This window comes from Nuphar pumila, chromosome 13 (assembly GCF_984573655.1).
Source record: "Nuphar pumila chromosome 13, dmNupPumi1.hap1.1, whole genome shotgun sequence".
In the NCBI taxonomy this organism is placed as follows: Eukaryota; Viridiplantae; Streptophyta; class Magnoliopsida; order Nymphaeales; family Nymphaeaceae; genus Nuphar; species Nuphar pumila.
The window spans coordinates 81,547,403-81,607,291 of NC_143261.1; the positions used below are offsets into that span (position 1 = coordinate 81,547,403).

The following is a 59,889-nucleotide window of genomic DNA, read 5'->3' on the forward strand; positions in this document are numbered from 1 at the left end:
GTAGGTATGGTCTCCACTTTTTTAAATCTAATACAATGGCAAGAAGCTCCTTCTCATAAGTAGAAAGGGATTTGCTCTTTTCTGAAAGAGCTTTGCTTAGGTAAGCCAATAGATGCCTTTCTTGCATTAGGACAACCCCTATCTCAATGTCACAAGTATCAATCTCTAAGATAAATACCTTGTCAAAGTTGGGTAAACCAAGAGCTGGTGCCTCTACCATAGCTTAAGCTTTTGGAAAGCTTGTTCGGCCTCACTACTCCAACCCTATGAATTCTTTTTCAATAATGAAGTAAGTGGTTGGGCAATAATCCCATAAGGTCGAATAAATTGACAGTAATAACCTGTGAGACCCAAAAAATCTTGCAATGTCTTGATGGTGCACGGAGTAGGCCAACTTGTCATAGCTTCAATTTTATTCGGATCAGCACTCACACCTTGGCTTTTCACTATATGGCCAAGATAAGACACATTTTCTCATCCAAGGCTACATTTACTTCACTTGGCAAAGAGTGTATGCTCCCTTAGCATATTCAATATATTTTTTACGTATTTAAGGTGATTCTCCCAAGAAGAACTATAGACCAAGCTGTCATTGAAGAATACCAATACAAATATCCTCAACATTGGTCTAAAGATGTGATTCATAGTTCTTTGAAATATGGTCGACACATTAGTCAACCCAAATGGCATAACTAAGAACTCATAGCGACCATTATGAGTGCAAAAAGTGGTCTTTTTTATGTCCTCCTTAGCCATACGGATTTGATGATATCCAGCTCTCAAATCAAGCTTGGCAAAATACTTCGCACCAAACAACTCATCCAATAACTCATCAATTACAAGTATTGGATGTTTGCCTTTGAATGTCACCTCGTTCAATACTCTATAATCAATATAAAACTATCAAGTATTATTCTTCTTGCGCACAAGAAGAACTGGAGAAGAATAGGCACTTGAACTTGGTTATATGATGTCACTAGAAAGCATCTCTTGCACTAATTTTTTAATTTTACCTTTTTGTGCAAAAGCATACCGATATAGCCTCACACTAACTGAACCTTGCCCCAGAATAAGAGGAATGTGATGGTCTTGTGTACGTGATGGAGGCAACCCTTTGGGCTTTCCAAAAATATCCTCATAAGACCCTAGTATTTCACCCATGTCCGGCGGAATGGTGTCTTCCATCTTAGACCTCTCTTTTAGTGTAATCAGTTAAGCCATATATAGAAAAGCTATATGAGTAGCCTGATATATTTTGATAGCCTCTTGTCTATCAATCACCTCACCATCTTGCATGGAATTGGCTCTTAGAACTATCGATCGATCTGCCTTAGTGAAAGACATTTTCATACTTGTGAAGTTTCAAGTGACACTTCTCAAGGAGCGAAGCCAACACATTCCCAACACGATGTTGGCACCATGCATAGGTAGCATAAATAAGTTAAGCTTGAAATGTGAACCTTGGAAATTGATCTCTACATCCATGCATAGTTGTTCGTACTTAAGATGGCTTGCATCCCCCACCATAACATCGAACTTCAGATGCTCATGTGGCTAAACTTGAACTTAAACACTAAGTCCTCTCTCACGAAATTGTGGGTAGACCTTGAGAACCTCAACTTTATTGCTGAATAAAGTGCTGGAGACTCGCATGGAATTAAGAGTGGACTTGCTTCCCAAAGCGTAGCATTGGCCAATTGGTTTTTGAATTGCTTCAATTTTCTCTTAGTGCAATTCATCCATGGTCTCTCATTCTTCTGACTCATAATCATCTTTATTGTCGGTAACTATCAAACACTTTAAAGTTTTGTATTTATGACCCGACATCCAATTTTGGCTGAATGCTCCCTCTGCGCGCTCACGCTGCCCGTGCAGCTACTATCCCGCCCTGCGCTGAGGCTACTAAAGTTACGGGTTTGCGGCCAGTTGCACCAGCTAGTGTTGTTTGCCTCTGTTTCTTGACTCGTAGACGGATCTGAAACACTTGTGTACAAAGGTTGAGTTCAAAATGAACTCTTAATAAGATCTATAGTCTCTATGGCTAGAGTGCTTCAAATAGATTTACACCCTTGATGGACTCACTTATGTAATTGTGAAAATGAGGGTCATCTTACATGGAACTTGGGATGTGTCTCTAGAGCACTCATGAAATTGGGATACAACACAAGTGCATTAATGTGCAGCTTTTATATACTAACAAACATAATATTATCACCTAAAGTGAAAATGTGTGTTATTGTGTTTGAAAAGTCAATTAGTATTCTCAATTCAAAGCTCATGTTATTGGTGTTCCAAACTGACTATGACTAACACTTATGTAGAGGTTCAAACCCAAAAGGTATTTTCATTTATACACTGAATCTTTGTGAATAGCCTTTTGAGTCTTTTCATAGTTTTGATCCATGTGAGGAATTGTTGAGGTTTTGTCTTAAAAATATTGAATTAGAACCTAGGATTATCTGTCTATTTTCATACATTTACTAAGTTAGTGGTTGTTCATTTATTCCTAAAAGTTGAGTCATGCATTGAAGAGTGAGAACTTCACTTGGGTTTAAATATTGGAGAGCTGCATTTATGGCAAAGGTCGATTGGGGGTATATCAGTTAAACTTTTAACCTTGGACCTTAGACTTAGATTTGGATTTGAGTTTGGGTTCAGTTTCAGTTCAATCTACTCTAACATAGCTCATCTTGGCTTAGTTCAGTTTGATCTTGGTCATGGTTATTCTAGAACTTTGACCATTCTTTTTGTATCTTGGAACAATTATATCCCCACAACCTTTTTGGACCTAAACTCATTCAACCCTAACATTGGAGTCTCCCTTAACCTGGTCCAACATTCATGCATGGCCCATTAAATGCTCCAACATTCCTTAGCCTCCCAGTCATGTTGATTGTGCCCCATAGTCTGAACCTTTTGGGCCTAATAGAGTTATTTCTGAGCCATTTACTGCCCTTTTCATCCTTTGACCATGCTCAGAAAGTAACTCTCTCCTAGTCATTGGGGTCGTTATCGCTAGCCATTTGACCAGCTCAAGTCCCTTTATTGTTAGTTGTTGGGATAGGACCTATATATTCCCCAACTCTCTCTCATTTTCATTATCAGTCTTAGCTCTCTCTCTCTCTCTCTTGCTCTCTAGAGTTCCCAAGACTTCTCTCTCTCTCCCACTCCCTATTGCTCTTCTTGTCTTTCTCTTTTATTGACCTTAGGCCTTGACTTAGTCAAAGAACTACCTAAGTTAAGCCTAGGGTCTACCTAACCTAGTCAAGAGGCTATTCAAGGTGGTATGTGTCAAGTTGTTTGGTCTCACCAAATGCAAGGCATTGGATGACCTTCATGAGCAGGTAAAAGCTTGGTTGTATCTTAAGAATGAAGTTACATGAATACCCATTGTACCAAGGACTTGATCCTAAGTGGAGCAACTATCATTTGAAAAAATAGCACATATAATGCATGCCTCTAAGCGCACCTGGTTCAAGCTCAGTTGTCATACCCACTGAATGAAATTTTTCAATACTACCAATCCTAATGCAATAACGTCATGTTTTAAAATGAGAAAGTGATAGTAAATTTCTCCTTCATGTGTGAAAATTCAAGTCTTCTGCAAACTAGAAGAAAATTTCTCATGTGGAAGTTTTCTCACGAAAATTTTCTCTACCTCATACTAGTTCACTAGATCTAGTATCCACTGGATTTCGGAGAATGAAATTCTATAAGCACCATCTAATTTTTTAGATAGCATTTATGGTTCTATCTTTTCCTCAATATCTAAATGTTGAGGTTTTAATGTGATTCTAGATGTTCTTTAGCTTCATTGTATGTAGTGTTTGTCAATATTTGTGTCATCTAACAAAGGAGCATCACATTGGCTACATTATTTCGTAGAAGTGGTTCATATATTCCCATTTGTCTCTATCTACTGGTGGGAAGGTGTTTTAAAGAACAAAGAAGTCTTTGTCTCAGAGCTGGATTTGAGAGGGAGATGGTAATTGGCTATATCTCCCACCCCTTGCTTGAAAGCCTAGATTTGGAAGATAGGAGCAGAGATGACCTCATATTTCTCCATTTCAACTACACTGTTATGATGATATAGTTGACAATTCCATTCCCATCACCCATTTTTCTCTCCACTCTCATCACCCCTCTTAATTTGAGCTTAGGTGGATTGAGGGATGACACTCAAAGACAATGACCAAGCTTTTTCAATGAATTAATCTTACTTTTCTGCCTTTTTTTCATCATATCCAAATTTGACATTTACTTGGGATTATTTGAGAAATGTTGTCTTGTCTCTTATTTCTTTTCAAAACAAATTGAGAACCTAATATATCAAAATCATTCTTTGATGCTATGCATAAGCAATGTTCACTTGATAAGTGGGGACTAAGGTGTTAGTAAAAGGTAATCATTACCTAATAAGATGAATTAATAGCTTGGAAATGATAGGCCGATAACAAATTATAAATAAATGTCATCTTTGGTCATTATGGCATACACAAAACTTAAGGGCATGTTTGCATTACGAAGGAGACTCCCATCAGCTTTCATTGTGGGGTCCCCTTCACTAAAATGAGTCCAAACCCCTCTACCTCGCCCCTCCCCACCGTTGAATTGGGTCATGTTGGTTTTGGCCCTCACTTTCCTCGTGAATAGTAGGTGGAGTGTTTGCATGTACCGGTGGGTCCCAAGAAAAAGAAAGTGGGCCTTTGTGCCTTCTCACACAAACCCACTCCACTTAGTGACATACAACAACACCCTAAGGGATTGTTTGATGTGGTGTTTCATGCATCGTGCAGGATGTTGCGATCGTGCAGAACGCCGCATTGACAAACTTTAGATGCGGTGGACATGCAAATGCACATCCACTGCATCTTAGCAATGATTATTTATCATTTCACTCCCCTATTATGAAAAGAACAGGGATTGGGAACACACACAAAAAAAAATAACCCTCACTCACCCCTGAACCCTGACGCTTTGCCTCTCTCTCTCTCATTGCTACACCCCTAATCCCGACAAACTTCCACTCTTGTTGCTTCTCTCACCCCCAACCTCGGTGAGCGATGTTCTCAGTGAGCGACGACGCCGGCGAGCGACAGCTTCGGCGTGTCTTTCTCCAGCAAACCTATCTCTGGTGACCCTCTCTTTTCAGTGAGCCTGTCTCCAGCACATATCTCTCTCTAATGACCCTCTTTCCAGCATGTATTTCTCTCTCTCTCTCTCTCTCTCTGATATAGGATTAGGGTACTCTCCTTCTCTTTCTTTCATGGTTAAGGTTTGTTCAATCCAAGATTTTTTTGAGGGGTTTTACATTTTAAACCTTATTTTTACAATTGATTGAGTAAATGCATGCTAAATTCGGTTTATTCATGGTCAGGGTTTGTTCAATCCTTCTTTTTAGGGGGTTTATATTTTAAACCCTACTTTTGCAAACTATACAGTGAATGTGTGCTAAATCTGGTTTATTCTGGTTTAGGGTTTATTCAATCCAATTTCTTTTTTGGGGGTTTTTCATTTTAAACCCTAATTTTTGCAAACTGTAGAGTGAATGCATGCTAAATGTAGTTTATGTATTAGCAGGGTTTGTTCAATCCGATTCCTTTTTTGTGGTTTTTAAATTTTAAACCCTATTTTTGCAACTATAGAGTGAATGCATGCTAAATACCGTGAATACATGCTAAATTCCTTTTTTGTAAAGGTGTTGAGCGAATGCATGCTAAATCAATCATTGTTTTCAATTTTTTATGTTTTGGATATTCTTATATGTTAATTCTCATTCTATTTTAATCCCTATTTTTTCAATTTGTTGAGTGAATGCATGCTAAATTCCTATTTTTTAATTTATTTTTTTAATGCTAAATATGTTTTATTTGTTTTTGATATGCTTATATGTTAGGGGTTTATATTTTAAATTATTTTTTTATATTTTTTTTAGTGAATGCATGCTAAATCAATTTTTTTAATATGCTTAGATATTAGGGATTTTGTATTTTAAATGTAAAGTGAAAATCCTTAGAGATCTGAAATCATTTTAACATTTATACCATGTGGTCAGTGACATGGACCTTAAGCATCAAGCATTAAATGAGGGTTGCATAATGAAATCTTTGTGATTCGTTAATTGAATGAATGTGTGTGTATTAGTGTATGTGTCTTTGTTAGTGTTATGACAAAAATGTAATTGTTAATGCAAATTATTCTGAATGACAGATGTTATAATGAGTGAAGTACAAGAAATGCAGTCTAGCCAAAATTAAAAAAATGCAATAGAGTATATCCCATGTATACTATTTATTTGAATGCATGTTAGAGAAATCTAGAATACATGGAATGAATAAAATGAATGTATATACGAACAAGTTGATTTTTGAATGAATGAAAAGAATGTAATTATGAGCAGTTTGATTTTTAAATGAATGAAATCAGTGTATGTATGAACATGTTGATTTTTGAATGAATATAATGAATTTATTTATGAGCAGGTTCATTTTGTAATGAATGAAATGCATGTATGTATGAACAGGTTGATTTTTGAATGATTGCTATTTGTTTTACAGTTTTATATTGTTTTGGTATTTGGATCTAATTTGAGATCCATATTTGAGAAAACAATTTATGATTTTTGATATACATTTATAATTGGATCTAATATGATACCAATTATAATGTTGGGATATCAAAAAATGGTTGTGTATTTGTTTTAGATAAGTTTTATACTATTTATGTATTTGGATTTAATTTGAGATCCATATTTGAGGCAAAAATTCATAATTTTAGACATGCATTCATAATTGCATCCAATATGATACCAATTATAACGTTGGGATATCGAAAAAATGGTTGTTTATTTGTTTTACATGTTTTATATTGTTTTGGTATTTGGATTCAATTTGAGATTCATATTAGGGGCAAAAACCCATGATTTTTGACATATATTCATAATTGGATCTAATATGATACCAATTATAACATTGAGATATCCAAAAAATGGTTGTGTATTTGTTTTGCATAAGTTTTATATTGTTTGGTATTTGGATCCAATTTGGGATAATATTTTGGGAAAAAATCCTTGATTTTTTACACACATTCATAATTGGATCCAATATGATAACAATTATAATGTTAGGATATCCAAAATCTTGTTAAAACACAGACAATGATTGGGTAGATAGAGTCATATGATCCAAAATAAAGTTATTTGACCCATTATCTATGTGTGTCCATGTTGTTTGCACAATGGACTAAGTATAGTTGTTACAGAACAGACAAAACATGTGTTATGTCTGTTTTGTTCTTTGGTTTTGTCCAATCTTGAGCCCTAAGGGGGAGTTTGTTTCATGCTATTTTTGTATGAAACAACTATGTTTCATATGAAATGAGCATTTTTTGAGAGGGTGAAACAAACAGGCTGAAGCTTGGGATTTGGTAGGACCTGTGGTTAATGAGAAGCCAAAATACCATTGACTCTGTGAGTTTTCTATGAAATTTGTTCCATATGCCCCCCACTAGGGGTGTCAACGGGTTGGACCCCCACTAAAATGGGTGGCTCTAAACCCGGATCCAACTAAGTGATGTGGGTACTGGATTAAGATTCAAGTCCAACCTGATTTTTATGAGAAAAATCATGCCTGGATCCGATAAGAGTTAGATGAACCAGACCCTGATCCATGCTTGGCAAAATAACATTTTTAAAGTTTATTACATTGAAAATTTGTGGATCTTTTTAATCAGATTTGGGTCGGACACAGGTTTGGTATAAAATTTCATAAACCATACCCGACCCATTTAATGATCGGACCTCATGAGTCTGACGTTCCAGATAGTTAATCAGACCCCCTTCTTTGTAATCAAACCCTAACCCTGTAGGATCTGATACAGGTCGAGATTGGGTCATACCTGATCCATTGACACCCCTACCCCCACCCCTCGGGAACAAATTTCCCACCATCTTTTTTCTGATAATGGGCTCCTTTCACAAATGCAAAAGCCTACTTTTTTTACATGGGCTCATTAATTTTTCATTCTCTCATTCAAAATGAAGCCACCTCTATCACTGTATAAATCATAATAAATGCAAAAATGTTACTTTTGGAATGTGGGGTTCACTTTGTGAGTTTCTCACTTAACAAGAAACAAAACAAGATTGTTTCTTACAACAATTATTTGACAGGATTCTACCATCTTGTCAAACACAATTCCATGAGATTTGTCTCTTTCTCACGGCTGAAACAAACGCCCCCTAAGTGAATTGCCAGCCTACCAGTTTCCTTCATCTCCGTCTTTCCTCCCTAAAATGAGTTAATTGATAATTCAACCTATCACCAATGCACACGCAGTCCAAAGGAAAAATCCATATAGCCATGAGCCACTATGAAAATTCCGAAAGTCACCTTTCTCCCCTCATTGTCCATGATGCAACGAAGGAAACATTGTAAATTTCCCAACTCTTCTTTAGATATAAATAGGAAGCCAAAATGCAAGATCTAAATCCAATCTGATTATCTGAAGTCAACAAGGCATAGGAGAAAAAAATATTGCCATCCAGTTTAGTTGGACCCTTCAGAAGTTAGACCGGATACATCCAATAAAATTGGAACGATATAGAAAGAAGTTGGACTCATTCTAGGGTTTGTTTTTTTCCAAAAAAATCAGGACAATCTAGGCACATATGAATAATGCATGTGTAAACAAAAAATAGAACGTGTGACAAAATTCATGAAGAGAGAGAGAAAGAGAGATCTCATTTTGTTATTCTGATTGTATCTCTCGATAGTTTGATTCTACCTCATCATTACGAGAATAGGGGCATGGCTATCATCCTACGTCTATAAAATGGTGTTTCCCTTGTAAGATTGACTATACGTGCGGAAAGGGCGAACTTAGTCGAAGGACGTCAGCACTTACACCATAAATCACCATGGACAAATTCTTTATCTCACAGCCTCTTGCCTTTCAGATTTTTTATATGATGGGATTTCCAAAAATTTGATAGAGTTCCGTACTTTATAGAACCGGACCCTAAGATCCTATTTGTCTAATAATGGAGAAAGTGACACTTCAAATATGAGGGTCACAACCCTTGATCCAAGGTAACTTGTATATTCAATTGTATCATTATCTTTATTTAAGTTTGTGTTTATGTTCTATGCCTATGTTACATAACTATGCATGCCTCTTGGGATACATGCAACCGTTGGAGTGGCCCCTCCTCATCAGTTGCCTTATGGCCACTTAAATCCCTATATCTCTCACTTGGCCATAAGGGGCAACTTGTGCTACCAAGCTTGCTCTCACTTTTGGGTTTTGCATTGATACACTTGAGTTGTATACTATTCACATAAGTTTTACTCACCATTTTAGACAAACTTGAGTCTCATTTGATTTACACATTTAGAGAACTTTTCCAGTGACTACTTTCATCAAGAGATTTGCTACCATGTCACTTGATAGAACATAATTCGCTGTTATTTTATTCGTCATGCACATATTGATATTTGACATCAATATGTTTACTCTTAAAGCTATAGGCTCATGTATGAATTAGATGTATAGCAACTTTGTTATCACAATAGATATATCTTAGAATATCCAATTTCAAATCATTGAGGAAGTGATTTACCCAAACACCAAATGTGGTTGTCATGCTACATACTATATATCCAGCTTCCTAGTTATGTTGTGACATACACTCTTGTTTTTTTCATGACCATGCAATTGTTCCACCTCTTAGGATAGAACATAGCCAGATGTAGATTTTGTTTCATCTCTATCACCAGCAAATTTTTTATTTAAATAACTCACAAGTTTGAGCTTATCTGCTTGTTAGCATAACTTGAGTTCTTTTGTTCTTTTTGAATACCAAAATATTCTTTTGACTATTTCCCAATGAAGAAATCTAAGATTGCTCTGGTATCTACTTACTATACTGACTACAAAACTTAAATCATGTCTAGTGCATAACATGACATGCATGAGATTTTTAATTATTTGTGTATAAGAAATATTTAATTTTTTTCCATCTTTTGAACAATCACTTTTGCTCAATCTTAAGTCTTTAATTACAAAAGTTGAATTAACCTTGGTACTTTCTATTCTAAATTTATTTAGAATGTGATCAAGATATTTTTCTTGATTTAGACACAATAATCTCGATTTTTTATCTCTTTAGATTTTAATTCCAATAATATATGATGCTTCACCTATATCCTTAATCTTAAATCGAGAATCCAACCAAGACATGGTTTCATTTACCATTTTTATGTCATTTATTGCAATTAATATATCATCAACATAGAGGAACAAAATTATAAATTTACTTTTGCTTTTCTTGACATATATACAGTAGTCTAAACTATTTGCTTCATAACCTAATTTTGTTATAGACTTATGAAGAGTCAAATACCATTACCTAGGTGTCCATTTAATCCCACATAAGGATTTGTTCAACTTGTATATTTTACCTTTTTGACCTTCAATTTCAAAGTCTTTTGGTTGTTGTATATATATTGTTTCTTTAAATTCACTATTTAAAAAAGTTGTTTTTACATCCATTTGATATAGGCCAAGATCAAAATAACCTACAAATGCCAAAATTATATGAATTAAAGCCAATTTTGCTACAAAAGAATAAGATTCTTTATAATCTATCCTCTCGCATTAAGAATAACCTTTTACAACCAATCTTGCCTTGAACTCATCAATAGTTTCATTGGCCTTAAGTTTCTTTTTGATAACTCACTTGTTACCAATTGCTTGCAACCCTCAGGCAATGTCGTTACTAATCAAACTCTATTTTTTTTCTATAGAGTTTAACCCATTTTTCATTGTCTCTATGTAATATTTAGATTTATTTAAGGCAATAACATCATAAAAACTTAAATTATCAAGAGTTTCATTCAAGTTCATGGAATAATACAAACTCTCCACTCGAGAGTAAGATATAATCATTTAAATAAGATGGAGACTACTCTTAATCTTTTTGACCAATTACAGGTTGTGGAGATTACTCATAATTTATAACTAGAACATGATATTTGGACTCTTTGAGTTGGTACCCTTGGATCATTTAAAATATCAAAAGAGCCATCATCTTCAGGATCGAAGTCACATTCTTTATCTTCCAGAATTCAACTTCTTTGCTTTTTATAAACTCTTTCTCATAATTATATAGCCTATAACCCTTCGATCCTTTTGAGTACCCCATGAAAATGCATTTGATAATTTTATTATCTAACTTGTCTCTTAATTGACTAAGAATTAATACATGCATTGGAAACCTCCACTTTCACATATAACTAAGATTTTTCTTCCTGCCAATTCATAACTCACAGGGTGTAAGCTCTAGAGACTTAGATGAAACCCTATTAAGAATATACATGTCAACACTTATAGTTTCTTTCTAAAATTTCTTGAGAAGGTTTGCATGTGCCAACATGGATCTAGTCATATCTATTAGAGTCATGTTCCTTCTCTCAGCTACACAATCCTGTTGTGGTGTACAAAGCATGGTTGTAGGAGGGGTTATATTGTTATCATAGCAGCAGGACTTGAACTCATCAGAGTTATATTTACTATCTCTATCAGATCTCATTGTTTGGATCTTTCTCCCTAATAACCCTTTAACCTCATGCTTATATACCTAAAACTTTTCTAGAGCTTTTGACTTTTCATAAATTAGGTAGATATAATCATACGTAGAATAATTATCTATGAATGCCATAAAATAAGATTTTTTTATGTTTCAATTGATAAAGACTCAGAAAGATTAGTATGCACAATGGCTAGCAATTTAGATGTTATGCTACCCTCGTGAAAGGGTTTCCTAGTTATTTTTTTAGAAATGCATGGTTCACACTTTTCAAAGTTCATATTTTTTAATGAAGGCAACAAACACATGCTCATAATCATTTTTGTTTTGTTAACATTAGTATGTCCTAACTATAAATGCCATAAATATGCATTCACATTCAGTACACAATCAATATACTGAATAATAATAATTGCTTATTCATTAAAGGAGGTACAACATTTAAACAAAATATACCACAATCTACATCATAATGACCCCTGAGCTTCACTTTTCTATACTTTCCAAAATCACCTTATCATAACGGAAATAGACTTCAAAGCCTTTCTTAACAAAGTTTGCTACAAAAAGAAGATTTATTCCCATAAAAGGAACATACAATACATTAGTCAAAAGTGGACAATTTTCATTCAGATGTAATATGTAAATCTCAATTCCAACCACGTCACTATAAGTGTTATTGGCCATATACATTGTGATTCTCTGTTTTCAGCTCCTTCAGTTCCACAAATCCCTTTGTCTTGGCAATGTAGCGCATCACACCTAAGTCAATCCACTATCCAAGGAGGTCATCATCACTAATCAATGACTCAGAAACTACATAGATTATTTCACATATTTCAGTCATCTGCTTTCTTGGAATCTCTCTTTTTGACTTATTTGGGCAATCTGTCTTAAAGTTCCCTGGTTTTTCATAGGCAAAGCATGTTGCTTTTTGGTATGACCCACAGAGTTTTGTTTTGCACCTAACGCCCCTTGAAATTCTTCGACTTGTTAAATTTCTTGAAAGTTGGTCCTTAGGTCGATACCCTCAAGAGGGTTCATGAAAGGATACTTGTGTGTTAATAATTTCTTCCCTTTTATCTTTATTCATATCCTCTTGTTCAAGAGCCAACTGCAAAGGGAGCTTGGTTAGGGTCAGGCGCTTCTTGTTCAATCTCATGGCCATTAACACCATCTTTCATGATAGAGGTAGGCTATTCAGTATGATGGATATTTGCATTCTTTCTGGAATCTCATTTTGAACTAATGCAAGATTTTTTGCCATCACCAATATGCGATTGACATGGTCCATGACATTATTGGATTCTTTTATCTTGCATGAGTTGTATTGTTCTATGAGAAGTTGGATATATGTTTCTAAAGTCATATCATATTTCTCCCTTATTGCCTCCATCATTTTTTTAGCAATATCATAATCCTCGAACACTTATTAAATCATTTTTGCATGAATGTTAAGAGTGTTGTCCTTGCAAGCTGAACATCCTCAACAAATTTGTTAAGATTTTTCTTTTTCTCCTCAATCAATTTTTTTTAGAGTGTGGGTTTTACTCTATTGAGAACATGCAAAGTCTTGTCTGTGTAAGCAAATATTTTATTTTCCTCCTTCATATGCCAAAATTGGTTTAATTCATATTTTCAATTTTTAATAACTTGGTCATGTTAATTCTATTTTCTATTTTTTTGAATAAAGAAAAATACTAGGAATAATAAATTTAATTTTGTCTATTAGTAAATATCTTCAAAATGATGCCTTATCACAAAGAATAAACTATTCACAAACTTTATTATTCTAACAAAATTTAAGCATGCATCAATAAGGTCTAACCATGTGAAGAAACACAATAAATAATAATTTTATGCAATTTTATATGATAAACAACAAAAATAACATTTTATGAGGTTTTCAAAAAAGTATAACCACTTTTTTTTAATTATCCAAAACATAGTAGCACTATTCTGTAATATGCGAAAAATAAGAACCGTGTTTGTGTTACTCTGAAGCTTTCCGAGGTTTTCAAAAAAGTATAACCACTTTTTGGTAATTAGCAAAAAGTTTGTACCATTGTCCTGTAATATAAAAAAATCAAAACATTGTATCTAAAAAACTTATAAACATAAACCTTTCCTTTTTTATTTTTTCCATGGTGCATGTTCGTTTCTAGATTTTCTCAAAAACCAAACCACAAAACAAATATACTAGTCTTAATTTATAATTTTTGATAAGTAAATGGACTAAGAATAAAAAAATTCAAATTACACTATTATTATATTATTATATTATTATTATTCATTTTTTTAAGAGATGACCCTTCTTCCCTCTCAAAGCTACAGAACACGAAAAACCTTGAACCCTAATTATCCTCCTTTTCGGTGATGGATTTTCGTCGAGTTGCTTGCAAGGTAGTGATGCTCTGCTTCTAGAGAGGGAGATGATGCTTCTGGTGACCTAGAGGCTTGCAATTTCACCACCTCTAGTCATTTTCAAGTGAGAGGGAAAAAGAAGGGGGGGGGGAGTGACTCGTGGCGGAATGGTCTGAGAAGGTTCTGACGCCCTCATAGCTATCACATCGTGCCTTCGGCCTTTTCTCTTACTTCTTTTTCCCTCTTCTTTATTTTGAACAAGGGTCTTAGCTTCTTTTTCAGAAAATGATTGTATTGTATGACAAAAATGATGCATTTTTTGAAATGCCCCCATATTTTTTGAAATCCCCCCATGTCCAAATTCTCAATTTTTTTTGCTTTAAAAGAACATGTTTACCCTTTAAACAAGCAAATTTCCTCTAGATATGTAAATTTTTTCAAAATATGCAAATATGTGAATTTTCTTTCAAATATGTGGATTTCTTCTCAAATACGAGAATATGTAATTTTTCTTCCAAATATGTGATTTTCTTCTAAATGTATGATTTTTTCCTGAGTTTCGCATGATACATCGCTACACACTCTAGATCTCGCAACCTCTCACTAAAAACTATATTCGTATGATGTTTTTGCAGAAATCCTGAATTTTGCATAAATTAATATGCAAATATGGCTAGTTTTTATCCCAACAAAGTAAATTTGTATATCAAACACGTGCATCTTCTCCTTTTCACAACCTCCATGCAAAATTTATGTCCTTAAAATGTTGTACCTCACTCCATTTTGCAACACCCATGCAACATATAGAAATTCACGCATACGTCATGCGAATAACTGAAAACATGCTCACTTTTGAAAATACCCTACGAGTTTCGCATATATAATATAAAATTTGCTAGGAACCATGTGAATCTTCCTTTAGGATTTGATCCTCTAGGAGATCCACAAATGTGTGGAGAATTTTGCATATTATAATACAAACTTCACAAATATAACCAGTGATCCTCCGTTAAGTAAATACTTCTCAAGGAGATTCACAAATGTATGCTTACATTCACAAATATGTGTATATGCGGATCTTGTGCCTCATTTGCAAACTTTTTGAAAATTCGCACATTGGACATGAGATTCTTAAATTTTCTTAAGTCTTAAATGTGAACCTCCTTATTTTTTGTGAATATCTGTAATAGCATTAAATGTGATACTTCGATATTTAAAAATTGATGGTTCACATTTTATGGTTTTTCGCATTTTATGGCTTTGTTTGTGGTCCCTAACCTTTTTTTCCCCATTGTGTTTCCTCTGACAATTTTTTTTAGTATTTTTTGGCGAGTATTTCTGGCGACACTTCATTGATGGTTTTTTTAACGTCTGGGACATCATCAGTGGCAAGATATATCGGTAAGCACATCATTAATGGGTGAAATAGTTATTTTTTGAAATTTCTGGCATGAATAATTTTTTAATTGAACGTTGGCATGAATCAATTATTTTGGCATTCTCCTTTCCTGTTAAATGAATGTATAAATGTACAACTCCAAAAATTACTTCATATTTTACTTGTTTATGTTATTTTGACATTCTCTTTTTCGGTAAGCACATTTTTTTGGCATTCTCTATTTCTACGTATTTTTTTAGTTTTAGGCATGTATGCATTTTATTTTATTTTTTGATGCTACTTGATTCCACTCTTAATCATAAATCTAATACATTTTATGGATCTTGATTTGGGTTTCATGATAAAAAGTTTTTCCTCTTCTCATATGCTTCTTAATTTGTATTATAATTTGATCATGTTGCAGAAAGTTCTTCTCATTTATATTCATTTGTATGATATGATGTTTGACATATGCAACTGTATGCCTTGATTTTTCTATTTGGAGTTATGTTTATGATCATCATGTATTTTCCTATATACATGGATTGACTTCTCTTTTAAGTTGTGATATTCACTAGAATCCCTGAACAATAAGTTCTAAAGATAATAAGTGTCAATCATCAGTTTTTTTTGTTTTTTTTTATAAAAAAATCTTTAATTACTGATTACAAGATGATGATTGAAGAGACTGTCATGGAGGAAATAGTACCTACACCACACCTACTTATAGAATAGAGCAAAGAGAGCAACAAATATCTTACTCACTTATTGATATGTCCTACTATGAAGTACAATTGAAGTTTGTCATGTGGACAGAGAAGGAACCTGCTTTGTGTCAAAAAATATGAGTGACCGACATATTTTACAATACATGCAGCATGAGTAAGTGAAGACTCAGAAAGTTGGGCTCAAATATAAAGCAGTCAATACCTTTAGTGACTAAAAGTATTGCAAAAGAAAAGATTGAGAAGCATGTGGCCAAAATCATGTACCCATCATGAAATCATCTAGGGAGGGAGATTCATGTGTGCAGTCAGTAGTGAAGAAGTTGAAGGAACCATTGATTGAGTTTGAGGTTGTTGTTGAACATTCATAGAATTCGCATCACCTCATGCAAAACTTCATGAATTCCACAAACCTTTCAAAAATTTCACAAACTTTTCAGGGATTTTGCAACTAATAAAGCGAAACTCTTACAAAATTCACAAGGAGTATCACAATTTTTGCACTATAGTACCACAATGTTTTCATCTGAAAAGGAATTTTGCATTATCCCATGCGAAACTTAATGAATTTTGCAAACCTTTCAAGAATTTCACAAACTTTTTAGGAATTTCACGACTAACAACGTGAAACTCTTGACAAAATTCGCAACTAGTGTCACAATTTCTGTACTATAGATGCAAAATTCCTTTTCAGATATGAAAATCATGATTTTATAGTACAAAATCGCGATACTATATGCAAATTTCATCGAGTTTCACATTGTTGAATGAGAAATTCCCAAAAATCGTGGCTACTTGCAAAAATCATGATACTATAGTACAAAAATCATGTCACTACCTGTGAATTTTGTCTAGAGTTTCACATTATTGGTTGCAAAATTTTTAAAAATCGCAACACTACTTGCAAAAATTGTGGTACCATAGTACAAAAATCATGACACTAAATGAGACTTCTTAAAACCTTTTCTACACAACCCAGGGCTCTTTTCATGTAACCTAGGGTTTTTTGTGGTACCCAATGAAATTCCTAAAAATCGTGACACTACTTGCATAAATCATAGTACTATAATACAAAAATCGTTACACTGAATGTGATGTTTTGTTTCTTAAAACCTTTTTTGCGCAACCTAGGGTTATTTTTGCATAACCTAGGATTTTTTGTGGTACCCAATCGGTGGTCCCCAAACCTCTTCCTCCCTTAGAAAAATTTCTTATGACTATTTTTAGCGAAACACACATCCACATCACTTCACTTCATCTTGCCATTGTTTTTGACCCAAAAAATAAGGGAATCCAAAAAGACACAAAAAAGAATAGAGATTTTAAATGAAAATATCTTTTTAATGGTATTCTATTCATTTGAAAATAATGAATAGGTGTTGAGATACATCCCCAAGAACATTCATAATACAGGAGATAATCAGACACAATTGCACCTATCTCAGTGATTCTATTCTATTTTCTGGCCACCTACACCGAAAATCCAGGAAAACAGAAAAAATAGCAAGATAAAAAAGTCAACTTTCCAATGCCATCAAGATTACATTGACCTGATGAAAGTTTAGAGAGACACTTTTTAGAACACGTAGCAGTCTATAGAATAATTTTCTACTCTGATTTTGGATCTTGGAATCAAGAGCCCTCGAGGGGTTTTCGGTTCTGACTCAAAACATGAAAGTTCAAGATTTATGTCTCAACTTTCCAATGGCTATGAAAATGTGGATTTTCAATGTCGGATGATTGATATACAAATAAGAGAATAGAGGTTGTTATGCAGATTTATGAGAAATTTTATGTATTTGGGATGTGAAATTCGTGAGGTTTACACATGCAAAGGGTAAAAAGGTTTTAAAAAAGTCGAGAACCTGTAAAATTATTCATCAGGTGAATTTAAAAATTTGCATGGCATTTGGAGAAACACATCAAATTTGTTGTACAATATGATCATTTTTCAATTTTTTTTCTACCTAGATCTATTTCAGGTTGAATGAAAGACATGAAGCTTACTTAAATATACAAGTTTCATATGTTGTATTTGGTTTATCATTTTATAATACATATCTAGGTTTTCTCAAGCATACTATTAATTAAAAAATATATAGTTCATTACCGACAGAAGCCTAAGTCAGTATAGAGTTCAATACCTGTGGAAACTACTGCCGGTAATTTTTGTAAGAACATTATTGATAAAATTCTCTATCGCTGTTGATACCAATACGGGTCGAGATCTCCCTTGGTATTGTTCATTTTCAGTTAGGAATGGACATTACCAATAAAGGTGGACCACCGATTCTAACGGAGTTCTCCATCACTATTGATACTAATACTAGCGTAAATCTCCCCTGCCAATGTTCATTTTCAACTATCTACTGTTATTGAAGGCTTTTTTCTATCGGTAGAAGTCTATACAGACGAAGCTTTTAGCAACGTCGGTAGCGGCAAAAATGTCCGTTGGTAAAGACCTTTACTCTAAGTTCGCCTTGGCCGCTAATGAATATTTTTCCTGTAGTTGAAACCCTAGTTAGAAAGTGTTGTGGATCAAGGCGTGAAGCACATAGGGATGGCAGTGGACAGGGGGAAAGCGGGACTCCACCCCGCCTCGCCCCGTTTGGACCGGGGATGAAGGGTATGAAACGGGGATGGAGGTGGGGATGTACGTACACTTTTCCCCGCCCTGCCCTGTCCCCGCCACGATCCCCGCCTCATCCCCGACCCCGCCACTTTTCCCCACAATAGCCCCACCCCGCCCCCGCCTCATCCCCGTTTGAACCGGGGATGAAGGCGGGGTGGAAGATAAAATCCATCCCCGTGCGGGGATGGAGGTTCTAATCTTGAGGCGGGGCAGGGGTGGAGTCCTTGTCCCCCGCCCTGCCCCACTGCCATCCCTAGAAGCACATGCTGATCTGCATATCTATACCTGTAGATCTCCTTATAGATCCATGGCATTCAAATGCAATTGGATCCAAAACTACCACACACAAAATTTGATATAGATTCAACACTACTGAATTGGTTATAGTTTGGATCCAAAGTCAAATTGAGACATCGTGTGTAAAAATTAGTTTATAATGTGAATCTTCCACGATCCAGCTCGTATTAAAACTATTTGCAACCTTATCCATTTTCGTATGAGCTTGAAGCCGATCAAAATGCTCACCCGGACATTATTTCAGGATCCATACGAGCAAACAGTGTGTCGAATTCAAACGGGATGTCAGACTAAATCCATTTTAAGATCCATGTTAATTTCGGATCGGATATCAAGACCAACCAATCCATTTCCACTCCTATAAATAATTCCCCCTTTCTCGTCCAGAGAGAGAGAGGGAGAGATGGAAGCCCGATTCGTGGAGCTAACGCAGGTGTTCGAACGATTCAAGGCGGCTGTCGTGAGGAACGATCTCGAGACATGCGACTCCCTCCTCTCCAAGCTCAAGGTATGTACGATCCTGTATAAGCAGAAGCAGAAGAAGTTCCCCTTTTCACCCTTTTCTTTTTCGTCTTCTTCATGATCCTTGTGTTTCATTTGGGCTGCCAAAACCCAACTAATTCCCACTTCCCGTCGACCGCAATAGTTCCCTTTTGCGTTATCGTCTAAATCAGGCCATTTTGATCGTGGGGATTTGGTTCTTTTGTCTTTGAGTTGTTTATCATATTTGCGAATCAATTAGCGAGATTGATAATTTGCTGAATAATCCACATGGTCTTAGTGTTTTGTTCTTTAATTGGTGTTATTGGTAGAAGGTATTTTTTATTTCCCCAATCCAATTCAACGTTTTTATTGTTCAATTGTTCCAAATTTTCTGCAGCTTTAATTTGGTCTTCGTTGCGAACTTATGAGGGGTGTTGGTTGTAGGGGCATGCGTTTTAGCCTTTTAGGATCATATTGGTCAAACCCCAGCGTATTGTAACAAATGTTAGACTATGGCCGTCGGAGGATTTCCGATGGGAATGTAAGGAGTCTTGGGGCACGTTGGAAGCAAGAAAAACTCTCATAAGAAAAAAAAATGTTGCCTATGAGAAGTTTTGATAGGATAACTTTTCTAAATGAAAAGTTTTCACTTGTTTGTGTAGCATGAGAAAAACATAGTGGGAAAATGTGAAAAAACGAGAGAGAGGATGGTGGTGGTGGATCAAAAAATGCTTCCGTCATCTCCTTCTTGATCGGCCAGTCTGTCGGCCTAATGGCGACGAGAGTCTCCCCCTTCAACCCTAAATGTTGTGGCCTTAGGATTCCAACTTCAACTTCGACCGCCGTCGCCATCCCCTAGTTTAATGCCATGACCTCCCCTTACATGGGAGAACGAAGAGAAGACCAGAGAATAGAAGGATAAAGAGGAGCGATGGAGGGTGCTGTAGCTGCACCTGCTTCCTCATGGCCATCGTTAGACCCTCCCCAGTTCGACTTCCACGTCTTCCTCAGCTTCAGATGGGAAGACACGCTCGATGGTTTCACTGGAGATCTGTACAAGGCCTTCAATCAGCGTGATGTTCGTGCCTTCTACATGGACCAGCGGAGCTCGAACAAGGTGGGAAGGATGGGGGGAGATATTCAAAGCCATGGAGAGGTCGCAGATCCTCATACCCATCTTTTGCTGCCGAGGATCAGCCGGACTGTGGGTGGTGATGGTGAGATGGTGGGTGGTGGTGGTGAGACTGTGGGTGGTGGTGGTGGTGATAGTGAGATGGTGGAAGGGAGAGAAAAAGAGAGAGCCCCACAAAATTTTCCTGAAAACATTTCTCTACCCCCCTAGAGGAATGTTTCCTATCAAAAAGTGTACTTTTTAGAAAAACTCTCTCAGAGAGAAATTTTCTCTCGTTTGGAAGGGTCGGAAAAACCGTATGGATTTTCCACTTTGTATCACTTTTCCTACATCTTTCTCACTTTCAAACGTGCTCTTGGTGTGCAAGAAAAGGAAGGATGGGAAACAAGCAGGGAAGCTTATTATTATTATTATTATTATTATTTTCAGTTGGATGGGGAAGCCTCATTCTTAGAATTAGAAAATTTGATCATTCATTCCATTGTAAAGCAATTTGGCTTTCTTCATTACATTTCATCTCTGTTTTTTTAGGAGTTGGGCTCCCTTTTAGTTTTTATTATTAATTTTACCCTGAGATCCACTAGTATTACCGTTAACTAGTGCTTTATGGCACCCACTTATTGCGACACAATTGGGATAAGCTGGGAGATTGCATTGTCTGCTTCATTACTCAATATTCTTCCAGCTTATCCTATTTTTTGGATAAGTGGATGCGCCCAATCTCCCCCTTAGTAGCACACTGAGTAATAGAAGAGAAATAAATAAATAAAATCAGTGTGCTTGTGTGTGTGACTTGTATAAGAAAGTGGATGCTGAAAACTAGTTATACAAAAATAAAAAATGTATAAAATACAAGTATTTAATTTTCATTCTCATTTGATGTTCATATGAAATAATGAAATATGAATGTATAATTACAAAAAGTCTTAACTGTTACATATTTGAGGGTGAAACCTTGGATTCTTTTAGCTCAGCAACTTTTTTGACATTTTATATGAACACCTAGAGTTTTAGAAGAAATGGAAAAAACTTGTTATTTTACTTGAAAAACAAATTAGTTTTAGAATTTATAAAACTTGAAATTTAAACATTTTGATTTTAAAATCCTAGAACTTTAAAATATCAAAATTGCAAAAAATGTTTTTGGTTTTCTAATGAGTGTCTAGTCATTGTTGTGAAAAGCGTTGAGGCGTAGCGAGGCACTCCACCAAAATCTGAGGTGAGGCGTAAAGCGTAAGCCTCATTTTTTTTTTAAAACTTAAAAAAACTCTAAAAAATATCTAAAATTATAAAAAAATAAAAAAATATTGACAGTTGGGGCTACTTTTGGCAACGATTCAGGGCCGTTGCTAGTGGGTCAATTTGTTGTAGTGAATCTAGTGATAGACCCCTTCCTGATGAAAAGGCAAGGTCACAAATTTCCATAATTCTCCACTGAGTCTAATACAATTTCAAATCATATTCAAAATATTGCCACAACATATGCAATATTTCTGAAAATATCATAAAATTATCATGTGGTATAATTAAAAAAAATGATCTCGAAAAAAAAGTTGAAAACATTTCTAAACTACCCTGATATTTATCACTATATTTACAAAAATTTTCCTTGCTTATGCTTTCTATATCTTAAATACAAGTACTTTAGTTTCTATTTTTATTTTTAAGAGATTTTCCGTGTTCTCTTTACATTATTGAAAAGAAAATTACCGAAACCTACTTATTTTACTATTATTGTTATATTGTATTTTTTAGTACAGAGATTTTTGCCAAGATTTATCTAAAAGTTTATAATATCCCAAGAACAAAGATTTTACCTACAACCAAGACATGACTATGACTGAAAGTTAAACCCCCCCCCGAAAAAAAGATTTAAATTGTGATAATGGTTTCAGAAAGAATAAACGAACAAATAGTCAGTCATACAACACAATAATATTCATCAATCATTAAATCCATACTACATAAATTGTAATAATCTGCAAAGTAAATATTCAATAGTGCATACTAATTTGTATTTCATCAATCAACTGACTCATTTTTACTGCTTAAGCAGCGTGAAGGCAGACAAATGACAAATTCTCGTTTTGCATTGCCAACAGAAAAGTTCAAAATTTGGAGTAATAGAAAGGCAAAAGAATGAGTGATAAGGGTAGCTTGAGACTTATGTACACAAGCACACACAATAGAGTTCACAAATTCTGACTTTCTTGAATGGAACAGGATATGACCAGTCTAATACATATTTTTCTTGTGATATTGACTAAATTGCAAGTGTGACATTAGAAACTTTAAGCTTTTGTTGCATCATTTTATATTTAAGGAAAGCAGGGTAAATTTACGGAGCACAGATTCAGAACAAAATTGCAAAGCACAATCATCATGTGTGTGAAAAAAAATGAGAGAGAGAGAGAGAGAGAGAGAGAGAGAGAGAGAGAGAGAGAGAGAGAGAGAGAGATCTACCAACAAAATAAAAGGGTTTAAGCCCTATTTTTTGGCCAAATAAGGGTTTTGACCCTTATTTGACCAAAAGCAATGAGGCATATGCGCCTCGTCTCGAGGCGCGCCTCAAGGCCTATGAGGCGCACGCCTCGGGGCTTTTACGCCTTATACTTGCGCCTCAAGGCATAAAGCCCCTCGCCTCGAGGCGAGGCGCGCTTTCTGTGCCTCGAGGCGAGTTTTAATAACACTGTGTCTAGTGAAGGTACATTTTGGGTGGTTGTATAAATCGTTGATTCTCTAACTTTAAAGTGTCCATAGACCAAGCATAGTGTGTTCAACACTTGGCATGTTGCGTCCATGCACCAAGCATAATGCATTTGACACTTGACACATTGTGTCTATAGCGTATTAGTGTGTTCAACATTTGGCATGTAATGTCCATAATGCGTTCAACACTTGACATGGACATGACGTGTCAAGAGTTTGAGATTTATATTGTTAAAAAAACCCATGCATGCACTGTATCCTAGCGAGTCAATGTCCAACTGTGCCTGACACCGACACTTTGAGCCTCCCAAAGTGTCTAGGTAACATAGGATGGTGTTTAGTGCTAGGTGATATAGACAGGTTATTCTCCATGGCATTTGAAAAAAGGTCTCAAAGGACATCATGAAGCACTATGTAATCCTTATGTGTGATTCTCTCTCTCTCTCTCTCTCTCTCTTTGAATTCCACAGTTTGGGGAGCCATATTCCTATGTCTCATCATAAAACTTATTCAGTCACCATCATCACAATTGAGCTCCCCCCCCCCCCTTTTGGCATGCAACCTCCATATTTGCTTTTCTTAATCCCAAAGAAAGATTGCCATCAAGCATATTAAAAAATTACATGATTTAAAAGTGCTTTAGAGGGTTCCTCAATTGGCAGTTGGTATCCTTACAAGGGTTAGTAACAGTGTGAATCACTTTTTCTAAATTTCGTATGTTGATTTGATGTCACAGAGGGAGCCTATAATAACTATTGAGGATAAGTGCACATGGCCAAATTAGTCTTAGGCTTGTTTAAACAACCTAGATGTGGAACAGAAATGACAAATTAAATAAAGAATTAGGGCTACATAAGTGATGGCTTTGGTGCTAGATAGATTGAGTAGTAGCTTCATGATGGATGTGTCTTGGTGCTTCTAGCTGGCAAGTACCCATCATTTCCAACGTGCACTTTTGACAAATTGAGCTCAGGCGTCGTCTACATTTAGAAATTTTGTATTTCTTGTAAAGTTCTTGCATCATATCTCAGGAAGGTGTCTTGCAATCTCATAATTTATAACAAAAAAAGGAATCTTTTTTAGCATGAAGCATGACACTAATCTAATTAAAATAAGAGAGAGAGAGAGAGAGAGAGAGGTTGTAAGTAGCGTATCGTTACTCGTATCGATCAACCCAATAGTAACACCGTATCGTATCGTATCGCAAATGTATCATAAATTTTTAATAAAAAAATACAAAAAATATAAAAAAAATCAATAAAAATTCATATGACATGAAATAATGATGAATTGCACAAACTACATACATAAAATCACATTATGAAGCATTTATGTCTCTATTACATACCACAAGAATCATACTTTCATATTACATAAACAAAAACATCTCACAAGAACAAGTTTTTTAAGAAAACATGAATACATGATACATCAATAATCATAATCATCTTCATTAACTTCTTCTTCTCCTTCTTCGACATCCACATCGTCCCCAAGATACATGGGGTCTTCATCATCTACCTCTTGTGCTCCTTTCATGTTAATCCATTCAATGTCTTTTTCATTCAAAAGAGCCTCTGCTTCTTCTTCAACCCATGCATCCAATTCATCAAAATGTTCCAAATTGATGTGATCAAATTTTTCTTTGTGCTTCCTTGCTGATAACTTTTTGATTTGCCTAAAAAAATGATATGAAAAAATTAAAATTAGTTGAGTTTTGAATGAAAATGATAAATAAACTTTAAAATTCTATATACCTTTGCCTCAGTCATAAGTTATAGCGAACGTAGACGAGGTCATTGAGCCTTTTGTGCTTTAATTTGTTTCTTCTTTTGGTATGAATATGCTTGAAGACACTCTAGTTTCTCTCACATCCACTTGCACTACATGTTTGGCTTAAAATGCGAATGACAAAAGCTCTTAAATTTGGAACATCACTTTCAAACCTGACTCACCATAAGTCTGAAAAAGAAACAAAAAAATAAGAAATCAATTATAAGACAATAACATATATATAATCATACAAAACATCATAACTAAATAACAATTTGAAATTAAAATTAAAATAAACAAAATAAATTATTTGGATGCATTATGGCATTGTTTCGCATTGCTGCGGGTCTCCCCATATCATTCAATGCATAATCATAAGTTTTCATTTTCTTATGAATTTAATCTTAAATGCTATAATCAGGGGAGTATCTAAATACAAACAACAAACAACAACAACAACAACAACAACAACAACTACGCCTTCATCCCAAAACAATTGGGGTCAGCGATATGAACCAAAAAAGAAATTCATTTTGGGTCTTCCACATGAATCCTTTTCCTCCAATCATTTCTATCCAACGCCATGTCCTCGGTGAGGTTCAAAGCATTCATATCCTTTCCTATCATCTCCATCCAAGTCTTCCTAGGCCTACCCCGACCTCTTTTAACTAATATATTTTCCCATTTCTCCAACCTTCTAACTGGAGCATCATTAGGCCTTCGCCGAATATGTCCAAACCACCGTAAACGATTCTCTCGCATCTTATTTTCAATGGGTGCAACACCTACCTTCTTACGTATCTCTTCGTTCTGAATCTTATCTTTTATTGTATTTCCACACATCCATCTAAGCATCCGCATCTCAGCTACACTCATTTTTTGAATATGATGTCTCTTGGCAGCCCAACATTCCCTACCATATAGTAAAGCGGGTCTAATAGTCGTCCTATAAAACTTTCCCTTCAACCGCAATGGCATTCTACGATCGCACAGCACTCCAGTAGCACTTTTCCATTTCATCCACCCAACCTTTATCCTATGATTTACATCTCCATCAATTTCTCCATACTTTTGAATGATGGATCCCAAATATTTGAAATAATCATTCACCGGTATATCTTGCTCACCAAGCTTCACTACACTCCCATCACTACTTCGTTGCTTACTAAACCGACATTCCATATATTCAGTCTTACTCTTACTCAACTTAAAACCTCTAGCTTTCAATGTCTGTCTCCATAATTCTAACTTAGCATTAACCCCAGCTCTAGACTCATCAATCAAAACAATATCATCAGCAAACAACATACACCACGGTACATTTTCTTGAATTGATCTCGTAAGCTCATCCATCACTATTGCAAATAGGAAAGGGCTTAAAGCAGATCCTTGATGTAACCCAACCGTTATCGGGAAATTGGTTGTCACCCCTCCACAAGTGCGGACATTGGTTACTACTCCTTCATACATATCTTTAATTATACTAATGTACTTGAGAGAAACACCTTTCTTCATCATTGTCCACCAGAGAACGTCCCTAGGTACTCTATCGTATGCCTTCTCTAAATCAATAAAAACCATATGCAAATCTTTATTCCTCTCTCTATATCTTTCAATAAGTTGTCTAAGAAGATGTATAACTTCCATAGTTGATCTTCCAGGCATAAAACCAAATTGATTCTCCGATATCATGACAACCTTCCTCAACCTAGACTCAATCACCCTCTCCCAAAGTTTCATAGTATGACTCATGAGTTTTATACCACGATAGTTTGTGCAATCTTGTATATCACCCTTATTCTTATATAAAGGCACCAAAGTACTCTTCCTCCACTTATTAGGCATCTTATTTGTTCGCCAAATCAAGTTAAAAAGATTTGTCAACCATTCTAAACCTTTCTCTCCCAAGCATTTCCAAGCCTCGATAGGTATACCATCTGGGCCAACTGCCCTTCTTGATTTCATTTTCTTCAAAGCCTCTGCAATTTCTTTCTTTTGAATCTTGCGCATGAAGTCACGATTTATCTCATGAAAAGGAATGGAGAAGTCTCCAAGATCTTGAGCATGACTATCATTAAATAGCTTATCAAAATAATCTTTCCATCTCTCCTTAATCTCCTCATCTTTGACTAAAACCCTTTGCGTTTCATCTTTGATACATCTAACCATACCCAAATCCTTCGATTTCCTATCTCTCATCTTTGCAAGCCTATAAATATCCTTCTCGCCTTCTTTGGTATCCAACTTGTCATAAACCTCCTTATATACCTTAGCCCTCGCGTTTCGAACAATTTTTTTAGCTTCCTTCTTTGCTATCATATACTTCTCCAAATTCTCATTATCACGACTCTTACTTAGATTTCTATAACACTCTCTTTTAACCTTAATAGCTAATTTGACATCCTCGTTCCACCATGATGTATCCTTACCTAGTGGTGCACCGCCTTTAGACTCACCCAATACCTCCTTAGCTACTTTTCTCATACCACCCGCTATCTTATTCCACATTGATTCTGAATCCTCCTCGAGACACCAATCAACTTCCTTAACTACCTGCTTTACAAACATTCCTTGTTTAGCTCCTTTCAGTGCCCACCACTTAATTCTAGGATCTATCCTATGTCTATCCCTTTTGCGGCATTGTCTAATTCTAAGATCTAAAATTAAGACTCTATGTTGTGTAGCTACACTTTCTCCTGGTATAACCTTACAATCGATGCAACAACCCCTATCTCTCTTTCTAAGTAGGAAAAAATCTATCTGACTCGTATTAACCCCACTTTTAAATGTTACTAGGTGAGACTCCCTCTTCCTAAACCAAGTGTTTGCTAAGATCATATCATAGGACAAACAAAAATCTAAAATCCTTTCTCCACTTTCATTTCTTTCTCCTATACCATAGCCTCCATGGATATTCTCAAATCCATCCCTACTAATGCCTACATGTCCATTAAGGTCACCGCCGATGAAAAGCTTTTCTCCATAAGATGTCTCTTGTACTACTCCATCTAAATCTTCCCAAAATTGATGCTTAATGGAATCATCTAAACCTACTTGAGGTGCATAAACACTAATAATATTAATAATATCCGTACCTAATACTAATTTAATAAGTAAAATTCTATCACCCTTCCTACGGACCTCAACTACATTATCTATAAACTGACGACTCATAACAATCCCTACTCCATTCCTATTCCTATTTATTCCTGTATACCAAATCTTATATCCCCAAGGTTCTATCACTTTAGCTTTCTCACCTACCCATTTGGTCTCTTGAAGACATAAAATATCAATCTTTCTCCTACACATAACGTCTACTAACTCTACCAACTTACCAGTTAAAGACCCTATGTTCCAAGTGGCTAACCTAATACAAGATTTAAATAATATGTTGCAACATGAAGAGGTTGATGAAGTTGTCTAGTTCACCTATGATTAATGATGTTTCATATAAGTATGTAGAATTTTTTGCTCCTTCAAATTATCTTTAATGTTCTCTTTTGCCTTATCCATGGCTTCATAGAGATAACCCATAGTTGGTCTGACTTTACTGTCAACCAATTGAAGCACCTTTACAAAAGGTATAGTTATTCTCAATAACTTCATGCATGAATATCAAAATTCACTTATGAATATAATATCTACAATTTTTCTGGGCTTTCTTTTGTGTGCATGGGGATATGCATTCCGCTCATATGATGAGAACATTTTTTTTAATGTAGCTTTATTCTTTACTAAACTTTGCACTGTCAAAAAATTCATATCAAATCTAGTAAGTGCACTACAAATCAACTCAGCACAACTAGTATACTTTCTCATTAATTTCAAAACTCATGCATGATTATAAATAAATTTAGTAATTTCTTGACAGCATTAAGCTGTCTAATGTACTTCATCCATGTTGCCAATGTCCTCAAGCATGAGGTCTATGCAATGGGCAACACACGAGGTCCAAAAGAATGACCCAAAATTTTTTGCTAATTTTTTACTTACTGCCTTATAATTTGTTGCATTATCAATAATGAATTGCACAATATTTTGAGGTTCAACCTCTACAACAACTTGATAAAAAACTCTAAGCAATACATCTGATGTCTTAGGCGTATTAGAGAGATCAATTGATTTCAAAAACATGGTTCCTTTGGGGCAATAAACAAAAAAATTTATCAAGGTCCTTGACTTTCTATCTGTCCACTCATCTGCCATGATGTTACACTCAATCTCTCTCTATGATTGCCTCACCTCATAACAATATGCCTTCACTTCTTTCATATTAACATTTAAAATCTTTCCTCTAAAAGAATGATACGAAGGCATCTTGTATCCAAGATCGATATTGGTTATGACATCTCTTATGACCTGAAAATGAAAGGAATTTGCCGCATTAAAAGGAATGCAGATATCATAGAAACATCTCTCAATCAAGACATTCGCTTGCTTGACTAAATGCTGAGGAGTCATAGCAATACGAATGTCGGGCTGCGCCCCAAGGGGGGTCGTAGGAGGGAAAAAGCTCCTAATAGAGCCTCTAGCTCTACCTCTTGATCCTCCTCTTGAAGAACTCCCCTCCTGTTCCTCTTTTTTCTTTTTGTGCCCGCAGTGACAACCGCGACACTACTACTGGCACCAACCACATCTCTCCCCTTTGTTATAGAATTCGTACTTTTGATCCTATGCTATGGGCTGTAGGATCAGAAGTAAGGAGCTCATCTTTGTAATACACATCCTCTCAGGGCTTCCCATACCCCATTCCTACCTCATTCATCTCTCTTTCTTGTCTTTTTCATTTCAAATCATCAAGTAATTGTTATCATTGTCATTTTACGTCATCCAACAATTTGCTTGGTGTGCATGCTTTCACATTATGATGTGTTCCGGCTAAATGATGCTTCAACCGAGAGATACCACCCTAAAAACTATTTTTGCAATAGATGCATTTAATTCTCAATCGGTTTCCACTCGTTATTGGAGTGCACCATTGCCATACCGGATCTTCCGATGCCATTTTCCCCCAACAACATTCAATAACAAGCAAAGAATAGGAATATTTTACCTTAATCCACTTCCTTGTGTAGAAAAATGGGTGAAAATGCACTTGAGAAAATCGCAAAAGCCCTCTCCCGTGCTCATAAATCAACCCTCAAATCGATCTCACGGAACCTAGGCTGCGTGGGTTCCCTTCCAACAACTTCTACTCATGTGTAGAAGTCGGCCCTTAAGAGGGATTTTAAACCCAAAATGAAAAAGACCGAGTTTCAGGTATTTTTTTAGTGCGCCAAGTCCATATCATATGATACGAGGTGTATCGTACGATATGGGTCAATACATGAGTGTATCGTACGATACATGTACGATACATGAGTGTGTATCATATCGTTATATCAAAAAGTAACGATATGTATCGTGCCGTAACGTACGATACGACATGATACAAACAACCATGAGAGATAGAGAGTATACCCCTAGCGGGTTCTTGCTTCCCATCTCATGAAGGTACCTCCCATTCTCATTTCCTATAATAAAAAAAAGGGAAAAAGAAAAAGAAACCTTTGGATCATGAATAATGACATATTATCTAATTAATGAAGGCAATCAGAAGATTTCTCAAGGTTGATTTAGTTAAAGAAAAAGATCACATGGGAGATTGCTGATAGTTAGATACAAAAAATTTGGTTTTGTACTTAAGGAAGCCATCCTTCTTTGTTGCTTTTTTCATTAATAGAAAGTTGGTACTTCAATTTCATCGCATTCTTTGGTGAAGTGATCAATTGGAAATACATTGTAAACTTTTCTTTGATACAATACTAGTATGACTAATCTTGGGAACCACTTGTCACACGTTACTCCATATCGATGAAATTTTTGCGTTTGGTCATCCTAAGCTTGAATCATTTTAAGATGTCTGTGTCATGGTTACTAGAAGTGCTCCCTTAGGGATGGGAAGCACAAAGCGTGGGGACACACACTTCCCATTCACTTCTTGAATCACTTCCCACTTGCTCCCCCTCATTTTTTTGTTTTTCATAGTAATATATATTAATTTTTGTGTCCCACTCACTTTTTACGTTTCCTTTTTTGCTTCTCATACACCTCACAAATACTTGCAAAACTTATCCCTGCTTCACACTTCATGTTACTTTTTAACACTCGCTTCCCTGCTTCTGTTTCATACATTTCTCATATGCATTTCACTTCCTAGTAATTCTGGTCCACATCCCCTAAAACCTTTTAGTAGGTCTGCCCATCCCAAACTTAGACAGCAACTCTTCCACTTGATACATCCAGATGTCCCTTTTTGGGGTGTGATCAACAAAGCACAGTAGCACCTTTTCTTTTGTTACTGCATTGAAGCATGCCAGAGTAAATTATCCCTCTACTTGAGGTCTTATCAAGTTGGTCCACTCTTGTTTGCAGTTTTACACATCTCTTTGATTCCCAAGAAGTAGAATAGCATATTTATAAGTGACATGTTAACCTTGAGTTATGCACCTTGACAAATCCCTTCATATAGATGTTGGTTATCATAGTGTTCTGAGCCTATTCATTTGTTCAATCTCTTTTACTGCTGTTGTTGTTCTTGAACCTTTTCATTTGTTCAACTCTGTTTTTCTGCTGCTATTGTTGCCGAACCTATTCACTGGTTCAACCTCTCTTTTGTTGTTGTTGCTGCTGTTGCTTGTTGAAATTTGCAAAATGGTACTAGTGACTCTATGAGGGGAACTTGTGGTTGCAGAAGTGCTCTAATCCAAATAGTAAGAGTGGAGGGGGGGGGGGGGAGGAGAGGGAGAAAAGGGATCAGTTTTACGATAGTATCAGCATATATACAAGAATGAAACATTAGATCTTTCAAAATGGAACAAAAAATTGAAAATTTGAATGTTAATGCATTTTAATACCTTTTTTTAACCTTTAAAATTGCAATAAAATGAAAAAAGCTATACACAAGTATAAAGGCATATGCATGCATGTGTATGAATGTAAATATGTATGTACAGCAGTGTCTTGAATATTGTTATTTGGATTAACATCTTTTTTTTTTGGGTGGAAAATACCAAGAAAATCTTGGTGAACCAAAACTGCTAAAGAAACTAAACTTAAAAAAATGGTCAGAAGTAGAGAGAAACATAGAGAAAGCAAAAAGGAAATAAAATATGCATCACAATTATGTTGAAATTGCACTTTATTAAAAAAAGGTGATATTATTTATAATGATTTTTTCACAACTTTTTTCTTATGCATTAAAATATGTTGAAATTTGCAATTAATTTAAAAAAAATGTGAGTGTCTACATCCCCTTTTCACAAAATTTTCATTTTGTGAGCTCTACCCATGATAAGATTGCAAGGGAGAACTCAATTTAGATGTACAACATGCATGCACCTAGAGAAATCTCCTGGATGTGGATTTGCCAATAGTATTTAGAGCTCCATTGTAATTTTTCCATGTTAAAACATAGAATTCATAGAATGAAAAAACTCTTTTAGAACTATGCTCTTGTAAATATCAGTACTTTGCTCTCTCTCTCTCTCTCTCTCGTGTGTGTGTGTGTGTGTGTGTGTGGCTAAGGTTCACATGAAAATGGGCACAGTTATATCTACAATATCTAATTCAGTTTCTTATGTTGCACTCAGGTCATGTTAACTGAATTTCCTAGCCTACCTCCATTGTTTCAAGAATCTCCTAATGCAGTTAATGAGTTGATTACAGCAAGTAATCTTCAATCTCTCTTTCTCTCTCTATTTGTTGATTGATTGGGGTCTATTATGCTAGTTATTTTACATTGAATTTAGTATCATGACCCTTTTTCTTTTACTCTATCAGTAAAGGAAAATGCCTTTAACATGTAGACTGTAATTATGTTAACTAGCAGATGCTGAGGCCCTTATGTTCTATGGGATCACATCTAGGCAGAGTTACCGGAAGCACCTATACAGTAGGGGAAGCGCGCTTCCCCGATACTCGTTTTGTAAGCGTGAAAGTTGCACTTCCGAAATGCTCGGGGAAGCGTCCCTTTTTTGGGAAGCATGCTTCCCTCTTTTTTTCATTTTTTTTTATTTTTTATTTTTTTTCTTCTTTTTTCGCTTCCCCCTCGCTTCCTAGGTCGCTTTCGAGACAGTTCGTGATTCGGCCCACGCTTCAAGCTTCCTACAATTTTGAAATTGCCTCGCTTCCCGCTCCCGCTTCCTCGACTGACAACCATGCATCTAGGTGAATTTTGGATAATTTCATACAAGCTTTAGATTACTTATCTTTTTCTTTCATTAGAATTTGGCATGATTCTACTTCTGGGATGTTCTAAAAGTTTCTTGTCCATCCTCCCTTCTTTCACTAGTTTTCTTCCTTTCTCTTTGTCAGGTAAATTCCTACTTTGTGTGGAATCTCTTACTGAAGTTTGAATATATTGCCAAATCTGAAATTAATCTCCTTGCATTTGAAACACATGATTGTTGATTGATAGTAGGATTTTGATTAATTCTACTTTCTTCTGTTCTTTTTAGAAGGCTTAATATGTGGGTCTGCTTATCTGCTAGGATGCATCCAAAGAACTGTTCAATGCTGTAGAAATATCATGATCTGCCATTTTTTTCCTTTGATTTATCAACTCCTTGATTTCTTGGCTTATCTGGAGTAGGTAACCCTTGTTTCCATACTTTTCAAGAGTTTCTCTTGGTTCATAAGAGATGATGACACAACTCATAGCTGGCTCAGGAGAATCTGACTCTTCTGCCCCATAAACCAACTGACTCAAGTGACTTTGTTCTAATTATTCCCACTCTTTCCCTGTGGGGTTTCTTTCAAATTCATTAGCCAATTCTTCTTGCCACATTTTATACTCTCTGAATTTCTATCTCATATTTGAGATTTTTATAAGTTAAGTTTACATTTTGATTGAGACCTTGCTTGCTTCGTCTGTGTTCTTTCCTAGTTTATCCTCAATCTCTTAGGACTTTGATTGTAGAGTCTTGTTTTTTGTGTGGATTTTTAAAAACCCTATCCAAGTTCTGTTATTTGGATCTTTGGATCCCCTCACCCATACCAGGTATATAGGTCTGGTATATTGTTGGTGGACCTAAGAAACTTGTTTTTCAAAATCCAATCTTGTGTGCAAGGTAAATTGTTTGGACTTTTGTTTGTGCTAGAAACCCAGGCTGATGGCTAAAGATTCGACGAAAGATTCCCAAATGGATCCGTCTAAGAACTTTGGCCGTCAAAAGTCGGTTTCAAATCCGAGCAATTTGGATAAAAAATCCAAAGGACCAGTAAACCGAGTCAATCAGGATCCATCACTAGGTTGCAAATAGTCAAGTGTTGGAGGTAATCCCCTCAGGCGATCTATAAGCAGAGGTCCAATACATTCCTGAAACTTTCAAAAAGGGAAAATAGATCCAAGAGGGATCTGGAGTCAGACACTGATGCAAACCTAAAGAGTGAGATATATGCCATGAAGACCTTATGTTGGAACTCCAACAAAAATTAGCATATATGAGGCTCGGTTGAAAATGAAAGAGAAACAAGAGCAAGCACGAACCTGTTATGTTAGAATCTCACATCATCAGGCAAAGTCTTCATTGTAGGTCCAAATATAACCTTCTAAACAAGACCCAAAAATGATAAACCTGGAAAACATGGCTCGGGAGTTAAATCAGCAAGTCCATGATAATCAAGGTGAGAGATGAAATTATTTAGTGGAAGATTTTATCTTAAAAGTAGATGATGAAATGCCAAATAATGTCCCCAAAAAATTCATCAAGTTCAATGGGTCAAGAGATTCAAGGACCCATTTGACCATGTTCCTGAATGATTGTTATAAACATAGAAAGAATGACTGAGCCTTGGTTCATTGATTCCCAACAAGCTTAGAGGGTGATTCCCTTGCTTGGTTCTCCACCTTGAACCTCTAGAAAATTCAAAAGTTCAATTATATGATAGATATGATAGACTTATTCCTAGAAAGGTTTAGGTATAACATGGATGCATTTCCTACTATAAGTCATTTATATGACTTGAAGCAAAAGAAAGATGAAAGTGCTCATGATTTCATAAGCAGATTGAGGTTAGTGTGCAATAAGATAAAAGATCCAATAACAGAATCACATGCATTAACCATCATCTTGAAATTTTTTGCATAACCACTGAAAGGACTTTTGGCCTTTAAAGATATTAAGAGCTTCTCTAAGTTAGTTGATCATGCCAGTTGGATTGAGATGGGAATCAAGAGAGGTCTTTGTAATGAAGTGGATAAAATCCAATACACATGCAAGAACACTCTTCAATCAAGTAGAATACTTGATTGAATCACCGATCCACCCACACAAGGGTCTAAAGAATTGTTATTGCATATATTTACTCATGAAAATGAGTTGAGAAACTACAAGGCCTTCAAGGCACAAAGCCACATGGGGAGCAGCCCAAAGTAGCTCTTGGGCTGCTCCCAACGGTCATAAATATGACTGTTGGGAGCAGCTCCAACAACTACTTTGGAGATGCTCCCAATACTTAAAAAGTAAAAAAAGTAAAAAGTGAAAAACAGAAAAAGTAAACAACAAAAAAAAAGAAAAATAGATTGTCAGCCCCTAATGGGCTGATGCCTATTACAGTAAAAATATCGAAATACCCTTGATGGGTATTTCGGTTTACAATTAAGTACATATACGTATATGTATATGTATATATATACACATACATATGTATATATATATATATATATATATATATATATATATATATATATATATATATCTTAACACCCCCCTCAAACTCATGGGACAACCATCGAGAGCTATGTCACAGGGATTCGGCTAGCAGGGTGCCGCACCCGCGTCGACGCGACTCGACGCGGGTGCAGGTGCGGGTGCGGCACCGGGTGCGGTCATCCCGATCCTGGGTGCGTTGACCGCACCCAGGGTCATTTCGGTCTATTTTTGTTTGGATTTTTTTTTTTAAAAAAAATTGCCCTACGAAATGGGCTCCGGAATTTTTTTTAAAAAAAATCTGCTGATAGTTGCTTGCTGCTGCTGCTCTTGTTTTATAAAGGGGCACTTGTGTCAACATCTGACGAGCTTTGTTAGCATCCCATGCTATTCCTACCTCCAAACAATTAATTCCCAGCGTTGGAAAACATACTGTTAACTTCCTCCATAATAAATGATAATGGTGGTGGTAGAGCATTGGTGGCTATTAGTATTCACTTTTCTCCTGACGAGATGGGTGCTCTAGCCGTAGCCTTGTGTAGACCTCTCTTTTTCACATGTCAAATCCAATAAATTTCTTTTAGCTGTCATTTGTGTGCAACTGTATATAAAATGAAATTTGAAGAACCCTAGGCAGTGGTGTGGCAGTGTCACCGTAGGCCTCGTGAAGACTCTCTCTCCAACAAACCACATTAAACCTTTCGCTTATATTTTTTTTCGTGAAGACCAGGGAGTTTTAGACATGATTGAATCATGACAGTCAGCAGAACGTAGCAGGCTGGGTCGATCAGACTACCAATCCTTTCGGTTCATCAATTTTGTCCCGTTGAGCCAAAGTACACAACAAGCAGAACGTGGGTAACAAGTCTTCAAACAAACACACCAGCAAAAAAAACTGGACCCCGACCCGCGTCGAGGGAACCCCCGACCCCCTTCTATATATATATTTACATTTTTGCCCCTACCGCACCCCCCGCACCCGGGTTTTTTGGAAGTGCCGAATCCCCGCACCCGCACCCGCACCCGCATCCATGTGACATAGATCGAGAGTTTGTCAAGTAGGAAGTGGAATCTGGGTGACGATAACGCTTTGGTGAAGAAATCCGCGAGTTGGTATTCTGATGGAACATAAGGCAATGTGATAGTCTTCCGCAGAAACTCTTCACGAACGTAGTGGCAATCCATCTCAATGTGTTTCGTTCTCTCGTGAAATGTATGATTTCTTGCAATGTATACAGCGCTCTTGTTGTCACAACACAATTTTGAAGGTTCTGCAGTATGAACCCCCAAGTCTTTAAGAAGTTGTCTCAACCAAACTAACTCAAATGTAGTGGTCGCCATGGCACGATACTCAGCTTCAGTGGAGGAGAGTGACACCTTCTGCTGCTTTTTGTATCGCCATGAAATTAGTCACCTACAAATACACATAAACCAGTGGTTGAACGTCTAACATTGACATCCCTTCCCCAATCAGAATATACAATGACTTCTAGTGAAGAAGAGGATGATAAAAACAAGCCAAGATTAATAGATTTTTTAATATATCTAACAATTTTCATTACAGTGCTCATATGCACTATAGTGGGAGCATGCTGAAATTGACTAGCAGAATGAATAGCATGGGATATATCAGGGCGGGTAATAGAAAGATAAGATAAAACCCCAATCATCTGTCTGTAGGGCGTTGGATCTTGCAAGGGCTCTCCATAATCTTTTTTCATTTTGGCATTTATGACTTCTGGAGTGTCGACCAATTTTTCATCCGAGAGTCCTGATCTTTCAATGATCTGTGCAACATATTTAGTCTGTGACAAAAAATAACTACGATGTGTGTAAGCAACTTCTATTCCAAGAAAGTATCGTAAAAAATCAAGATTTGTCATATCAAAGTTGGTTTTAAGCACATCTTTGATATGATTAATTCCCTGCTTATCATCTCCTGTGATTATCATATCATCTACATACAGTAGTAAAATCACCATTCCTGTATTAGAAGACTTAACAAACAATGCAGTATCAGTAAAACAGGATTTAAAATGAAGTTGTGTCATCACATCACTGAACCTATCATACCAAGCCTTTGGAGTTTGTTTTAGGCTATACAAGGCCTTACGTAATTGGAGAGTCTCCCCATGTGCTAAAGTCAGGCCAGGTGGAAGATCTATGTACACTTCTTCATCTAGATTACTATTTAAAAATGCATTTTTGACGTTCATTTTAAATATAGGCCATTTCCTAATTGATGCTATAGCAATGAGAGTTCTAACAGTAGTCATGCGAGCAACTGGGGCAAATGTCTCATCATAGTCAATCCCATATTCTTGACTATATCCCTTTGCCACTAACCTAGCCTTATATTTTTTAATGTTTCATCGTACTTAGTTTTAACCTTGTAAACCCATCTGCATCCTATAGTTTTTCTTCCTTTAGGTAATGTTTGAATTTCTCAAGTTTTTGCTCTTTCTAATGCTTCTAACTCATCGTTCATGACCTTAACTCATTCATGATGATGCTTAGCCTCATGATATGATTGAGGTTCAACATACGAGTGAATAACCATTAGGCAAGATCTATACTTTGGTTCAAAGGAATCGTATGAAACAAATCTACTAGGAGCTTTTGAAATTCTTATAGATTTTCTAAGGCTAGAAGGGTCTTCTTCTTAGCTTTGAGAGTATCTTTCTAAAGCACATGGTGGATGACCTTCAGTACGTCGAGCATAGGTTTGTAAATTATCGTGAGATAGGTCTATATTGTCAAGACTTCTACTCACATTCTCATTTGCCTCGTGTATGACTCAACTTTCATGAATATTTTCACATTTATCATTGACTAGATAAAAAATGAACTAATAGTCACAACTCTCTTGGATATTATCCTTGAAAAATCTTTTTCCATTTTTGAGAAACGTAACATTTCGAGAAACATACAATTTGTTTCTTTCAATGTCATAACATATATATCCTTTTTGGTTTTCGGCATAACCCCAAAACACACAAGGAATTGCTTTAGGAGATAGTTTATCATTTATGTTAGTAAGAACAAAACATTTGCACCCGAATACCCTCAACCTTTTGTAATCGGGAGACGTTTTATAAAGCTTTTCAATATTTTTTGAGGGCATTCTATTTATTAAATAGACCGTCGTAAGAGCGGCTTCGGCCCAAAAAACTTTGGGAACATTTCTAGATACTAGAAGTGCTCTAGTGGTTTCAATAATGTGTCTATGCTTTCTTTTGGCAAGCCCATTTTATTAAGGGGTGTACGAACACAATTTTTGATGTATAATCCTATTTAAGTCAAGATAATTTTCAAATTCTTTTGACATAAATTCTCCTCCGGAATCAGTTCTAAAGATTTGAATATTGGTTTTAAATTGATTTTGTATATGACTATGATTTTTTTAAAACAATCAAATACTTTCGATTTGTGTTTTAAAAAGAATATTCAAGTGTCTACTGCAATCGTCCACAAACACAACATAATAAGAAACACCTCCTTTGGATACGACCGGTGCGGGTCCCCATCATGGTTGCCAGTTGAGAAAGCGGGAGCGGGAGTGGGAAGTGAGGCACTTTCAAAATTTTAGGAAGCGGGAAGCGTGGGACCACTTAGGAGCGAATCGGGAAGCGTGGAAGCGAGGGGGAAACGAAAAAATAAAAATAAAAAATAAAAAATACAAAAAATTGGAAAAAATGGGGGAAGCGCGGGGAAGCGTGATGGGAAGCGCACTTCCCCTTTTACCTAGGCGCTTCCGGTAACTCTGGTCCCATACATCCGAATGCACTAATTCAAATGGATTCTTAGTTATAAGATGTTTTATTTCAAAAGGTAAAGACTTCATTTTGCCAAAAATGCAATCTTCACGTACAAAATTTTTCCTTTTACAATTTGAAAGAAATGAAAACAATTGTGATTTGGCCACACTAGGATGCCCTAGTCTTTTGTGCCAAATTTCTATATCTTTTTTTTTCATAAAATTACAAAAAAGTTGTTTTGTCAATTCAAGATTGTCCATAACATAGAGGTCTCCTCTTCTATGGCCTTGCTCAATCGGCTTTCCAGACTAGAGATCCTATATTAGACAATCATTAGATGAGAAAACTATTTTGCAACTATAGTCTGCAATTTGAGAAACATATAAGAGGTTTAAGTTCAATTTTGGTACTACTCTAATATTGGGTATGTGAAAGATAGGTGTTTTTTGATAAATACCAAAACTTTTGACTTTCAAAGATGTGCCATCGGCAGTAGAAACACAAGAATCATTTGAGTTAAACTTGCATTCGGTCAATATGGACTCATTAGGGGTCATATGAAATGAAGCACCGGAGTCTAGGATCCAAGAGGTCTTACCATGGTTGTCACTTGTCGATATGACCGCTTCCGAATAAGGAGATTGAGATTTAAGCATAGGTTGCAACACCTTCATTAATTGAGCTAAGGAGAGCGAACCAATGCATTTGGAGTCGTCAACTTCACTTCTTTCAACCGAAGCCACTCTTTTGTCTTCTTTATAATCCTCCTTCTTTCTTTTGGGACAAAAATGTTTGATATGTCTTGGTTCATAGCAATGATAGCAAATACTTTTTTCACCTTTTTTTGAATCATGATCACATCTCTTTTCATAGTTGTTGGGGTTTCTACCATTCTCATTTCTTATAAAATGAGGTGGTTTATATCTTTTCGTATGATTTCCGGGCTTTGACATAGCAAGCACATATTCTTCATTCTTAGAAGCGGACGGTCTTTTCAATCTATTTTCTTCCATAGTTAATTCTTCAAGTGTCTCAACTATGGAAGAAACCCCTCTTCTACGAAGAAGAGCGGGTTTAGTTCCTTCAAATTCGGGCCTAAGCCTATTTATGAATTGATTCCGCTTTAATTTGATTTTCGCGGAGCTCAACATTTTGTGGGCAATGCACTTTGGCTCAAGAAGAGCCAATTCATCCCAAAGGAGAGAGAGTGCATTGTAGTACTCTCTTATGCTCATGTCCCCTTCAATCATTGTCCTCACTTTATTTTGGACATTATAAATATGCGCAATATCCTTAAGACTATACATGTCTTTAAGGTATTTTCATGCATCACTAGCGAAGTCAAACTTTGCCAAACTAGAACATTTGTGAATGTCCACACTATTGATGAGTCATTCGATAATTTTAGAATGACCCATCCTCCATTCTTTCCATCTTTTCTCGTATTCGGAAATGACTTTAGTCATTTCCTCTCCTTGAAGCACAACTTTCTTGATCCATCTTGGTGAGTTGGAGTTGTGGTTCCGGAATGATGCTCATAACATATCCCCAAAGTTTCTTACCTTTGAGGTTGTTCTCCATGGCGACGACCCACATCATGTAGTTGGAGCCATTGAGCTTGAAGGAGAGATCAATCTTTTGTTCTCCTTCCATTTAATCACTCACAAGAGGATAAACGAAAAGAAAACAACAATATATAATTACTAAACTAGCGATATTAAGAAGAAGAGCATACACAAGGCTCTGATACCATGTAATGAAATATGCGGAAAACCAAAGAGTGCGATACCATGTAATGAAATATGTGGAAAACCAAAGAGTGCGATAAACACTTACAATATCCACCAATGAACAAACAAAAGGGGTAACACCCAAACCCACAAAGAGACAACACAACATAAAAATATAAATGTCTCTTATTGAAAAGAGAGAGAACTCTCAAGAGTGAAAAATACAAGAGGGGTTCACCCCTATATATACACAAAGAAGGAGAGGAGGGATGGCCTTAAGGCCTTAAAAGAAGAGCCACCTAGGGGGCTCCCCATGGAATCATTGGGAGCCCCCAATGGTCACAAATGTGACCGTTGGGGGCCCCATCGACTCCATGGTGGGGCCCCATATGTGAACAAAAAATAAAAAGAAAAAAGTGCAAAAATAATTACAAAAATAAAAGGAAAATAACAAGTACCCCTATCGGGTACTTGTGAAATGACTAAAATACCCCGATTGGGTATATTAGACAATATATATATATATATATATATATTACATGTATTTTAACAATTTTTTACATCTAACTGACTAATTTTCCATTTGTTCATGATTGCAAGAGATAAGATAACCCGGATGGTACCCATTTGCACTACTGGACTGAAAGTTTCATCAAAATCTAAGCCGTGCTCTTGGGTATATCCTTTTTCAACAAGCCGCACTTTATACCTTTCTATGCTTCCATCTGCCTTATATTTAATTTTGTATACCCAGCATCTTCCTACAACATTCTTGTATTTTGGATGTGGAACTACCTCCCAGGTGTTACACTCATGAAGAACTGAGATTTCTTCATTCATTGCCTCAATCCAACGATGATTTTTGGCAGCTTCATAACGAGTCTTTGGCTCGTCCTTAGACAATATATTTGTTACAAAAGTTTGGAACTCTGCAGAATAACTAACCCATTTTTCTGGAGGGTGCCTCACACGCGTAGATCTTTTGGGCTGATCATGGGCAGTTGATGTTATTGTTCCATATGTTGATGTACGATTCAGGGCTGGTTCAGATTCTGAGGATTCAGGAGCTTGTTGTATTTCTTGTTCAGACATGGGTTGAACATATGATGAGGTTACTTGCTGCTGAGATACTAAATCTGGCCTGTCATTCACCTTCTCTCTTCTGACATAAACTTGTGGAAAGAACAAAAATTTGTTGATGTACTTATTTGAATGAACTTGCTGAGCAAGCAGCATTAACTTTGATGACTCAAGACTAACACCCTTTGATTGATTTTCATCAGATGTTATTCACCTAGTGGCTGGCCAATAGAAACCAGTGTTGTTCACACTATTTGTTTGAGACTGCACTTCTGACAACTGATCATTCTCTTGAAAGATAACATGTCTAGAGATAACCAATCTTTGAGTGACTGAATTGACATTCTTGTTCTCTTGGGGACAACTTATTGTACAAGGAATTATCAATGTGAACAAAACACTTGCTACCAAACACACGCATCAAGGAATAATCAGGATGTTTGCCAAATAAAAGATAATATGACGACCATCCTCCTAAATTAGAGAGGCATACGATTAAGGCACGACACAGCTGTATGAAGGGCTTCTGCCCATAAGTCCTTTCTCACTTTTGACTCTTTTAGTATAGTCAAAGCAGTCTCTATTATGTGTTTATACTTTCTCTTTGCTGTTCTATTTTGCTGAGATGTTTTTGGGCACGGGATTTCACGCAAAATACCATTCTCATGTAGCAAATTAGAGAAAGCTACAGACATATTCACCCTCACCATCACTACGGAAACGAATGATTTTACGATGAAGCTGAGTTTTAACATAGACCTTGAATTTTTTAAAGTTTTCAAACACTTGATCTTTACTTTTAAGAAATTAGATCCAAGTGTATTTAGTGAAGTCATCAATGAATATGACATAGTAACGAGATTTAGACATAGACAGTTACGGGGCTGGGCCCAAACATCAGAATGAATCAATTCAAATGGAAACGAAACTCTTTTATTAACAGAATCAAAAGGTAGAGCATAGCTCTTACATAAACGACAACTGGAACATGAAAACGAAACCTTAGACATCTTATTCTCAAGAGGAACAAGACCTTTATTACATAGAGTTTGAACAAAACCAAAATTGAATGACCTAATCTACGATTCCAAAGCTTGACTTCAGGATGAACTTCATCAACTTCAGATAGAAAAACTGCAGACTTCTACACGAATTATTGACTGGACTTCTTTGAGCTTCGTTAATGATGTATAAACCAGCAAGGATCTCTTTCGTGAGAGAATCCGAACCTGAGTAGGAAGATACTTTGTCTTCCTGTCTCTTGTTTTAGGGTTTTTTTTGCTTCTATAATATAAGCGATAGAAAGAAAAGGGAATATGAATGGGGTATTGAACAAATAAAGAGTCAAGATTCGAAGGGTAAAATAAGTAAGGAGAGAAATAGACCAAAGTAAATCGACCCAACAATGAATAACATAAGGATTTTTAGATTTAAGAAGAATATTAGGGCAAAGAAGAAGAGTATGTTTAGGAGAGAGGAAAGATCGATGGAATATGGGCAAACTTGATTGTTTATCAGCAGTATTAATCTGATCTGCAGGGTCTTATCCTTGCTTAAGCTTTGATACCATGATAAATTCCTCCTCAGAACTCGAGCCCTGATACAAGAGATAGAGAGGAAACAAAAGAGGGAAATAGAAGAAAGAAAAGAGGAAAATACTGGGTCTGATTCACGCCCTTTCCTTTTTATATGTAATACCATTTTACATTACCAAAATACCCCTATTAATAAAAGGGAATTACAATATGCTACATGCCCGTGTAAAACACAATATTTCTAACATTGTTAATATTTAATATGATTCACAAATGTTTGATGCTAATGATGGTACTGTATTATCTAGCAGAAAATCATAGTTGCAGGTGTTAATATACTCATCAGACCCTAAGGATGAACATGCTTTGGATCAAGTTGTTTTGACACAAGAACCTGAATTTTTGGATGTGTGCCATTGTTTTCAATTGTTATTACAAACCTGTCTAAATATTAAAATGTCATATCTAAAAATTTTACTACCTTTTAGCTAATTCCATTCTGCTTCTAATTTGTCCTTTCCTAATTGCTTGGCTTTGCAATGGATCCATCTGTGTAACTTTCTTTGGTTACTACTGTACTTGCAATTTCAGGGGATATATATGAACAAGCTGTTATTCTCAGTGTAAAGACTGAAGATCAAGATGCCTTTGAGAGGGACTTCTTTCAACTTAAACCTTATTATACTGATACAAGGTAGTTTTTTATGCTTTTCCCGTGGTTATCTAATTATAATTTACTTCTCTTATGCTTTTTTACTACTATTCTCATCACTTGTAGTCGCCATAGTTAAGGTACATAGGCCCATATAGTATCTTGGATCTGGACACATTTACTGGGTCCAGACCCATTTTTAGGATCCATTTGTATACATTATATGTATAGAGACTTTGTTTCTTTATTGTACATAAGTGCGGACCACAAAGGTTATCTATGTTTTTTATCTTCATTTTGACCACTGTAGTAGTGCAGGACATTTTTGTCCCATCATTTTATCTATTGTAATAGGTCTATGATATGGTACTCGGACACTCCATTTTGCCCTTTGTACCCGTGCTGACACCCGAACACGCCATTTTACCCTCTGTACATACAAGTTTGTATTCAATTTATAATTATATTTTCAGTTTATAACTTCATATTTTCAGTATAGAATATATATTTTAGATTATATTCAGTTTATTTTAAATTTATTTCATAATGACCTATATCGTTAAAGGTAATTTCTCGGCGAGGATATTTCTCGAAGAGATTTTCAAAAGTTGATAAATCTCGGGAATATCTCAGGAGTTTAAAAAATTGAAAAAATTATAAATAACAACAAAAAAGCTAAGACAATAATAAGTTTTCCATTATTTTTCTTTTAAAAATATAAAGAAACATGTTTTAAAGGTAATAAAATATAAAAGAAACAAAAAATAGGAAATGCAAACATAAAAAAAAGAAATTTTCTTAAAAAATATCACGATATTATCACGATATTTTGTTTCTAGCGATATTTTGAAAATATCGTGATATATTCCCGATATTATCGGTTATCTTGAAATAGCCAATAATATCACAATATTTTCAAAATATTTGCGATATTGGTGATAGTGATTTATTTTTTATTTATGTGATATTTAATATAAATATATATGTAGTCGCGTCCCTGTACCCATATTTTTTTAAATTGTCGTGTCATACCTGTAACGCCCCAAAATCCCCAACTTGTAAATTCTAGGAAAATTTGAAATTTTAATAGTCAATCCTTTTTGAGAGTTAAAACGATGGTTCAACGAAAATAATAGTTGAAAAAAATAAGTCAGCGAATCTTGTAACAAGCAAAATTTTCAACAAACGAATTGGGTCCCCAAATGTCTTCGATTTGGGCCCGCATTTTCATACATCCATTAAAAACCATGAAAATTCAAAACAAAGTTTTATAAAGAAACAGGGTTATACAAAAGTCCTTATACAAAATGTCAAAATTGTGCTTAGGAGCGAACAACAAAGAGTAAATTCTTGATATCATCGCATCATCGCGTCGTCGCTAGCATCAACTTACTCATCACCTGTATCCTATAAAACAGGTCAAACTAATGAAAGACTGGTAGGTGCAACGATTTAGACAAAGAGAACAAGACTTAAGAATATGTATTATCATATTTTCAAAGGGTTGAATCATATGTAATTGCATGAACCGCGAATTGGTATAAGCGCTAGATTGTTTCTAGTTCAAAGAAGTAAAGTGGTCATCATAATCTTGTTTCGGGAGTACTCATAGGCTAAAACGTTGAAACAATTGATATCGTTTGAGGGTTTATTATTTTATGCAAATTGATAACTCGAACGACTAGCTGAGTCCACTCCAAAGGGTACAGTTTCAGAGATTGAAAGAGAATTCTCTAGAGGCAGGAATAAACATGGGATCCATTCGAACTTTTGCAGAAGTTTATGAAACATATCACCTAGGATAATATTTGGTAGTCCTGTCCCCTACCTCCAATGACCGAGGACACCTAGCCATTGTCATTCGAAGAGCGTAGTTGTTAACAACATTGTCCATCCGAGTTTGTACCTCCTATCTTTTTTCTTGACAGAACTAAAGGGTGAATAGGTGTGTCGGGTCTTCTTTTATTTAACAATCTATTCATTATGCTTTAGTCTTTTAAACTGAATTGAACATCTTGCATGTGAAAACGATCATGTATGTTTACGTGGTTTTTCTATAATACGGTGCATTATCATACAATAAGGTTTGTCATAAACCTCAAATTCATTCATCAACGTACGAGCATGTCATGCATGTCTGAGAGTACTACTATGATGAGAGTAAACTGGTTTCTCAGAAAGAAGACCAATCTAAAATTTTAAAAATTCATGATTTTCTAAAACTCAGGTCAGGGGCATATCGAGGTTCTTTTCGGATGCAGAACGGAAGGACTTGACGTAAGTACGAACGAAGTCTACGTAGTTGAAGTCTTGCATTTTATCGGTTCGAAGAGAAGATTTAGTTGCGAATACCTGAGTCGTGTCGGTCTCAACTTATTTAATGTTCGAACCAGGTTGAAATAGTGTTTTGAAGAACATTCCAACACTAGGAGGTTATCCGATCAAAACGGACGCAAAAACTTTGATGCATGTGAGGGCGGGAGCCTTATTTTGTTTACAGGATAAGCAGCGCACGCGTAGGCCGAATGTCTCGAACATGCGAACGTAAAGCATTTGTTTTATTTTACGAAACGTCGGAGGCATGGAAACTTAAAATCTTGCATTAAATCTCTTTTAAAATTGAATTAAAGCAGATGTATGGAAAACTGTGACTTTAAATAAATACACGCATAATTTAAAGTAAGCAAGATGCAAAACTGTGCACTAAATAATTATGTATGTATATGTATAATATACATATATTAAAGCAGCGTCCGCCAAAAGGCTATCGTAAATAAAGAGAAAGTACGCAAAACCACATACTTGAAACAACTATGTAATTTAATAGGACAAGAATATGCAAAATTGTGTATTCTGAATACTTATATATGTATATATATAATACACATATATTAAAATGTCGTACTTGAAACAAATGCATAATTTAAATAGGACAAGAATACGCAAAACTGGGCCAAGTCGGGGCCCAAGGGTTGAGGCGGCTCGGCTAACAAGCCGAGCTGGGCTCAGTTCTTAAAAGGATGAGGGGGGGGGGGGGGGGGATCGAGGGATCCATGACCGAGCCAGGCTCGGTCAAGAACTAATACCGAGCCGGGCTCGATTTGGGAAAACTGAGTCAGCTCGATAACAAATGAACCGAGTTAGGCTTGGTTCCAATCGAGCTTGACTCGGTCCAAGGAGAACATGAAGATCGAGCCGGGCTCGACCCCACCTTACTAACCAAGGACCGAGCTAGGCTTGGTCCCCTTAACAACCAGGGACCGAGCTCAATGCAACAATTGCCCCTTCTGCTTGAGAGGGGGGAGGCACGACGGAACAGAGCCAACAGAATGCCACCATTCTGGTGGCCTTGGTTCCTCGATTGACGCAAACGAGAGGGGAGAGGAGCCGGCGGCCTTGCCACGGCTACCGTGGGCAGCCAAGATGGAAAGAGAGAGGGGTGACAACGGGGGAGGGGCGTCAACCACTCCTCCCGACTGTCCCACCAAAAACAGAGGAGAGGGTGTTGGGCACCCTCCTTCCTGGTGAGCTAGAGCCACTGCTGCTGGTGGCTCTGGTTGTCAATGGGGTTAGCGGAGGGGCGAGGGCAGGGGAGTGGTTGAGGGCACTCTGTGCTCGGGTGACCTCCGGCCAACCCATTCGGTTGGCCACCATGGTGGTAGCAGCAGCTGCTGCAGATCTCCGAGAAAAGTAGAGAAGGAAGAAGGCGGTGGGGCATGGGGGCTCACCTGCTCGGCAGTGGTGGCGGCATTGCTCTAGTGGTGCCTCGCCGAGGAGGGGGGTGGCATACAAAGAAGGGGGAGAGAGCAGAGATGGAGAGGGATCTGAGAGTGAGGGGGAGAGAGAGGGCAAAAGCGGTAAGAGGGAGAGAGAGATTGTCGGGGGGGGGGGTTAAATAAGGGAAATCAACATAGAGAGAGAGGCGATCGGTGTTGGATATGGGTTGGATCCAACCCAATCCAAGAGTGTGAGAGAGTGTTTGGACCTGGGTTGGATCCAATACCAAGTTCAACCCCAAAAATAAGAGAGGGGGTCTGTTGGTGTCAGATTTGGGCTGGGTCCATTTGGACCCAACTCCATTTATAGTATATATATAGTGTGCGTGTTTGTGGATTGGATTTAGATTCCAAAAAAATCCTTTTCAAACTTTATTTAAGGTTAAGTGTATTGAGTCGAGATTGGATTGGATCTGATTTGGATCCAATTTCAATTTTAAAGTGAGTGTTGCGTTCTTTGTTGGTTTGGGTCCGAAGGAACCCAAAATCATAATTCTCTCATGTGAGATCCAACTTGGGTCTTGTTTGGATCTCGGATCCAAACACAAACATTCATCTACATCTGTATATATATAATTCTCCATTTATGGATCTTTATTTGGGTCCATATTGTTTCTGGGATTGAATCTTATCTTTGACGGATCTAATCTCATGCCTTAAAGGTTTTGAGTGTCCCGAATCTCCTTAGAGATCCGGCTCTGAATAATTCTGAACCCGGACTTGGTCCTTTAAATGGATCCGAGTCCTTGTTATAAAGCTCTACAAGTTCGGATCTATACTGGAGCCAAACATATTAAATTAAGAGATTTTGTGAACCCCATAATTGACAAATGTAGCACTGGGACTGGGTTTCATGGGTGTCGATCCTTGTGGATCTCCTATCGAGATCCAGATCCGTAAAGAGTTTGTTCAAGCTATATACCTTTTTAACATCCAAAAGTTTCATCAATTTATTCCCGGTTGACGAATTTCTCATAAAAATACCAGGAATACTCTCATATCATTTTTGAAAATTCTAGAAAATTTGTGGACTTTACAGTACCCTCCGTACCCATACCCATACTTGCACCCGCACCCAGGTGACATGGGGTCTATGTAAAGACCCCATTTAGTACTGTTCATATATCTATAAAGGATGAGCTCTCTCTCTCTCTACTATGCTGTGCTGGAACTCATTAATGCTTAAGAGCACATGGCTAATCTCTCTTAATCTTAGTGTTCGTAGGCAGGAAGTGCATGTTGTCATTTATTTATTTTAGATGTGTTACCTAGCATCAATGCCTATGTTGCGAAAAGTTGCAAGAATAAGAATATTTGGCTTGTACTATTGCTCTGGCACAGAAATAGCATACTATGATATAAGAAGGAAATTTGGCTGGAAGGGAATGTCTTATGGAATTTGTTTTGTTATTGCAAGTTTATTCAAACTACAGGTCTCAGTGCCATAAAAATGTTCATGTACTTCTTTCCCTTTGTTTGTGTGTGTGTGGGTGTGGAACTTGGTGGGTTCTGCAGGTAATTGTTTTTCTTTTGGTAAAAGACAATACTTCTACCCAAGAAAAAAAAAGCCCGGATGTTGCTTAGTTGTTTTCTCTTAAAGTTTATAGTTTTGTTTGCTTTTTCTTTTTCATTTTAAACATGGATGCAGCTAGACCTTTTTATGACTGTTGTTTCGCTCATTATGGAATTTGTTTTGTTATTGCAAGTTTATTCAAACTACAGGTCTCAGTGCCATAAAAATGTTCATGTACTTCTTTCCCTTTGTTTGTGTGTGTGTGGGTGTGGAACTTGGTGGGTTCTGCAGGTAATTGTTTTTCTTTTGGTAAAAGACAATACTTCTACCCAAGAAAAAAAAAGCCCGGATGTTGCTTAGTTGTTTTCTCTTAAAGTTTATAGTTATGTTTGCTTTTTCTTTTTCATTTTAAACATGGATGTAGCTAGACCTTTTTATGACTGTTGTTTCGCTCATTAGTTTATAGTTCTATTTACTTTTTCTGTGTCACTTTAAACATTGATGTGGCTGTAATTTTTATCATTTCTTTTTTCTATACACCGTGATTGTTATTATGCACATTACTATCACTATAAAATGGGTATTTGATAGATGAAAAGGGAAGATAAATGGGTTATGTACTTGGGATATGTGACATATGCCTTAGTTTGTGGTTGAAAACAAACTCTGCCAGATAATTTTTCTTTGCTTTTCCTCTTCTTCTTCCGTTTACCTCAAGTTTTTCAAGTGGGAACTTGATGTTTTTCTCGGTGCAGTGGCCTTATCCCTCCATCACCTGAGGAGTATTCAATCTTGGGCCTTAATCTTCTAAGGCTTCTGGTACAGAACAGGATAGCAGAATTCCACACCGAACTGGAGCTTCTTCCTGCTAGTGCACTGGAGAACCCTTGCATTAAGCATGCTGTGGAGCTTGAGCAGTCTTTTATGGAGGGAGCCTACAATCGTGTGCTGATTGCTAGGCAGACTGTTCCACACAGCAGTTACGTCTATTACATGGATCTCCTTGCAAAGACAGTCCGGTAGCACATTCTGTTTAATACCTGATAAGCTACTTTGAAAGTTGAAATGGGAATAAGCTTGGTCCTAATGTTCATTTATTTTCATTTTTCCATTTATAGTGATGAAATAGCAGGATGCAGTGAAAAAGCATATGATTACTTAACCATTGGTGATGCTAAGCAGATGCTGATGTTCTCTTCTGAGCAAGAACTGTTAGAATATATTACAGAGGTAAAAGTTATTAAATCATAAAATGAGCCATGAATTTGTTTATTTTCTCTTGAAATTATTTTTCTTTCATTTATATGAGTTCCTCCATACTGCTGATGTCATGGCTAAGTGAGGCTTGAGCTAATTAAGCTGGTTTTGGGGGATTTCAGTTAGATCATGTATTATCCCAGTGCGACCTGGATTACCTAACTTTTTGTGATGGTGGACTCTCCATGTGGTGCTTTACACTGGTTGGCACCGCCAAAGCCATTTTATTGGTTTGATTAAAGTTGTAAGTACTTTTATTGTGGGAGGATTCTAACGAACATCTAGAAATAATAACAGTAGCAACCGATATAATGCAATGCCTTGGTATCTGAGAAATATTAGGTAAAAGAATAGAAGAATGGTAATATGGTTACCCGGATAGAGTTCAAAAGTCAAATCTATTTCATGTTGCCAGTTGTACAAATCAAGGGAATGTTTGGAACTGTTACAACAAATGGAGTTTTTTGTTTTTGTTTTATTTTTCTGTGGGAGGGGGTGTTTCTGGTATATATTTTCAGGTGGCAGTAGATATCTTTCAGGGGCATAGTTTTCAAACTCGAAAGATGGGCCAGCGAACCACTTTTCAAAAAAATATGATCAAAATGGAAGGGGTTTCCTGTCCTTAATTATTGTGGAAAGGGGGGGGGGGGGGGGGGGGGGTAGGGGGAGACAAGGAAAGGGGATTGATGTTGTGGAGGATGGTGAATTAGTGATGTCAGTGACAATTTGCCGGTCCTATTTGCGGAAGGGGGATGGGAGAGATGAAGGGGATTGATTATGTGGAAGGTGGTGATGTTGCTAGTGACACTAGGATAACTGGGTATTTACAAGACCTATAGAGGTGTAAATTATATGAATCTGGGTTGAATATCTGGCGAACCCAAATCTCTTTAATTTGATTCTGTTAACCGTCTTGGGTCTGACTGGTTAATCAAGTCTGATCTGGTTTTGTGATTTCACATTCAAATCAAATACAAATTCTCGATCCAACTCAACTTACGGATAAACTTGTATTTGATTAAAATAATAGTTGTAATCATGGTGACAAATATCAGCAATATTTTGAAAATTTGCAAAAAAAAAAACATGAGATATATCACCAGACATTTTTTTTTAAATTAAATTAAATTATTTTTCTTTGTAAACATTAATTAAAAATTGTTTTTATTTTCAATTCAAAATTTTCCTTTTTTGCCAAAAAAATGCGGGATTTAATTTGTTTTTTCAAGATTTCAAGAGACTTTGGCTGCCGATATTTACCTAAAAGCCGGTTTGTCACTATGGCTATAATCGAATCAGGATTTGTTTAAGGGTCTCTTTGTCTGTCCCCAAATCCAACTCCAAATCTGCTTAGGTTGCATCTGATTGTGTTAACCCAAGTATGAGACACAGATTAATGAATGAAGAACTCTTGTTTAAGTGGTGGTGGATTCTAATTCCTGGAAAGGATGATAGGTGGAAATTATAATGGCTAAATATGGCTTGGTTGGTTGGCCAAAACAATGGAAGGAATCAAACTAGATGGAAGTATGGATCACCTATTCGAGAAGAGATGTCAACTGGCCTGACATGGATTCGTTCTGCTTATGGTCCTGATGTCATAGAAAAAGTGTAATATTTCTGTATATGTTTCATTCAGGAAGATTTTAAGGCACAGTCAGATATTCTTTATTAGATTGTAAAAATCTGCCACTATCCATTTTTGATGAATGCCGATCCATGTTGTGTCATTTTGGCCTTCCTGATTTGAAGGCCACCACTAGGTCTGACCTAGAATCTCAGAATCATGTAAAACCAGGGTTTTCTTTCCCTATATCAAACATTTGTTACTTTTCATTACTGAAATTTCTTGATTGTTTATATGTTTATTTAAAATCCATTTGATACTAAGTTGAAAATTATCATGTTAAAATGGGAATCCATCGAACTCCTTTGGAGTGGGTCGCATTTACATTCTATGACATTGAAGCATCAACCTGACTTCAATAGTTAACATTGTGCTGTCATGCTGCTTGTTTGCAGGAACATCCAGAATGGGAGGTAAGAAACGGTTGTGTGTTTTTCCAGAAGACTAAGGAATCAACACCTTGCAAGGAGATTCCATCTTTGCAGCTAATTAATCAGACTCTCACCTATGCAAGAGAACTGGAGCGTATCGTATAATGGTGGTCAGACATGCCCAAACCGTGTGTGACGGCGGTTATGCTTTTCTCTTCCCCTACTTTCTTTCCACCGGAACTAAAAGGGAAGGAAATGTAAAACGTGGATGCACAACTGTTGGGTAATGTTGGTCATTGAAGCATTGCCTTTCATTTCTTTCATCCTCTTGTTGTTTTCACTGTTATGCGTACTTTTTTTTGGTAGGCAATGTTATGGATACTTGACATGGTAAAAAAACAGGATTTTTAGAATTTGATATTGGCTTTTGAATTGGATATATCATCGAGGTGAACTGGTTTAATCCTTTTTTCCTTCTTTTCCCTATTTTACTTCAGTTGATGTCATATGGGAAAAAATGATCCCATATTTGGGAAATTATGTTGAAAAGAAACCCCATCAAAATTATGCTGCGTGTGTTTGTGTTTTTTTTTTCCTGTTAATTTCTTGGATGCACCTGAAGATTGAACCTGGTATCTCCAGGCTTGAGTTCTAATTTTACTTGTAGTCAACCGCATCACTGCCTTTTATTTTACTTTGTTGTTCCTACTACCCAATGCAGAAGGCAATATTGTGAGTAGTTTACTAAAAGCAGCCCAAATAATCAGCTACTAGTGAAAGGCGTCCAACATTTAGTGTATGTTTGGTAACGTCTCGTGATTCAGACTCATGCAAATGAGAGAATAATCTCATTTGCACATCTAACCAAGCATCAGAAAATGAACATGGAAAACAGAATGTGATTTGAAATCACATTTGGGGTGAATCTACTTATATCTCGTGATTTCAAATCACACATTGTCCACCTTGTGATTGGGAATCATGACTCCAAATCGCATGAGATTCATATCTCCTGCATTGGATAGTAGCCTAACTGGCTGGCTTATCACGATGATTATGAACTATTTGAGGCTCTATTCCAGGAATGGATGAGGGATCCCCTTGAATATTTGAAATGGTAGCATATGAGAGAATTATTGCAATGTGCCTGCTTTATCTGAATGCATTTCAAGTACCCGCTTGAGGTATAAAATCACAATATCCCTTGTTTATGAAACAACTCGGCTGATGTTCTTGTGCTCTTTTTGTTAAACAAATCAAAATGAATGCCGTTTTAGTTACTTTGTTGGGTAATTTATGTATAGGTGCCTAATATATGGTGAAATTGTGTTTAGCTGCCTCGTGTTTTAGATATCTAAAGGAAACACCCTACTTTTTAAGAGATTACTTGATTGGTTGCGTTTGTTATTTTCCCCGTTTAAGATTGTTTATTTCCTTTAATGTACCTCCAAAAAATGAGAAGCTATAAAAGTGACATTGAATAATGTAAAAAAAAAAAAACTTTTTTGCAAAATGGCCCGTCTTATGCACAATTTGCAAAATATCCCTGCCTTGCACAATTTTGCAAAATAGTCCCTGTTTTTTCATTGACCTTTGCAAATTTGTCGCCTAGGTTAACAGCCCTTGGTCTGCCTTAACTGTAACCGTTTAGAGCCAAGTTGACAGTTTTGCCCTCACAAAAGGACCATTTTGCAAAAAAAATGTATAATGTAGGGACCATTTTGTAAAGTGAGTAAAAATGATTAATTCTTTTTTTTTACTCCGAGGGCTTATCCCTTGGCCCCAGAAAAAATGATTAATTCGTTTGCAGTTGCAATATGTAAAACCTAATTCTCTGCAAGGTCTCATGCTCTTCCCTAGTGATCCAGTTTGCCCTTACATGCGGGGCGAACCTTTTTGTTGGATAAATGAAATAAAACTTAGAATTTGCATTAGATGACAAATGGGTGCTCAAATACTCCGAAAAAGGGTGAACACAGGTTAAACATAAATAAAAGGAAGAAAAAAAAGAATGCAAAGAAAACCATAACCACGACAATTGAAAAATGGAAGCAGGAAAAAAGCTGGAAATTTGAGAAAAATGAGGATGAAATTTGTTAGCTTCTTCGTTTTCTTGATATGGGTAGATAGAACAAGGGGGAAAGAGAGGAAACAAGGAAAATCGTTCAAAATATTAGAAAAATAATAAGGGCAATGTTTTCAGTTTTCCATCATACCCTCGAGAGAGAGAGAGAGAGATTGCAGTCCAAACCCCTGAGACTGCCGAATATCCACTGGATGGTGTTGAAATTGTAGAGGGCGAGAGGGGGGAAAGCAGCTTAGGCCCCGGAACACATTAGCTCTAATATCGGGGGTAAAAAGATAAATTTACCTTAATATTTAACTAAGATAAGTGTCAAACCATGGTTAAGTTGACGTAGCTAACAGATGGACTTCCTCTTTGACTATTTTGCAAAATCGCATAGGGCAGGAACGATTTTGCAAATCATGAATAAGGTAGGGACCATTTTGCAAAAAACCTAAAAAAAGGTCTAAATGTGTCATTTTGAAGAGTTAACTTAAAGTGATGTAAAAAAGTAACTCGAGTGGTCATCTAAGAAATTTGTTAAAGTATCATTTCTTAGGGTTAACTAGTAAGTAACTCGAGCATTCATTGAGCAATTTCTTATAAAGTAGGTGTTTATCTTTAATATTTGAGAATTGGGACAAGTAAACATAAGCTTATCGTTATGTTAACTATGTATAAATTACCCTATTTTGTTTGACTAAACAGTGATCAACCGAATGCTTTTAAGATTCAGAAAGTATTTGATAGAAGGAACCCCTTAGTTGGATCTCACAGGAGAATGTTCTTTCTACCAAATCTAACCATATTCATTTTGGAATGTTCCATTTTGAAAAGAAGGGGAAGCTCAGCCTCATATTCATTGGTCTCTTCGAGGTTTTGAACCGGATCAGAGAGACATCGTATAGAGTAGCATTGTCACCACAATATGCACAGATACATAATATATTTCATGTATCAATGCTTAAAAAAATACATTCACATCCTTTTTCATATCATCCAACATGAAGATATCGATATTCGAAAAGATATGATGGTGAAAGAAAGACCTGTTGAAATCGTGGACCGTCGAGAACAAGTGCTAAGAACCAAGATCATCCCACTTGTTAAAGTGAGATGGCAGCATTATGAAATCGATGACTGCACTTGGAAATCCAAATCCAATATGCGGGATAAGTATCCTAAGCTATTTACTTAGTACTCTTAAAATGAAATTTTGTAGACAAAATTCTTTTAAGGAGGTAATGATGTAAGACCCACAATTGTTCAGCAAAATTTCTGAATAAATTCATGAGGCATTTTTAAGTGAAAATAATATATAAACCTACAATGCGAATCAATTTGATTTCAACGAACCAAATATACTTAGGATATTCGTATCTTCGTAAATTTATGCTCAAACAGTTAGGGAGCCATAACTTTATTTCTGAAAAAAATAAGAGATTTGTACGAGCCAAATTTTTTTGTTATGTTGATATAAAAAGAATGACATACTCGGAATTTTTAAAAAAAAATTATCGAAAACCCAAAATTTTTGCGAAACCCAAAAAAATGTTGGTGGGACCCACAAAAATATTTCTCAAAAATTATTTGGTGGGACCCACAAAATATCCCATGGAATTTTCTATGTGGGCCCCACACAAAATGAACCTCCAGTCATTATCCGAAAAGCCAGGGGCAGAATGTGAAAAAAAAACTTGGAAGACAAGTTTCCTTGGCTATAAATGACCCTCCTCTCTTTCTCTTCTCATAAAATCGTTCCCTCCTCTCTCTCTAAAACCTCCCCTACCTAGCCTAGCCCTTCTAAGTCTGCCTGACCTAGTCTGAGCTTGCCTAACTTGATCTGAACCTACCTGACCTGGTCCAAACCTACTTGACTTGACTTGAACCCAATTGAGTCTAGTCAAAGTCAAAGTCCCTTTTGGTCCTAAAACCAGAGTTGTTTCACTTGACCTAGACTTAGCCAACTTAAGCTAAGTCTGAACCTACCTAACCGAGTTGACTTGGACTGAACCTAGTTTGGTTCAAACCACTTGGGTTTAACAACTTGACTTTCTCTTCCTCTTTCTCAACTAGGTCTAACTCATCTGACCTAGTTTGACCTCTCAAAGAAATGTTCAAACCTCATTTGAAGCAGGCAGAGCATTCTGGAGCCGTTCACCGATCGGAGGGTAAGTTTGATTCGTCGATCACTCTCTCTCAAGTATTTGCTGATTTATTTTGTGATATATATCGTATACATTCTAAAGTAGCATCTGACCCTAGTCCTTGGTTTACACCCTCTAGAACACTTTGATGTTCATGCACGTCTTCTTGTGACTATCGTTGGATATTTATAATAAAAGCTCTTGCATATTGTAGTGTGTGTGTGTGTGTGTATATATATATATATATATATATATATATATATATATATATATATATATATATATATATATATGAGATTACCATCACGTCGAATGATGCCAAGACTCCTGCTTTCTATAATTTAAATTATACTTTTAAGATTGTCATCACATCGAACGATGCCAAGGCTTCTACTTTCTATAATTTAAATTAGGCATTTAAGATTGTCATCACGTTGAATGATGCCAAGACTCATATTTTCTGCAAATATATATGTATTTGCTTTCTGTAAGTTATTTAGTTCTGTTTTTCTCATCGAACATTAAATATGCATTTATTTACGCTGTCATATTATAAAGCACAAGCTTCTGTTTATATTACATATAGTGCGCATAAATGAGCGTTCAAATAAAGATCAACTCCAAATCGCCAATGCGATTCATTTTCCGCTCCTCGATCAAGATTCTGCGTGATGAATGAAGCTCTTATTGGAAAAGCTTTATGACTTGTGAATTCAATTATTGCTAAGGTTAGATTTCTACCCTAAATAAAATAAATTTGAATATAGATATATTATTGGACTTAGATTCATAATGACTGTAACTTGATGTTTACTTAAAATTGCATACATGTTGATGTATGTGTAATATATTGTTTGATCTTTATGTGAAAGTTTTTGTGATAGGTATGATGATACACATAGTATTGCTATAAGACATGTGTGTCATGTTATATGAATGTTTAATGATACATGTGTTGCACAAGGTTTATTATATTTCATTGTACGTACATTTTGCCTTTAAGAATTTGAGAAAGTGGTACATTTTTATCAAAATTAGCCATAAAATTATGATAATCGCTAAATATGATCATAGAGCTATACTCTCATTGATATACATGCAAAAACATGTTATATAGATTGTCCAATGTCAAATAACTCTTCAAAATGCCCAATTCCTAAAGATGGTAATTAAATAAGTGGATGTTGATGTAGTGGATCCAAAATAATTACAAGGATTCAATATTATTTTAATAAATTGATTGGACATATATTGAAATGAAATATGCTTGATTTAAGAGCTATATCAGGTTAAGACATGGATGCTTCCTTTCCTTTTTGTTTAAGACCAAACATGATTATCTTGATTATCCCATTCAAATTTAGATATTGAAATGGTTCACAATGTATAAGTCTAAATTGGACTAAACATCAAGACTTTAAAATTAAAATGATATTAATGTCTGTTGAGGTTCAAATGTTACTTTATTTGACATATTATGAATCTAAAAGGCCTTTGTTTTATGCTTGAAAGTGTATAACATGATTGAATTCTAAAATGCTCCCTTGAATCATATCAATACTTATAAAAGTGAAAGCAACATTCTTTCTAGTTGGAACGCTTCTAAAATGAGCTAGTTGCATGAGAACATGATCGCATGGTTTCAACATATTTGAATATTGTATAGCATGCACTCATGTGTTTGGATAAAAAATTAATTTCGATATATAGATCCAAAGTTGATAAGCGATGTAGTGAATCACTTTGTGAAATTAGAGCATGACTCTAACTATGCATGTCTGAAAAGAAATATATTCAAGTTTTTCTTTATATACATAAAAAGTGAGTATAATTATGATTAAAATGCTCCCTAGTTGAATAATTTGGATGAGAACATGATTGAATATTTTATGACATGTTTTAAATACTTAATGTATGACTTTTATTCATGGTTTTGGATAACAAAATATAATGTTTAGATATAGATACATGGATCCAAAGTTGATATGATCATATTGTGATTTACTTATATAACTTTGATTGAATGTTTAATAAAGAATATGCTTATGTTTTTCACAATGCACATGAAAAGTAAGAGTATTTGTCATATTTTAAGAATTAATTAAATAAGCTTGATTTGATATATTTAAAGCTTATAGATGTAAATTACATGCAATATGACTTAATTTTTAATTTACGTCCATGTAATGGTCCACTAGTATTGATTTTAAGCCTAAATATGCCTAAAAATTACTATCAATATAGATGTTGACTTGGAAAAGTTGCATCAATAGGCTGATGAATAGTTTTACAATGAATCAACTCTTGGAGTTGAATTTATTAGTTGTATAAAAAATAACCTACTACTGGTAATATAATCAAAATTATAGAGGACCCTGCTCTCGATCTATTGTCCCTATTAAGCAAAGTAGATCCTAGTATAGAGGACCCAAATCAATTTAAATAGGGGGTACTCAAATTCAGATCCATATTCATTCCCCCAAGAAACTTGGATGGATCCAATTGATGTTGCTATAGATCCAAGATTCATGGTCTAAGCAATTGATGATGACCCATTCCCTACATATGCAAGATCCATCCTACAGTGAGAACCACCCATAAGAT

The 59,889-nt window shown here is 36.0% G+C and overlaps 1 protein-coding gene across 2 annotated transcripts; it reads left to right on the forward strand.

The window, feature by feature from the left end:
* Nucleotides 1–19,373: 19,373 nt before the first annotated feature.
* LOC149818880 (26S proteasome non-ATPase regulatory subunit 8 homolog A-like) lies at nt 19,374–53,486 on the forward strand. Of its 2 annotated transcripts, XM_089985748.1 has the most exons (6): nt 19,374–19,491; nt 32,715–32,793; nt 44,469–44,571; nt 50,574–50,837; nt 50,937–51,048; nt 53,098–53,486. In XM_089985748.1, exons 1-6 carry the CDS (start codon nt 19,387–19,389, stop codon nt 53,236–53,238), a joined length of 804 nt encoding a protein of 267 aa, XP_089841874.1. In that variant the 5' UTR covers nt 19,374–19,386; the 3' UTR covers nt 53,239–53,486. The 2 variants fall into 2 exon arrangements, with proteins under 2 accessions (XP_089841874.1, XP_089841875.1); XM_089985749.1 differs by lacking the exon at nt 32,715–32,793 and having other exon boundaries at nt 19,376–19,491.
* Nucleotides 53,487–59,889: the final 6,403 nt, after the last annotated feature.

What these genes read in the sequence shown, in the direction of transcription:
- LOC149818880 (XM_089985748.1), top strand. Translation starts at nt 19,387, where the DNA reads ATGGAAGCCCGATTCGTGGAGCTAACGCAGGTGTTCGAACGATTCAAG. An exon ending in TAATGAGTTGATTACAGCAA is followed by an intron (nt 32,794 to 44,468) that starts GTAATCTTCAAT and finishes TTGCAATTTCAG; the next exon opens with GGGATATATATGAACAAGCT. An exon ending in CTCCTTGCAAAGACAGTCCG is followed by an intron (nt 50,838 to 50,936) that starts GTAGCACATTCT and finishes TTCCATTTATAG; the next exon opens with TGATGAAATAGCAGGATGCA.